The sequence below is a fragment of the Gracilinanus agilis genome, chromosome 1 (genome assembly GCF_016433145.1).
Source record: "Gracilinanus agilis isolate LMUSP501 chromosome 1, AgileGrace, whole genome shotgun sequence".
Classification (NCBI taxonomy): Eukaryota; Metazoa; Chordata; class Mammalia; order Didelphimorphia; family Didelphidae; genus Gracilinanus; species Gracilinanus agilis.
The window spans coordinates 727713078-727785166 of record NC_058130.1 but is presented as its reverse complement, the minus strand read 5'-3'; the positions used below and the strand labels follow the sequence as shown (position 1 = coordinate 727785166).

The window sequence follows — 72089 nt, the reverse complement described above, 5'->3', positions numbered from 1 at the left end:
TATGTCTAGCATCAGCAACTTTTAAATTGATCAATAAAAACTGAAAACACTCCTATTTAAAACTTTGTAAGGAAAAGAAAAAAAAAAAACCTTTGTAAGCCATCAAGTAAGAGAATTCACAAGTCACTTACTTGGAGAGCTCCACCCTTTTAATCATTCAGAAACTTGTGAATCCTATGATAAGAGTTGACACCTTCAGAGGATGAGAGGTGTGAATTCCAGATTGCTAGGCAATTTGGAAACTGTGATTGGCCCCTGTGAAAAGGGGAAGGGACAAAAAGAATTATAAAAGTCCTGATCCTCTTGGGTCTGGGGCCTGGGGCCTGGGGCCTGGGGCCTGGGGCCTGGGGCCTGTCGCCTGTCGCCTGTCTTGGTCTTCCTCTTCAACTAGTGACCTGCCTCTTAGAGGTAAACTTGAGACTTGGACTGCCTCTTGGGTGAATGAATAGCTATCCTTCCCTTCTTGGTGTCTGGTGTGAAAAGGGAATTCTTTGTTCTCTTTGTCTATTCTGAGTTTACACTTGTAAAAAAGGAATCCTTTATTCTCTTTGCCTAGTTGGAGTTAACACTTTGGTTAACAACAACTTAAGTACCCCTACTTAATACCTCACTAGATTGTGAAGACAGGATTAACTCTCCTTTGCCTACCTTTTTTATTTGATTGAATCAACACAAGCTTGAACTAGGTCAAGGAGCTCAAAAACCACTTAGTGAATTCACACCCTCAGAAACTTCAATCGGCCAGGAAACTGTGGACCCTTTTGATGAGAATTCACACCTCCAGAAGGTGAGAAGTGGATCCCATAGACACTGCCCCCCCTGAGCAGTGCTGGGCAATTTGGAAGCTGTGATTGGCCCTTATGAAGAGGGGAAGGGACATGAAGCCACTATAAAAAGGCCCTGAATTTCTGGGGCTGGGGAGGTGAGCTTCAAGAGAAGCTTGGCTTCAAGAAGGAAGTCAGCTTTAAGAAGATAGTTGGCTTCAGTGGTCACCTTCAGCTTGAGTCATCATCTTGACCTGCCTCTTGGAGGGAATTTGGGTGAGTGGATAGCTGGCTTTCCCTTCCTGTCTTCTGGAGAGAGTTTAATTCTGGTTGAAAGTCAATAAGTGCTGGCTGAGTTAAGCACCAGAGCAATATTTAGTTAGACAGGCTAATGTCTTCTCTACCCTTTTGGATTTCTCTACTTTCACTCTTTCCACCTTTTTTGTGGTGAAAATTATTAAGCTATTAAAGGTCATTTCGACTTTGAGCAATAATACTTTGAATTAGCAATCACCATTATTTTTTACAATTTTCATATATTTTAGTCAAACCATTAATTTTTCATTCCTACGCTAGAGAGAGATTAGTTTCGGAGAGGTCTTCCCTTCTTGGAGAAGGCCGTGTGGGTGGAACTCCGGGTCCTCTGTTCCAGGGTTAACAAGCCCTGCCAGGCCTGGCCAAGCACCAGAGCAATATTTAGTGTGATAGGGTAGACATCTTCTCTATCCTCTTTTTGTCTTTCTCTATTTTCACTCTTTCCACCCTTTTTGTAAATAAAAGCTATTAAAAGTCATTTTGACTTGAGCTATAATATTTTTAAATGGGTGACCACAAGGTTATCTAAGAATTCTCATATATTTAGTCAAACCCTCAATTTAATTCCTTACAAATAAATTAATACAGAGAAAAGTGAGAACTAGAAAAAATTTATATAATAACAATATTGCAAAGACAACTTTGAAAGACTTGGGAAGTCTGATCATCACAATGACCAAATACAGTTCCAGAAGGCTCATCATCAAATAGGTTGCCTATGTCCAAAGAAATGATGAACTCTGCAGATTGAGATTTGTGTGTGTGTGTGTGTGTGTGTGTGTGTGTATGTGCCCTGGCCAAGAAAAGAATTTGTTTTGCTTGATTATATATGTTTGTAGCAGGGCCTTTGTTTTTCTTACTTTCTCAATTTGGGGGCTTAAGCAATATGGAAAGGAGAAAAGGTGGTCTTCATTTGAAAGGAAATAAAATTTAATTTTAAAAAAGGAAACAAATAACTGGGGGGGGGAATTTTATAGTATTTCTAACAAAGGACTCTTTTCTCAAATATATAGAGAACTGAGACAAATGATCAAAGGATATGAACAGGAAGTTCTCAGGTGAAGAAGTAAAAAAAAAAAAAATCTATACTCACTTGAAAAAAATGATCCTAATCGCTACCGAATTGAGAAACACAAATTAAAATGACTCTGAAATTACTACCTCACACCTATCAGATTGGCTAATAAGACAAAAAAGGAAAATGAAAAATGCTGAAGAGGATATGGGGAAATTAGGATAGTAATACACTGTTGGTGGAGATATGAACTGATATAAGTATTCTGGAGAGTAATTTAGAGCTATGCCCAAAAGGTTATAATATTATAGATACCATTTGCCTCAGTAATACTACTACTAGATGTATATCCCAAAGAGAAGGAAAAAGGTGCTACATATACAAAAAGATTTATAGTAACTTTCTTTGTGGCAGCAAAAAATTGGAAACTGAAGAGATGTCCATTAATTGAGGAATGGCAGAACAAGTTGTGGTACATGGTTGTAATGGAATACTATTTCGACATAAGAAATGACAAACAGGATCATTTTTTAAAAACTTGAAAAGACTTGTATGAACTTATGCAAAGTGAAGTGAACAGAACTAGGAAACCACTGTATATAGTAATGGAAATACCAACTGTGAAGGACTAAACTTTTATCGGCAATGCAAGGACTCAAGATGATGCCAAGAGATTTATGATGAAACATGCTCTCCACAGCCATAGAAGCAACTATCAGAATATGAATGCAAATAAAACCATGCCATTTCTCGGCTTATTTCCTTCATGAGTTTCTTCTTACATGTGTGATATATATCTTCTTTCACAACACAAGGAATAGCGAAATTTGTACTGCATGGCAACACTGAAATAATCTATATCGGATTTTTTTGCTTCCTGGGGAGGGAGAGGGGAAGAGGAAAAAGAGAATTTGGATTGCATAAGGTCAGAAAGCAATTATTAAAAAATTGTTTCTACATGTAAAAGAAAAAATAATAAAATGAGTTAGTTGAAAACAAAAAGAAAAATCATGGCTAACAGTGGAGGGAGTTTGCTATGGTTATGTATCAGTGTCGTGTCCAGGAAGTCCTGCCTAACCCAAGGCCAAAGTCAGGGCCAGACCAGCATTTGGGCAGCAGAGTGCCCAGGCAGCTCTGCCTAAGACACATCAGAAAACACAAGTGGACCCCAAACCCAGAGGATCCAGCCCTGAACCCCACAGGAGCAACAGCAAAAGGGCCAGGGCAGCCTGAGAAAGTAAAGCACAGGAAACCTGCTATTAGCATCATCTTATTGCGATCTCTCAGCAAGATCACAGCATGGCATATAGCCAAGTCCAGGTATCTGACTGTGCAAAAAGGAGCCAAGAAAAGAGGCTCAAGTTGATTCAACAGTAAACTAATCCCAAACCCAAGATGTCTTGCAGAGGGAAGTACCTTGACTTGGCCACTATATCCAAAAGCAAACAAAACCTGCTCACACCATCCAAAAGAATGGGTGTGATCTAGAGAAAGAACTGTGGGAGTAGAAACACAGAAGAAAAACATATGATGGGTCATGTGGTCTGATGGGGACATGATTGGGGTTTTGGCTTTTAAAGATCACTCTATTGCAAATATGAATAATATGGAAATAGGTTTTGAACAATGATACATGTATAACCCAGTGGAATTGCTTATCGGCTCCAGGAGGGGAAGAGAAGAGGGGTATCACGTAACCACGGAAAAATATTCTTAATTTTTTTTTAAAAGACTGGGTATGAGTAGAGAGACCCAAGTAAAAAACACCAATCTAGAAACTATGGTTGGAAAGATAAAGAATTAAGAAAATGCCAAACACAATGAAGAAATATCGCGGACTGGGAGAGGTCTAAGGAGGAAGTAACTCTATATGTCTAAGCAAAGTCTCACAGAAAAGGGGGCACGACGACTACTCCATGACTTCCTGGCTGGTTAAACAGATTTCTTTTTTTAAGGTGTGTTGAGACAAGTAGGTGACGCAGTGGATAGAAAGCCAAGCCTGGAGATGGGAGGTTCTGGAGTTATATCTGGCCTCAGACACTTCCTAGTTGTGTGAATCCGGGCAAGGCACAATCCCAATCTAGATTTGTAAAAATGGATATAGTTTTATCCATAAAAAAGTCACAAGACACAGGACCATCTGCTTTGCTCCAAAGGATTATTGGTCCTCATTTCTCCTGCAACTAAACCCTCTTATCTGTTTGTTTCTCCTTATTAGAAAGTGAGCAGGGAATGTCTTGATTTTCTATCAATATCCCCAGCACTTAGCAGTGTTTGGTACATAGTAAATGCTTAACAAATTTATTCATTTCCTGCAAAGAGTTGCAGAATGACATGAGCAGAATTAGGAAGGAGAACATTGGATAAAGAAACAGTAATGTTGTAATCACGTAGGAAAGACTCAGCTACCCTGATCAAGGCAAAGATCCAAGACAATTCCAAAGGAGCCATGATGAAAAATGCTATCTGCCTCCAGAGAGAGAACTGATGAACTCTGGATGCAGATGGAAACATGCTTTTTTTTTTCCACTTCCTTTCTTTCTTGTTTGTATGTTTTCTTTTGCAATATGGTTAATATGAAAATGTTTTGCATCACATATATATAGTCAATATCATATTGCTTGTCTTCTCAAGGGGTGAAGGAGGGGTAGGAGAGAGGAACAGAATTTGGAACACAAAATTAAAAAAACAAAAACAAAAACAAATAAAGGGCAGTTAGGTGGCGCAGCCAATTGAGAGCCAGGCCTGGAGGTCCTGGGTTCAAATTTGACCACAGATACATTATAGCTGTGTGACCCTGGGGAAGTCTCTTAATTCCATTTGCCTAGCCCTTACTGCTATTTATGCCTTAGAACCAATACTTAGTATCCATCCAAGACAGAAGGTGTTTTTTTTTAAAATGAATATTAAAAAAATTTTAACTTAATTCAGAAATAATGAAATAAATTTAAAAACAAAAATAAATTTATTCATTCACTTAAATCCCTAGTTTCTTTCAAAGCTCAGCTCAATTGTTACCTCTCATGCGAGGCCCTTTGTGATCCCCTCTCCAGTTTCTGTAGTTTCTTCCCCTCGACTCTCCTTACATTTGTCTTTTTTTTTTTTTAATAGTCATTCGAATAAATTTATTTATTTATTGTTGGGGTATGGGATTCGGCTATATTTATATCCTTTGTATTTATTTACATTTTTTCCTTACATTTATCTTGTATACATTTATTATATATTCATGTGTACATAAACTGTCTAACCCAATAAAGTGTAAACTCTTTGAGAGCCAAGTAGCTTCATTTATGCCTTTATATCCTCAGAACCCAGCAGATTTCTGGCACATAGAAGATATTTAATAAATGCTTTCTGATAGATTGTGATAGCTCTTCGCAGATCTGCAGCAATGCTGATTGCTAAGCTAAAGGAATACGGAAACAGTACTCCATCTGGTGGCCCATCGCAAGAATTTCTTTTGGGTCTTCAAAGGAGCATCTAACCAAATCAGAGAATCACTGGTGCATTACAGTAGAAGCTGGGTAGGAATGAACCTAAGGGACCAGATGGCCCAACCTAATGCTCAATGCCACAATCTCTTCTATGCATTTCTAAAAACTGTCACTAATAGCATAGTGGAGTGAAAATGGAATTGGAGATACCTGGAGACCTGGGTTCAAATCCCAGAGTTGACATCTTGTGTCAAGGTAAATCTCTTCCTCTGAGGCTCCTTGTAAATTAGGAGACAATATTTGTATTACCAATCCCCAATGTAGGGGAGACACTTTGTAAATCTTAGAGGGTTAGAAGTAGGGTAATTATTATTATTCTGGTCAGCCCATCCCATGTTTTAATAGCTCTTTAATCGTAACTAGCTAGGGGGTGCAATGGATAGAACACTGGACTTGAAATCTGGAAGACTCATCTTTTGGAGCTCAAATCTGGACACTTACTGGCTGTATGACCTCGGGCAAGTCACATTACCCTGTCTGCCTCTCAGTTTTCTCATCTATTAAAAAATGATTTGGAGAAGGAAATGGTAAGCCACTCCAGTATCTTTGCAAAGAAAACCCCAAGTTGGGTCACAAAGAGTTGGACGTGACTGAAGTGACTAAACACAGTTATTTGGAAGTTCTTCCTTACATTGAAAGTCCTGGTTCTACCATTTGTGGGCAAGAATGTAAAGAAAAGATCCTTCTTCGACCAGGAGTCCTTTAAATCGTCTATCACAGGTGTGGTATGAGGAGTGAAGCATCCTGGATTGGAGTTTCAGCTTCCCCACTTACCAGTTGGGTACCTTTGGACAAGCCAGCTTCCCCATCCATAAGAGATTCATAAACTCACATTACCTCAGGGAACAGTTCCAAATCTTGCTGGCCTTTAGAATATTTGTCTGTAAGACAAGAAAAAAATTGCATGCAGTTTTTCTCCCTATATTTGTAGAGATTACTTTCTTGTTTTAGAATATTTTGAGTTGAAAGGAAAAAAAAATCATCCTATCACAGAGGAGGGGGAAAGGGATCTTGTGCTGATGGTAGGCTGGGCTGACCTACCACTGCTTGGCATTCTGGTGGGAGAGGTCAGGTCCTACTAAGGAAACTGGTACTCCACTTTCACAGCCAACATAGCTTCAGAAAAGTCCCTTTAAGGCTAGATTTTCTGCCTACTTTTTCTAAGTCACGACTTATGCTAAATCCATGTCTAATTGCCAGCTTGTCACTCAGTACACCTTTGGCAGAAATGTTCAGAAATAGGCTATTTGTAACACAGGTGGGACAGAAGTGCTAATTATGTATTACGCACTTCCCTTCAAACAAAGAAATCAAATTGACTTTGGAGCAGGCGCTCGGCTTTCTTTTAAGAAACTTTGACAGCTATTCAGTTCTCCTGACTCCTCTTCTTCTATTGATGACTTCAGTGCCTCTAGTTTCATATTCAGACTGCTGGGAGAAGATAAGAGTCAAGAAACAAAGGATGTTAAAGCAGCTAGGTATTCATTCAGTGGGAAGAGAGTCAGGCCTAGAGATGAGATCCTGGGTTCAAATCTGAAATCAGATACTTCCTAGCTGTATGATCCTGGGTAAGTCACTTAACCCTCATTGCCTAGCCCTTATTGCTCTACTGCCTTGGAACCAAAACACAGTATTGATTCTAAGACAGAATATAAGGGTTAAAAAAAAAAACAACAAAAGGATGTGAGCGTTCTGGGCTCCATGACTCTGAGTCCAAATTTGCCTTCCATTATAGGCAAACCTTGTAAATCTTCTGTGAATTTACAGCTAAAGGTTTAACATAGCCTTTAAATAGTAAGATAACAAATATACAAATCAGATTATGCAAAACTCCTCTCCCTCTACCCCCAATACTCACACTCGAAAATCTCAGAATCATAGGTTTAGGAAGGAATTTTGGATTCCAATTTTAGATACAAATTTAAGATTTGGAAGGAATCTTAAAGGTCCTCAAGTTGCCAATTCCTTCATTTTACAAATGAGGGTTAGGGTCAGTATTGCCTCCAGGGTGAAATACAAAATCATCAGCCAGGCACTCAAACCCTCTATAATCTAGTCCCAAACTTTTTAGTCTTAATTTTATCAGTTTTCTTTACAGACTCTAGATCCCAATCAAATTGACCTAATAGCTGTGCAACTTGGGAGTTTTTGTGAATTTTGTACAAGCAGTTTAGTTCCTCACATTTGGAGGTCTCTCATTTCCATCTCTGGTTTCCTTCAAATCCCAGGTCCTATCTAAGGCCTGAACCTGTTCTACATCTTTAACATGCGAATGGTAATGTCACCTCCTGGAGTTATTGTGAGGATTTAATGGGAAATAGATAGATAGATAGATAGATAGATAGATAGATAGATAGATAGATAGATACATACATACATACATACATATAGACAGACAGACAGACAGACAGATTGATAGATGGACAGATGGAGGGATAGAGACAGACAGACAGACAGGTAGATAGATATGTTATAAGGAATTTCATAATTCACTCTGTCTCATTAGGAGAAGTTTTAGGTCAGAGGAAGGTTTTAATTTGTATGCTGTCTCTTTAAGAGGCAGTAGCAGAGACAGAATTGAATTCCATCTCTTTAAGTGAAAACCATAAACTTCTCTACTAGCAACAATGCAATGATCCAGAACAACTATGAGGGGCCTATGAGAAAGAATGTTATCCAAAACCAGAGGAAGAACTGTGGAAGTAGAAACACAGAAGAAAAGCAACTGCCTGAACACATGGGTGGATAGGGATATAATTAGGGATACTAGCACAAAATGAGCACTCTAAAACGTATGTTGGAAATTTTATTATTATATGTAACTAGGAAAATAAAATCTCTTTGAATGAAAAAAGAAAAAAAAAGAAAGATCAGAGCAGGCTCAGAGATGTTACAGGTATGGAGGGGTGGCACGAGGCATTATTTTCAAGCACAAGTGTGTCTTCTCTTTAGTCAGAATACTTTATCCCAGAGAGGACCAGACTAAAATTCCCACCCCACCCATTCAGGGAATTCACAGCTTTCCCTGGTCTGCTTACCATTGTCAATACAGTGAAAAAATACCCTTTGTTTTCAATCACAGAAATGCCACAAGGACATAAAATAGACAGATCTAGTAGGTATTTGAGTTTTCTGGAAGATAAACCGAAGGTATTAAAATTTGTGAAAAATTAAATAATCAGCCTAGTCCCAATGAACCACTGTTCAGGTTTCTATAAAAAAGACTGACTCCCACATATGCCCCCATAGAGACAAATAATTATTAGTGGTTCTTAAATTAGAAAGCAATATACCTTTATTTTGATCTTTCGCATGTTCTAACTTGCTTCAGCAGTCCTGCCTAGTTTTCTACCTAAAATTAAGTTCAACTTTGGAAAATAACCCAAGCCCTAAGCTTGTTTCTTCTTCCCAGCATCCCCTGGCTCCCTTAGTTTCTCTCATTCTGAGGAGGGGTAGCCATCAGGACCTTTAAAATTATACCAGTTCTTGCACATGTAAAATCTCTATCTGATTGCTTACTGTCTCAGTGTAGGGAAAGGAGGGAGGGAGAGAATTTGTGGCTCAAAATTAATTTTTTAAATGTTGTTAACTGTGGGGTGTGATAATTAGATTATCTCTTTAGATATTAGTCTACACTGCCCATCTTTAGATTTAATCACCAAAGGTGAGAACATCTCTAATTCTGGGAGGTCCATAACCCAAGTGTGCTAGAGTGAGAGACGAATCAGAATCAACTGACCCACCCTAGGCAGTCTATGAGAATTAGGAGGAACAGGAAGTGACGCATAAGTGACCCCTTAAAAGGAGAAGGTCCTCAGTCAGCTGAGGTCTTCCGTGGAAGACAGCATCTGGTGAGGACCTCTTCTGGTTCATGGAGGAGTGTCGGAATGCTGAGACTCTGGTGGGACCTCAGACTGCTTCCCTTTGAACTGTCACGTGGATAAGTTAGGCTGACTCTCTCTCTTCCCTTGGCGTTTCTGGAGGCTCTACCCTCAGGGAGGCCTTTCTTGTCTCTCTAATTGTAAAAGGTCTTGTGGCTAGAAGCCTTGTTTAATTACTTCTGTGCCCCTCTGCTGGGCCTCTAAATTCTTACCTGGTCTGGGCCAGTTTCTCTCTCTCAATTTCCCTAACCTTCAACCTTTCTAATTGAAAATAAACTTCCATAAAAGTCCATTTTGACTTGAGATTATTCTTAATTAAGGATTGAGAATAGTTCAATCCTCTGGCGACCACCTTTTAATATATTGAACCCATAAAACCCCTTTTTCCCCCTTACAGGGGCAGCTCAATGGATTGAGAGCCAGGCCCAGAGACAGGAGATCCTGGGTTCAAATATGACCTCAGACACTTGTGTGACCCTGGGTATATCAGTTAATCTCCATGGCCTAGCCCTTACCACTCTTCTGCCTTGGAACCAATACACAGTATTGAATCTAAGATGGAAGGTAAGGGGTTTTTTTTTGTTTGTTTTGTTTTTTAATAAATGATAAAATGTTGTAAACTTTTTTTTTTTACATGTAATAGAAAAAAAATAAATCATACCTTCTTAGGCTGTCCAATTGTCGACTGATGTTGACAGCTTTCTCTAAGGCCTTTATTCTTGTCATAGCATTATAAGAAACAACATGACCTGGTAGATACAGAAGCAGGCCTCAGAGACAAGCCCGAGTTTGGGGCACCTGGATCACTAGGTAGTGATAACTTCTTCTTGTGCTCTCAGACTACAAGTTGCAGAGCAATTCATCTCTTACTACGAGATAATGAAACCACAGGTCTGGTCCAAAAAATAAACATAAATTTACAGGGAAAAGTATGCTCCAGTGGCCTTTTGACAATAACTCTGCTTTTGCCAGCTTCTGTTTTGAATGAAAGAAGTATGAATCAAATGTCATATCATTTAGGGTCAAGATCCTACCTCTGCTACTAACTTGAGCTTTGCTGTTGTATGCAGCAGCAAAAGATGGTGGGAGAGATTGTTCACCACTCAATTGTCCCAGGATCCTGTTGCCATGGAAGCCCTCTAGCCATAAAAGCACTGGCCACCCTTTTGTCCCAAGTGAGGGGATCTACTCCTCTCTGGGTCTCATCCTCCTGTCAAGTGAGGATAACAACAAACATGGGCTAACTCAACCTTGATGGAAGTTTTAAGGAAAAGAATCACATTTACATAGTGCCATTCTTATAAAAATTACAATTACCATCCCTGTTGATGTTTCTCAAATCTAACTTTCCTGTCCCAATCACGCCAATCTCACATCTCCCAGGGCTTTTCAGATATCAGGAACTGGATTTCCAATAGATACCTTAATGTCTAAAACAGAACTCACCTTTTCCCCTAAACCCTCCCTACTTCCTGCCTTCCCCATTCCTATAGGGTACATAACATCACAGTCCCTTAGGCTGCTCACAAACTATGGAGTTACCCTGGAGTCCCCACTATCTTTCACCTTCCATATCCAAGTTGTTGCAACCTCTGCAGTATCTCTCAAATATACCCTCCTTTTCCCCTCTGATGCTGCCACCACTCTGGTGCAGGCTCTTATCATCTCAGGCTTAAAAATAGCAATAGGTGGGTCTATCTGCCTCAAGTACTTTGTTATTCCAATCTTCCTCTATTCAGCTAAATCAGCTAAAGTGATTTTCCTATAACACAGATCCAATCACGGAAACTCTACTGGTTCCCTATTGTCTTGAGTAGGAAATACAAAATGCTGTCTGGTGTTCAAAGCCCTTCATAACTTAAGCTCTCTTGTACCTCTCCATTCTTCTTATATCTTATTTCCTGACATATACTGTTCCATTTAGTGCCACTGGCCTCCTGGCTATTCCCTGATCAAGATACTCCAATTCTGAGTTCCAGATATTTTCTCTAGTTTGCCTTCATGTCTGGAACATGCTCCTTCCTCAACTGTCTGACTTCTCTGGCTTCCTTTAAACCCCAACTAAAAGTCCCATCTTTTCCAGTGTCTTCCCCTTATTTCCTATTTATCTTGTAGATAGCTTGCTTTGTATGTATTTCTTTGCATGTTGTCTCCCCCTTTAGATAAGAAATTCCTTGAGAGCAGGGACTGTGTTTTGTATTCCCAGTGTTTAGCCAAGTGCATTGCACAAGGTGGATATTTAACCAATATCTGATTGATGTCACAATTTGGTAGGTGAAGAATGCCAGTGCTGTCACTCCTCTCAGTTTACATAATGGAAAACTACACTTGTTTCTTTAAATGACTTGACCACAATCAGTAAGTGCTGGCACTAAGAGATGAGCCAAGAACTTGACACTAAATAGTGATATTTCCACTATACCATTTTCCTAGTAAAAGTTAAAATGCCCTGGGAAGTTAGAACAAATTTAGGGCAAGATGTCCTCTAAAAAAAAGGTCTACTTTCAGAATATTTGAGCTAAAAGTTCCCTTGGAGACCATCTATAACAATCCAACCATTTTTAGATGAAGCAGCTAAACCCCAAAGAAGAGATCTGCTCCAGGGTCCAGTGAGAGGTGGGAGAAGAAACCATGATGTATGACTCATAGTTGCAGGGCTCCTTCCACTCTACAATATCACCCTTTACTAGTCACCTGGGGCTGTGTGCAAAGAAGTCGCACTGTTTGTTTTGTAGAAGTAAAATGGCCCCACTTCAGCAAAATGCTTTGGGGAAAGGCAGCATACCATACATAGTGGGCCAATGCTGTATTTCTGAGACAATCTGCGTACAAATCCTACCTCTACTATCTGTAATGCTAGGAAGGCCACTTTGCCTTTGGGCTTCTATTTCTTCATTTATAAATGAGAGTGTTGGACCAAATGAGTACTAAGTTTCTAAATTTTATGAGCCAATAAAAGGTATTCCAAACCACTTCAGGCTTTGACCATGCTGAAGCCTAAGGCTGACTCTGGCTGTAAGAACAAAGTGTGAGGTCATGTTTTGTCCTCATTAGAATCTACCTTTGAAAAGTGCTGTGTGGAAAGGTGAACCTTCCGAATTATATGGTCTCTCCCCATTTAAAAAACAAAAACCACTCTAGAGTTACTATGCATAACATTAACCCATCTTCCAGCCCTGTGCTGAGGCAGACTTGTGGTCAGTTGAGATACGATGGGTAAAGATCCCAGCTTGGACACTAATTATGTGTGTGACCCAGACTTCCTGAATAACCTCTTAGCTCATCGGATTGTTGTGTGGAGGGTACTCTGCCAACCTCAGAATGTTTTAAGAAATGTGAATGATGACTCATTTTGTGAGTGCTCGAGGATGCCTCTTCCTTTAACCCATTAATGGTACTATGGCTCCTTTGTTTGACTGTTCTATGTGTGCAATGACCCTATGGAGGGAAAAGAAAATAGCTACCAAGGCTTACATTTTTCTGGGCCACCAGCACAACTCCTGAAGCTGGCTGGCTCTGCACAGAGAAACTAAATCAAATCAAACCAAACAGAAGCCTGAGCCCTGGGCCCAGCCTTCTGGATCGATGGCGCTTGAGAGTGATGACAGAAGGACTGAAGTAAAGACAAATAAAAAGGTCACAATGTATATTTATTCCCCACACGTTACATTCTTCACCACAGTTAAAACTGAAGAGTTAAAAACATTGTGGGTGATGATGGATTACAGGTGATCACCATTTTGTTTCCTGCTAGTCATCTAGAACACTCAAAAGCTCATCTATCTCCCCAAAAGGATTTCTGAAAGCAACAGGGGGTCATCTGCCCTTTCTAACTATGGAGCCTTTCTTTCAGTTATCTGACACAAGACTCAGACATTGTCGTCAACTTGCCCAGATCCCAAGTTTCATGACTCATATATAGCTTTCCTTCGTCTTCTCTTCTCTCCCCTCACGACTTACCAAAAACTATGTGATCATGGTGAGTGGAGGCCTCCAGGATTTCAATGAGGTATCCAAACTACTGCTGAGCATGGAAGAGCATTCCACTGCTACACGGACAACCGCAGCCTCCCCTCCCTGGCAAGGTCCCAAGAAATGCTGCTGTTTGCCACCTTCACAAGGCCAGTAGCTGATCCATGCAGGTTTCTGGCTCTGTTGTCCCTTTATCTGTCCCCTTCTTGCACAGTAGGGGAGTGCAAGATGCACTTGTGCATCTTGTACAAATGCTCCTCTCCAGTAGAAACCCAAGTGCCCACTATCACTTGTGTGCACAGGGACAGTGAGAAGGGCAATGGATGGGTGATAAGACTGATGCATGAAGCTCAAGTCTCTCCACCTGGTAAATGGGGAACAAGTGGGCACCAGGTCTAAATCATGATTATGTGACTAGATGTTTGTGAGATCACTGGCAAAAAAGGATCTGAGGAAAAAAACATGTTCCTATCAAAATGTTCAATTTGAAGAAAGTCACAGAAACTGGTCTTACGCACCCCAATAAGACTGCCCCCTCCCCCTCAAAGGTTCAGATTAACAAAAGCTTCTTCTATACATATCCACAACTGAACTTTTTCCCATGCACACAAGATAATCCAAACTGCACTGATGCTATCTTTACGCCCCAGATTGTAAATGGCAGTGAGCATTATTAGAGCAGGACACTCAGCTGGAGGAGCACTGGGAACACCAGGGAACCTGAGAGGATGTTTGTGTTTAGAAACTGACTTCTAATCATGAAAGAAAATACTTTTTTCCTCTTTAAAAAAATAAAGAGGAGATGAACACAACCCTCAAAGACCCAAGTAGCCAGTGTATATGGCCCACAAACACAAGATGGTGGAGGCTTCTTAACAGAAAACTTGAAACATCTTGTAAATGGGGCTGCGAACCACCCAGAGGCCCCACTGTAAAAAATACTTCAGTAACTGACTTTCTGAGAGCTAGAAAGAGGGTGGATGCTGGTTTGTGTTTACAGCTTGCTGGCTCTTTTTCAGGAAAAAAAAAAAAAAAGAGTCTGGGGAACGGAGGGAAGGAGGAGAGGGAAAGAAAAGGAAAATAAGAATCCATCTTAACATGCAGGTCCAATAATTTTTTTTCTTTTTCTCTCATGGAAATTCCAACTGGAGAAATGGCAGAACACATGGCTTCCAGTCTGTACATTGAAGGACTCAATTCTCAATGGTGCTGCTGTTAAGAGAACAAAAAGCCAATGAGAATCACAGCAATTTAATCCCATCCAATTAGATTTCATTAAATTAGACATCATGCCAAGCCCTGAGAGAGGTCTAGGAATGAGAAATATCCTCTGACCCTCAAAGCAAAAACATATTCTGAATTACAGAACCACAGAGTAGGAAAGATCCTCTGAGATCACCTAGTAGAACCTTTATCTGAAAATGGAACTCAGTCTTCCACCATAACAGCCTAACAATTAAGACTGAACACTTTAAGCTTGAAGAAATTTCATATTCATTATCTAATCTGAATCTAACAACTACCTTGTGAGATAGGTTTGTATATTCCAGTTTTACAGAGGAGTATATTGAGACTGGGAAGTAATTTGTCCAAGGCATACAACTGACAGGTGGTAGACCCATAATATTAAGTATTGGTTCTAAAGCAGAAAGAGTAATGGCGGTTAAGTGACTTGCCTAGGGTCACACAGCTAGAAGTGTCTGGATCCAGGACCTCCAGTCTCTGGGCCTGGCTCTCAATGAGCCACCTAGCTGCCTCTAGATATGGTTTTTGTAAAGCAAAAGCATAGAGGGCTTTATCACGCCTCCCTCATTTCATTTCAAACTCAGGCCTGAACTGATTCAGCCTCCATTTGAACTTTTTTGGGCTGCCATAGTTCTGAATTGTACTGGATCTTATATTATAGCTGGTCCACTAAGAACCCCAAGTCTATCTCTTGAATCCTTTAACTTGCACAGATTTTTTAAATTTAAGCAGAGGCAATGATGAGAAACTGGCACTATCCAATAGTGTATAAAGTCCATTACAAACAATATCCATAAAATTCCCTAGATACCTTTAAGAAAAGATGTCATCAATGACTATGCTAGGAAGACTCCACTTGGGAATCTAGGCAGGCACTCATCTAAATCCAAATAGCAATACCTTGAATATTTTTGTTGCTTTAATTCTAAAGAATTCAAGCTGTATTCATGCACATGATGCCACTTTCCCTTATGTTATCCCTTATTAAGAGATAAGGAGAGGGGGCAGCTGGGTAGCTCAGTGGATTGAGAGTCAGGCCTAGAGACGGGAGGTCCTAAGTTCAAATCCGGCCTCAGACACTTCCCAGCTGTGTGACCCTGGGCAAGTCACTTGACCCCCATTGCCCACCCTTACCACTCTTCCACCTAGGAGCCAATACACAGAAGTTAAGGGTTTAAAAAATTAAAAAAAAAAAAAAAAAAAGATAAGGAGACCTTTGTCAAGCCCCATTCCCAAGTCTCTTTATGATAAAGATGTAACTCTTAAGTTCTTGAAGGCTCTGCCACTGGAGGTTCTCTTCTGCTGCTGAGGACACATTTAGCTACTTATACAGATGTGCCTGACCAGAAGATGAGCCAACAAGTAAGGAATTTTTTTTTATCCAAAAAAGTAATTCATGGAGTAGTTGCATATTTGGTTGATGGAGTATGAGAAAGTCTTTACAAATATTAAAGCTTTCTAAGTTAGCTAATATTATTAGATAGGCAACTGTGGACCAGTCATCTCACCTTTCCTTCTCAATAAATGGGAAAAATATAACACAATACTTACCCCTATGATTATTGAGAACAGCCCATTTCAAATCGCAAAAAACCACTACTGATGGTAATTGTAAGCCACTACTATTAGAGGGAGAACAATTAGAACTATTCAAAAATGTTACTGGCTTCCTCCTCATAAGGCGAAGAATGGAAACTACTTATCATAGATATTAAAAGGGGGTTTTCTGCACTGGATGGAAGACTGAATTAGACAACAAGTTCACAGATGCCCCTCTCCAAACTATGAGGTTCTGTGAACTGCCTTTGATGGTCATATAGAGCTGAAATGGGGACCAGAATCAAACTCTTCTGATTCAACTAAGTCGTCCTTTCCCCACTATGCCATGTCACTTCCTCAGGCTCCAAATTTACCTTTGCTTTTCATTCCTGCTGATCATCATTGCTGGCACTGGGGGTCCGACTCCGAATCTGGCTTCTGAGCTGTTCTATCAACTCTGGATTTTGTTGTTGCATCTGCTGAGCAAACTGCTGGCCTCTGAAGAAAAAAACCAAACATGTGCAATTAGAAATCTACAAAAAAAACAATGCAACCAGAAAGGAGATGAAAAAAGGAAAGTTCACTGTCCCAAAGGAAAAAAAATAGCAGGAAACTGGATTTCTAAGTTTTGAGAATCAAACTTGTGAATTAGTATTCACTCTATTATTTCTGTCATTGGTAGTATCATCTTTCTAGTCAACAATGCTCATAACTCTCCTGTTATCTTTGATTGCCTTCTTTAAAATGTCCAGATACAATATAAAATCACTGAATTCCAGAATTGGAAGGGAACTCTCTGACCACCTAATATAACCCCATCTGAAAGAAAATACTTTCCATAATATACCTGACATGTGATCATCCAGGCTTTGTCTGGTGAGCTCAGTTGAAAAAGAAACCAATACCTCTGCTCATTCCACTTCTGAATTCTTGGAAAGGTTTTCAAGTCTAAAATTTGTTCCTTAGTAACTTTCACGCAATTCTGCCTTCTGAGATCAAACCAAGTAAGTCCAATCCTTCTTCCAGGACTGACTTTTGTAATATTTGCAGACAACTACTATGCTCCAAATCCTTTCTCCTCCCCTCCCTTCACTAGGCTGAACAACCCAGTTCCTTCAATGGATCGTCAAAGGATCTGAACACGAGGCCCTTTACCACTTGTTGCCTTCCTCTAGACAAACACAATTTTATCAACCTCCTTCCTAAAATAAGATGTCTAGAACTGGACACAAAATTTCAGATGTGGTTGGACCAGTGCAGAAAACAGCATGACTCACTTTCTTATTCCTTCCTGGTTAGTATGCAGCCTAAGATGGCATTAAGCTTTCTTTCTTGGACACAGTTATCATTATGGCCTTCTACTGAGTTTGAAGTCCACTAAAACACTCAGATTCTTTTCAGGCTGCTGGCTAATCATGACCCACTCATCTTATACTTGTGAAGCTGATATTCTGAACCAAAATGAATAACTACTGTATGTGGATTAAATTATTTCATTAGATTTGTTTGGGCTTGTCAAGATCTTTTTGAATTCTCACAGACACTCAATTTCTTAAGTTTTCCTTTGAAACTTTGTGAAACTTCTAAATCTGTCATCTATGCTTTTATCTAAATTGCTGATGAAAGTGTTAAACAGCACAGGTCTCTGGGAAACTCCTCTGAAGGCTTCCATTCAAATTAGCATTGAACCATTAATGGGTCTCCTTAGGTCTGACCAGCCAACAGGTTTGAATCCAGGGAGCATACTATTGTCTGTATCTCATATCTCCACCTTTTCCAGGAGCACAGCAGGAGAGAAGATGTCTAATGTTTTGCTAAAATCTAGATAAACTCTACTTATTTCCCTGACCTCTTCCTATTAAAGCCAAGATGGCTCTCACCACCATTTCCTTTCCTAGATGTTCATTAACCATCTCTTTATTACTAATGTGTTTGCTAGGAAGTGAAGTCAAATCCACTGGCCTGCAATTTCCCATTTTTGAAAATCAGGACAGTATTTTCATTTATCCAGGCCTACAGTAGCTTTTTCAAAGGTCATAAGAGTGTAATCACCAGGTCTTTTAATTCCCCAGAATGAAGTCAACTTGGATCACGTGACTTGAACTCATCATTCATCGAATGCGGTATCAACTCCCTATTTTCCATTTTGTTCTGTTCCTTTCCATACAAAGATCATCCTCCTTGGCAAAAAAACACAAAAAAACAAAACAAAACAAAAAAAAGAAGCAAAATAGTTGAGCAGCCCTGCCTTCTCTATGTTTTTGTCCACTACCATTTCATCTCCTCTGAGTGCCATGTGCTCCTTTTCTTCCTCTGATCCTCTTCTCTCCCCCAAAATAACTTTAGAAAATCACCCTTATAGTTGCCTTGTGTTCCTTGTCAGCTTCACCTTGTTCAGAATGTTAGCACTGCTGTCACTACACCAAGACCATGCCACACTTGTGTAGTCATCCTCCTTGACCCATCCCCTTTGCTTTCTTTGATTGTACATGGAACAGCTTTTAAAACTAAGTTGGTTGGTGAGTTCCCTGTGCATCCACAGTGGTCTCTTAAACAGTCTCCCCTTGTTCTCTTCATTTAAAATAGTTTCTCTTTGTGTCTTCAGAATCACATGGTTGAGCTCTTCCCATTCGTTCTGGATTGACTTCTCCTGTTTAGTCCATAGGATTCTATTTACCCTTTCTCTAATTTATTTAAAATCTGCTGTCCTCTTTTTCTCTAACAAATATTCTAAAACTCAGTGGTAACTAACTATTGGGTTTCCAACATTTTCAGATAAGGATCAGAGTTACTAAATCCTATCTTTCTCACAACCACAACATTAGTATGCTAGAATACTAATACTGCAAAGTCTTAACCACAATACTAACTTTCTTTCTTGTACATTTCCCTGCAGCCCTTTGATTTATCTCCCCAATATTTATCAAATAAATCTTCGGTATTCAAAACCCTCCACAATAATACCACTAATGTTTTTATATCTGTTCTATACTATCACATAATCATGTACTCTAAACTCATGCCAAAGACGACTCCTGCCATCTTCCACTTGCCCCATGTATTTGCCTTTCCTCACACAAAACTAGTCACCTAGAATGTCTTTCACACTATCACTGCTATTAAAATCCTACCTAACAAAGATACACATCAAATGTCTGTCACCTCTCCCAATCATTGAGCCTCCTCCTCCAACTACTCTAATCTTAACTTCCTTTCTTGAACATCATCATGTAGCATTCTGTACCTATTTTATGGACTTGTGTTATCTAACAAAGGTATGTGTGGGTGACGTCTTGTGTCCTCTCATTATGTTATCTGTCCTTTTAATGTTGTGTCCTGGGTCATATAATACTATTCCCTATAATGAAGGCAATTACTTGAAAAAGAAGTGTGAAGATATGGCTGAGGTACCAAATAGCTACTACAGAAGAAGCTTTCTAATTTCCTGAGGATGAGTCTGAGATGACAACCAGACAGATAAATTTTGCTTAAAGTACCTGAACAAGCCAATTCCAAATTGGCAAAAGTCTTTGGGGGAGACAGATGGCTGCTATTCTCAATTATGACCAAGTGGGAATAAGACTCCCAGGGGCATAAGGGAAAACTGGAAAAGAGTTGGGGAGGATGGAGAAAACTAATCAGAATAGTTTTAGGAAGCTCATGAGCCAATTAGAATGCTTGAAGCCCCTTTGGTGAGCTAAATGTAACTCTAGTTATTCCTTTCCTCTTAGGACTATGAAATTTTCCCATTTCCTGGGGAAAATACACTTGCAGTATAAAGGCTGTGAGGCACCTAAATGATTGAGTGGATAGAGCACTGGGCCTAGAGCCAAGAAGGCCTGAGTTCAAATCCAGACTCAAACACTAACTGTGACCCTGGATAAGTCACTAAAGTTATTTGCCTCGGTTTCCTAATCTATAAAATGAGCTGAAGAAGGAAATGGCAAACCACTCTAGTATCTTTGCCAAGAAAACATCCTATAGGGTCACAAAGAGTTAGATATGACTGAAAGACTGAAAGAAAGGGTCTAAGGAAAAGCAGGGAAAGAAGGTAAGTATATTTACATATGGTAGTAGTGTTTACCTTGTTATGGCTTAAGACCACAATCACAGCAGGGCAGATTGCCAAACTGTGTTGAGCCAGAAATACAGAGGTAGAGAAGAACCAAGGCAAAGAGAGCCAAAAGCAAAAACAGAGAAAGAGAAAATCAGAAAGACAGAGAGAAAATACTTTACTTATAGAGTATAATAAATGAGTCAAGGGCAAAATTTTTCCCAAATCAACTTCAAAGAAAATCTTTTACAGCTTCTAACTCATATTATAGTTATTTCAGTATATTTCCCTATCCCTAAAATTCAAATAAGAGATTTCCTTGCTGTTACAAAATTTAGGATGTTATGCCACAGATAGTTATATACAACATAACATATGTGTTTAAAAAAAAAAAAAGGTACTAGCAGCACACTATGAAAGGTCCCAGGGTGAAAGGTCATCACTAATTGGTGGAGATGGGGAGGGAAGGAATCAAGCTGGCTTGCTATAGGTAGTATCTGAGGAGTGCTTCAAAAGATAGAGACCCAAAGGCAGAAGCAAGAATACATTCTTGGCATAGATAAGTCAAAGAAGGTGTGGAATGAGCATATGTGTACAAAAGACTGAATAATTTAGGTTGGCCGCAGCTTGGTGGTCCATGGAAAAAAGGGTGGATTATGAGGGAAGCTGGAAAACCAGACTAAATAAAGTCTGAACTTTAGTTAGTATGCACTAAGAAGCTACTGGAGGGCTCTGAGATGATGAGAGCCACAGACAGATCTCATCAAATCTAATTAAGGAAGCATGTTACTATCAGAGCTGGCAGAAGGATGATGTAGGGGACTCACTGTAAAGGCCCAGATGAATGGTCATAGGTCTTGGGGGTGGCAGTGGAACTAAAGGAGGGGACTACAAGCGTAATGTCTCACAACATGCTTAGCAAAAGGCTGCTCAATAATGTTCCTTCCTATTGTCTCTCTAGGCCAGCCACCCAACAAGTTCAGGAGAAAGAAGAACGGTGCTCTGGTGCTTGTTCATGTCTTTTGAGTGTCCAAACTAACCCCTTCTTTGGCTATGGATAAACCGATAGGACTGCTTGGAAACCATCATCTTCAACAGCATGACAAGTGAAGTGACGGAGCTAGCCCAGAACCCTTCTCCGAACAGGACCCATGGTCATCATTAGTTAGTGGCTTCAGTGAACCTGGAATGCCATGGCTGAAGTCCAAGGCTGCCTACTGGTGGGAGATTAAGGACATTTGGTCTCATTATGTGGGGTTGGTTGGCGCTTGCTTTTCCGTCTGCTTCTCCTGCTCTACGGATGGACTTGATCCAAGGTGGCTTTTTTCCACTTTTAAGGCTCTGCTTCATCCTCCTCCCCTAACAAAGGCAAATCAACTTACGCCTGGATGAGGCTGGCGAGGTCATTTGGAGAAGGGCTGGCTCCGGCAGCTCCCAAAGGATTGTGGCCACCTGATATCATCCCAGACATGCTGCAAGGAGAGGATTTATTACTCACAAATAGGCCAACTCTGGTCCCTCTGATTCCAGGACTTTGGCAGGACAGACTCTTACAACAGACTTGGTAAAGAATTAAAGCTAATCCTTTTCGGATCCTTTTCTTTCCCTAGTTTGAGTGGCTCCCTTGCTGGAGTCCTGGCAGGCTCCCTGGAGATTCAGCAAGTTTTTCAGTATGCCCATTTCTCCCACCTTCTCCTATAACAAAACTGCCTATGAACTGTCACATTTCCCAAGATCACATCCAGCTTTAAGATCTTAAAAAGGCTTTCAAAAGAACAGGCGAGAGAGTATTACTTACAGTTGCTGTACTTGAGGATTATTCATGAGATTTGATGCCTATTAAAGAAAATAGTTCAATTGTTAGAAGGCTTGCCCTAATCATCTTGACCACCCACTATAAATTTACGGGTTAAACAGTAGCATTTTGTTATTTTAATCAATAATGAGAGAAAAAGGAAGTTCAGTACACACATACACCCACAAGAAATGCCAACCAATAGTTAAATCCTCTATAATTGGATAAAATATCTAGCTTATCAATACAGTTTTTTACAATCACAACTTATAAAATAACAAAATGTATAAACTCCCCCGTCTATAGAGTAAGTAAAGAGTAAGTAAATCTATATCTGTCAGCCTAGTGAGATCATTACCATACTCATGAAGCCTGGGTTATTCAGCAAGCCAGCAAGGTCAAAGCCGCCAGTGCCTCCTGTCTGCAAAGATCAGAAACAGACTTTTTTATTAGATGGCAACTATAGACACAAATAGCTTTCTATTTCTAGAAGGCAGGGGGGTAGCTCAGTAGATTGAGAGCCAGGCCTAGAGACAGGCGGTCCTAGGTTCAAATCTGGCCTCAGACACTTCCCAGTCATGTGACCCTGGGCAGCAAGTCACTTGACCCCCATTGCCTACCCTTTACCACTCTTCTGCCTTGGAGCCAATACACAGTATTGACTCCAAGACAGAAGGTAAGGGTTTAAGAAAAGGGGGAAAAAAAAATTCTATTCTACATCAGCCTGACAGAGCAACCCCAAATTCCAATGTCTTGAGAGGTACAAAAGACAGAATGAGAGAAGTCATAAGGGATTCTCAAGAGAGGCCCTCTGTTGCACTTCATTCAAATCTAGTATTATCCCATCCATTTTAAGAGGGACCTTGGAGCACATTCAAGGGGAAGACAGTCAGGAGAACCTAAAATTTCATCATATAGGGAGCTGGTTAAGAAACAAAGGTTATTTAGCCTAGAGTAGAGAAATGAAAGGGAGAGATGGTTGCCATGGTCAAATATTATAAAAGACTAAGGGATTCTATTTGTTCTTCATGGTCCTAAAGTGCAATGAGTGGATTTCCAACACAACATAGAGGAAAACCTAATAATGGGAACGATCTCAAAATGGAATGTGATCCATAGTTAATGCAGTTATCCAAACAGAGACTGGAGAGAACCTTGCTGGGTACTATATAGGCTTGATTTCGTTTATTAAATTTATTAAATTTAATTGATTTAATTTAATGATAGGTTCTTTACCTATGAAATTTTTAGGATTCTGTGAAAAGCTAAATAAATAGTCAGGGCAAGTGGACCAACAAGATGCCTTTAAAGGCAACCAGATAAAGTGTTTTAATCTATGATATCACCTCACATCTGGAAAAGTCCATTGTTATTTATCTTTCCAAATGGATAAATATAAAAAGTCTTCCTCTCTCATACTGAAGTAGTCTCCATGAAATCTTCACAAAGATCACACAGAAGCAGATAAAAAGTCCAGGAACTTACAGGGCTGGGTGTTTCTTTCATTTTCTGTTCTGCGATCTTAAGGTTCGATTTGTATGTGTCGTTATCTGGGTCCAACTCCAGGGCCTTCTTATAGTACACAACAGCCTCTGTGTGCTTGTTTAAACTTGAAAGTGCTAAGCTGAACAGGGGAAGAAAGAAAGTCAATAGTTTTGATCAGGTCTAAGAAAAAGAGCTCCTATGCTACACCTCCTCCCACCAATCTCCACCTTGCTGCTGCCAGAGGCTAGCCTTAAGCATCTCACAATTCACCCAGTATCAACACTTATTAAGTGCCCCCTCTGGGGAAGTTACAAAGTTGAGTTCCACATTGTCTGTCCTTTACTTTAAAGTATTTACGATCTAACCTGAAGGAAATATCCACAGGTAAGCATAATACTTTGAGAGCAAACTGAAGTGCAATTTTTTTCACTTTTTTTCCCCAACATAGCTAATATAGAAATGAGTTTTATATGATTTCATTGGGGCATCTGATATATTGCTTGACTTCTCAATGGGTTGGGGAAGGACTGGAGGGGAAGAAATTTGGAATAAGAAAAAAAGAATTAAAAAATAGTAAATATTTAAAAGATAAGGGGTTCTGATAAAACCTATGAGGGAAGGTGAGAGAGCATCGGTGCTTCCAGATTTGTTCTTGTAGGCAGGAGGTGCTTTTGGGAAGGGATAATCTGGGAAGAGGCTTTTTTAAGGAGAAAAGATAGCTTATCATCAGAGGCTAGAAGGACTCATGTAATAGAGGTGCTTCTTAAAAATGAAAGGTTAAAATTCCACCTGTCAGTCTCTACATACATAAAGATTCATACCAAGAATGGTTTTTTCGGGCCCAACTTAGCTGGTAAAACAGCCTCCTTAACGTTTATGAGAACCCACCTACATTAACTCAGCCAAACTCTACATTTCAGGAAATGCATTAACTAATTAGAAAAGAGTAGTGCAGCTAGGTGGCATCATGGTAGAGTGCCAGGCTTGGAGTCAAGAAGACTCATCATCTTCATGAGTTCAAATCTGGCCTCAAACATTTCCTAACTGTGTGACTTTGGGCAAGTCCAAACCCTATTTATAATTTTAAAAAGGGAAAGAGAGAGAGAGAGAGAGAGAGAGAGAGAGAGAGAGAGAGAGAGAGAGAGAGAGAGATGGTATTTTGCAGGCCGACAAGTGGCTCAGTGGATTAAGAGCCAAGCCTAGAAACAGGAGGTCCTGGGTTCAAATTTGGCCTCAGATACTTTCTAGCTATGTGACCTGGGCAAGTCACTTAACTCCCAGTGCCCAGCCCTTACCACTCTTTTGTCTTAGAACCAATATAATGCTGAATCTAAGAGAGAAGGTAAGGTTTTAAAAAAAAAAAAAGGAAAGAATGCTTATAAAAACTGTGGAGATATATTCATCAATTGGGGAATGGCTGAATAAGCTGTGGTACATGACTGATGAAATACTTGCACACTATAAGAAATAACAATGGGAATGGTTTCAGAAAAACTGGATTTACATAAACTGAGGCAAAGTTAAGTGAATGAACTAGGAAAACACTGTATACAGTAACATTATGTTATTAACAGTAATATTATAATGACCAATTGTGAAAGAACTAGCTACCTCTGATCAAAACAATGATTCAAGACAATTCCAAAGGAATCAGGTGAAAAATGCTAGCCAATTCCAGAAAGCGAACTGATAAATTCTGAGTGCAAACTGAAGTGCAATTTTTTTCATTTTTTAAAACATAGGTGTGGATTTTAATTTTGTGTCAATTAGTTTCACTCTTCTACTGCCAGAGGTAATCATTCACATTATGAGCAACACTAATTGCAGCAAGGGAGCCTCGCCTTACAATTAGGACACAGTGTAAATCCAGCCCTATCAATGAATGTTCTGTTCTATTAATGACAAGTTCTCACATCTCCCTGTGTGAAGAACAGTACATTAGAAAATAGTTTTATCTTTGAGCAAATTAAATAATAAATAATCAGTAATAAGGGAACTGGAGAGCATGGAGATGGTGGGCAATCTATGATTTTTGCATCAATATTTAGTGACTTTTACAAAGGCAGATTTGCTAATGCCACACTCTGGTTTTTGATGGCAGAGTTAAGCAAGCAGTGTGGTCACTCCTTCCAGTCCCTACTAAATACACAACAGAGAAAATCAGAAATCATCGCTGCCATCCATGTACTAAGCCCCAAAAGGGACATCTGACACAACACTTTTCAAAGGATGCTGACTCCTATCCTAGCATCTAGTTCAGGGGTCGGCAACATGTGGCTCTTTCTGCAGAAGCCATAAAGTCCATTTTTTTTCAGGCGCTGTTACAGGAGCGCTCACTGTGAGCACTATACGGCTCTCACGAAATTACATTTTAAAAAATGTGGCACAGGAGAGGAAACATATAAGAAAAACAACTGCTTGAACACATGGGTTGGGGTGGACATGATTGGGGATGTAGACTCGAAACTACCACACCAATGCAACTACCAACAATTTGGAAATAGGTTTTGATCAATGACACATGATAAAACCAGTGGAAATGTGCACCGGCCATGGGTGGGTGGGTGGGGGGGGAGTGCAGGGGGTGAAGGGGAAAGTAGGAGCATGAATCACGTAACCATGTTAAAAACAAATATTAATAAATGTTTTAAAAAAAATGTGGCATTTATGGCTCTCACAGCCAAAAAGGTTGCCGACCCCTGATCTAGTTACTTGAGAGGCAGCATAGTCTAAAGCAGTGAGAAATTACCAGGAGGCCTGGATATAAACTTGGCTCCATTACTCTGTGATCTTGAGTGGGTCATTAGACAATGGACTTCAGTTTCCCCACCGGTAGAATGAATGGCTCGGACTAGATAATCTCAGGGATCCTTCTCAATTTGAATCTTCTATATTTGTGTGGCTATACTTCTAAGCTGTGTAGGGAGATGGAAAGTGGAATACTGGGTGTTCCATGGAGTCCTTATCTATTTCTAACTATAGCAAAATTTAAAACTATCTACTCTTGTGGATTAAATAATCTTTGCAAGAGGAGTTATCTCCAAGGTTCTGAGATTTAAAAAAAGGAATGAGGTAATGGTATGAAGGTTTTTAACTTGATTAAGTCTGTAAAAGCCATTCTATTAATCAATGCTCCCACAACCAAGGCTAAAACCTTCATTCTTATCCTCAGCAAGTAAATAGACCTTCCTTCTGATGGAAGAATGTTTCCAATACTCACCCCATTCTGCCATATGCTTTGCTGTAATAAGGATCTATACCAATGGCTCTTTCACAGTCTCTCACGGCACCTGCATAATTTCCAAGTTTGCTGTAAGCAGCAGCTCTGAGGAAGATACAAGCAAAGTGAGAAAGGTAATGCTTCGGCAAAGGAAGTTAACAAACCAAGGGGGAAAAAACTCAATCACCTCTGAAACCAACCGGCAATATATCTACTCACTTCTTGAGATGACCAGGGTTCACCCTACAGCAGAATTGGACAAGGTCACTTACATAACACATTACATAATATACAATTTACTATATAAGCCATTATACCCAAGTTTGTTTCTTCATCAAACCAATTTAATTCAATAAGCATTTATAAAACATCTACTATGTGCCAGACATTGTTAGATGCTAGGGCAATAAAGGCAAAAAAGGGAAAGAGTTCCTAGCCTTGAGGTACTTGCATTCTTGAAAGAAATAAAAAGAACTAGGCCAGCATCCAGAACCAAAGATCTGACTTTATTTTGTGGGCACAAAATATAGAAGTCAGAGGCCTATATAAGTCATTTCCCATCTATGTGGCATGAGACATCTGCTATCCAGATGACAATAGGTTTCACATGTTTTGGACAATTATTCAAGAGAAATTCTTAACAAGACCAAGTATTCAGAACCATTTTCATAACATGTGGTCTTGAACATTGATGAAATAGTTAAATTCCAGGAACAGGGGTTATGACCAGAGCACCTGCCTTCTCAGCTCACTTTGTTAGGACCCTGCAAGACTAAGCTAGGAAACCCAGTTTCTTCATGTCACATTGTGTGTGGCAAGGAAAGGGAAAGTGGTCAGGCACTTTCATCATTGCAGAAGCCCTTAATACTATTTCTCATTATTATTACATCTTATTTAAATCACCGTTAAACAGTTTATCAAACTATTATAGAGGAATCTTTGTAAGTGATTTAAAGCTACTGAATTAAACAATTTCTTATATTCAGCACGGGTTCTTTGTAAAAACAGAGAATACTGCCTATGGAATTTCCCTACCTCACAAAGTTATTATAAGGCTTGGGTGAGACCTTGGACATAAAGTGTTTGCAAACCTTAAAGCCCTATAGTAATGTCAGTTAGTATTATTACAATGATTTCCCTAACATCACTAATCTCAACATCTCTGACTCACAAATACTCTCTCGATAAACACTTAACTCAGCACCCATATCTGGGAATGAACAGATCCATGTAAACACCTTTGCTCTCAGAAAGCTTACACTCTGGTGTGGTACAGTGAAAAACAAACAAAAAGTCTAGACTAGAGTCTGGAAGACTAGAGTCTGAGACCCAGTTTACCAACAAGGTGATAATGTCCCACGCTTCTCTGAAGCTGTTTCCTCATCCATGAAATGGGCATAATAACACTAGAACTATCTATCTTCTCAAGGTTGTTGTAGGAAATATGCTTTGAAACTGCAGAGAGCTATTTTAGTAAATCTGAATGAGTGTTATTTAAAGCTATACCCCAAAAGAGAAACATGAGATGTGAATAATCAGAGATATTTAAGTCTGAAATGAGTAGGAGGGCTGAGCTATAATATTTGTTAACAAGAAACATGGAATGGGAAGTCTCTGGATAAAGTATTCTGCCCCGCCCCTAACTCCATCCCCATCTCGCTTTACAGTTTTTGAAAGCATTTAATAAATTATCTGATTTAATTAATCTTCATAACAACCCAATGAAGTGAAATAAATGATCACCATTTTAGAGATGAAGAAATTGATAGTGAATGAGGTTAAGGGCCTTGTCCAGGGTTCACACAGTTCATAGTAAGTATCTGGGACAGGATGTGAAGTGAAGTTTCCCCAACCCTAAAATTAGTGCTCTATCTACTATGCCACCTAATTGACTATATTATGGCCCAAGTTCAAGATTTGGAAGCTAATATCCTATGGTTGCTATTGGGCCTCTAGCCCAGATCCAAAAACTTTGACTTGGAGCTTCTGAATTTGTTGGATGGACTGTACTTAATCCTTTGTACCCTAGGTTCTCAGTCTGGATTCCAGACCTTTTTTGTCAAGTGGCCAACCTCATGAGAACATAGGCACCGAACCCACATCTGCTCCCATTTATCAAACCTGTCTTAGTGGAATCAAAGTCCCAAAGTGAAAAGTAAAAGATAGTTATTGTTAGCTGCATTTGGTAACAGAACTAATTACCAGGCTACTACTACAAGATGTTCCTTCCTCTACAATAGGAGTTCTTAATGTGGGGTTCATGGATTGGTTGTAGTTGGTTTTTTTTTTTATATTTTGATAACTGTATTTTAATATAACTGGCTTCCTTTGTAATTCAATGTGTTTTATTTTATGTATTCAAAAATATGATTCTGAGAAGAGACACACAGAAGTCGACAGGCTGTCTAGTATAGGGACTGGGACCCACAAAAGTTAAGAATTCTTACACTAGAAACTTTACAAAACACCAAAACTCAGAATTTAAGATTATTACTATGCCCCCATGATTAATTATGACAGAATTACTAACATCTTTAGAATACTCAGTTTGGTCAATATTACTGTTATTCTAAAAGACAACTAAACATTGTATATGTGACTCAGGTTAAATCCTAGTTCTGATTTTAATCAGCTGTAAGATCTTGACCAAATTACTTAATCCAATCCTATGTGCAAAGCTATGTGTTAGGTGATGGAGATATAAAAGCAAAACAAACTGAGCCACTATTTCTCAGGAGAAGAGCTTTCCTTTTTTCTCCATCTGTAATTTAACATAATTTACCTCAACATTAAGTTAGGAAGCTCAAATGAGATAAGTGAAAGTATATGTGATAATTATTTTTGGTCTTTGGTGATTACAATAAAGTTCATTCACTGTTTTAACCAGAATGCAAAACATATGCTTCTTTCTGCCCCAATTCTAGTTGACAATGTAGTCAGTACCTGTTGCAAAAATACACTGCATTGGCTGGATTTAATTCAATTGCTTTTCCATAGAAAGACACTGCTGCTTCAAAATTTTCTATTTTCATTTGTTCATTTCCTAAAGGCAAAGAAAATATATAAACATTATATGTAGGATATAATGAACCGAGTGTTTTCGATGGCATTTTTATTCTTCATTTTTTATTATTTAGATTTATTATTTTAGATGACATTTTCATTCTTCATTAGCTGAGTCATATTTTAGTGAAAAGTTTTCAATTGTTACTTTGCATCTCTAAATTAAATTCACTTATTTAACACTAATGGCACATAGAGCCCTGGGGAAGATGCAGTTAGACAAGATATGGTCTGTATTCTCATGGAACTTACATTATGATAGGGGAAATGAGAGACAAAACATGGAAAAATACATACTATTACATAAAGTGTTTTAGAATGGCCAAAAAAAAAAAGTTGCATTGGGTCAAAGGTGAAAGTTATGTATGGGATAATTGCTAATATACAAATCTTGCTTTTCTTCAGAAATGCCTCTCGTAAAGTCAACAACTGAAATTATACATGAATTTCTATGTCCCAGGCACTATGCAAAGTGCTTTACAATTATTACCTCATTTTACTCTCACAACAACCCTCAGAGGTAGGTTCTATTATTATTCCCATTTTATAAATGAAGGAACTGAAGCAAATAGAGTTCAAGTGAAATAGGGTCACAGCTAGAAAGTATCTGAGGCCTTATTTGCCCACTGCCCTATACATTGTACCCCCAGTTGTTCCAGGTATGGACCAGCATTCTAATACCATATAACAAGTATATGTCTTAGACAAAAAAGATGATATCACAAAGAAATTAGAGAGAGGAGGCAAAGAAGAAATTACTTTTGTGGTCTATGGAGGAGGGAAGAGTTCATAATCAAACAAGGAATTAAAATGGTTCACACAGAAGATAAAATGTATAATTTCTAATGTATAAAATTTAAAAGTTTTTGCACAAACAATATGTATGCAATTAAAAATAGAAGGGAACAGGAAACAAAATCTTTGCAGCAATTTTTTTTCTAATAAAAGCCTCATATACCCAAAGTAGAGAAGGAAATGTCTCAAATTTTGAAACTAAATGCCATTCTCTAATAGATAAATGATCAATGGATAAGAACAGGGAGTTTCCAAAAGAAGAAATCTAATCTATCAATAATCAAATGAAAAATATTTTCAGATTACTAGAGAAATGTAAATTGTTACTTAGGTTCCATTTCATATCCAACAGATTAATAAATACGGCAAAGAAGGAACGGGAAGTGGGGGAGGGGGCACCAGGAAAACAGGCACACTAATGCATTTCTGATGTAGCTATGAATTGTCCTGGCCATTCTGGAAAGCAATTCAGAACTGGGCATGTTCTATCTCCAAAGAAATCAAGGAGGGGAAAAGAACCTACATCTTCGAAAATATTGAGAGCAGCTCATTTTGTGGCAGCAAAAAACTAGAAACTAAGGGACTAAGGGGATACCCACTTACTGAGGAAGAACTAAATAAATTATGGTCTAAAATAGCTAGTATTGGGGGTAGCCTAGGTGGCTCAGTGGATTGAGAGCCAAGCCTTGAGACAGGAGGTCCTAGGTTCAAATCTGACCTCAGATACTTTCTAGCTATGTGACCCTGGGCAAGTCGCTTAACCTCCATTGCCTAGCCCTTATTGTTCTTCTGCCTTAGAACCTATACACAGTATTGATTCTAAGATAGAAGGTAAGGGGTTAAAAATTTTAAAATAAAATAGCTTGCACTTATAATACTTTAAGGTTTGCAAAGTGCTATATATTTCTCCTATCTGATGTAATGAAAAATCATTGTACCAAAAGAAATGACAAAACGAACAGGGAAAAGGGAAGAGAAAGAGAATAAGCATCATTTATAAGGGTGTACTGTGCTCCATGCACTGTGCTAAGTGCTTTACAAATACTATCTTATTTGATAGTTACAGAGAACTGGGAAGAACTGTAAAACTAATATAGAGTGAAGTAAAAAGGACCAGAACAATTTATAAGAGGACAATATTAGAAATAACTTTGAAAACCTTCAGAACCCCAATCAATGAGATGAAAAACCATGATTCTAAAAGACTAGAGATGAACTATATATTATCTACCTTCTGACACAGAAGTGAAGGACTCAAAATTTAGAACTAGATGTATTTTTTTAGATAAAATCAATTAAGGAATGTCTTGCTTGATTATGTATATACATGTATATATAAATATTTTTTTTATTTCTTAGGAGGGCTTTAGTTTTTTCTTTCTGTTTTTCAATTGGGGGAAGATGGAATAGGAGAGAAAATGTCTAATTGTGAAAAAAATAATTAAATTGAACCAAAAAAAAAAAAAAAGTCCATGAACCAAGTAAGAGAAGGTCATTTAGGGTTGGGGATCAGATAAGGCCTACAGAGAAGAGGTGGAATCTGAGTTAAATCTTATCTACTAGAAATTTTAAAAAGACAAAGTTAGGGGAATGGCACATTCCACAAAAGAAAGCAAGGATAGGATGTAAATGATGTTAGTCCTATTAGGCAAAAAGTTTAAAGAAGAGGAATAGTAAGTGACAAACTTGTAAAGACATGGTGACACTAGATTGGGGCCCCAGAGTATGAGGATCCATATTTTTTCTTGGCATTGTTCAGCCTTCATTTTCAAATGCCAATGACATCCCAATGTTGGAGTCGGGGTATTGGCATGTTTGATTGTGGCTGATCAGAACAATACAAGTTCAGAAGGCACTTCCACCAATTGGGCACAAGTGGTGTGTTAGAACATTTGGGTGGAAGTGGCTCTGGATTTGCCTAGTTTGTATTTCCTTTGTGCTTCTATGATTCTGCTTTGCTCATGGAGAACACCTTTGAAGAGGGCACAACAATACTGAGCACTCTTGAGCCAGTCATGTCTCACAGGCAATACTAAATCTTCAGAGATACCTTGAGAGTGCCCTTATACTGCTTTTTCTGATCACCATCTGGGTGCTTACCATGTGCAAATTCTCTGGAAAATAGCATTTTAGATAAATGAACATTTGGCAATCAAACCACATTGGCTAGCCCATCAGAATTGTGCTATTTCTGCAATAGACTGAATGCTTGGCAGTTCAACTCTATAGAGGATCTCGGTGTTCAGTTCCTTGTCTTGCCAGGTAATCTTTAGGACCTTCCTAGACAATTCAAGTGGAAGTATTTTCAACTGTCTGGTTTCATAGGCATACAAATCAGCACAATGGCTCTGTAGTTCTTCCGTTTGTTATGCAAATGGAGACTTCTCTCTCACTCTTTCAGAGCCTCCCAAACTGAAGTCTTCAGTAGACATAAAATGACCCCTTAACATGGGTGTCCCAAGGACCTATCTTCATTTCTCTCTTCCATGGCAATTTCCATACAGAAGACTCCCAAACACATAACTGCTCTACAAAACTTCATACCCATAAATCTTCAACTATGTATAGAAGACTTCTATTTGAATGTTTTACCAGCACCTCAAAGTTAACATACTTCCAAAACCAAGCCTCTTTTCTTTCCTCCAAAGCTTCCTTTTGATTTTGTTATTTCCATCTGTGTATATACCATCATTCGTCTAGGCTCCCATGATCGTGACTTTAGGACTATCTTTGATTTTGTTCTTTTCTCTTACCTCTCAAAATCAGTTCCATGATCTTAACATCTCAAACCCATCCCCCTTCCTAATATAAAAGGTGCCTTATAGGTTTTGCCAACTCTAATACATCCTCTACTTTCTGCTGATAGAATAATTTAGTTTATAAAATGTCACGTCACTCTGGTTAAGTAACTATTTTTTATCTATCGGGTCAGCTACTGGCACAGGGGACAGAGTGCTGGAGTCCAGAAGGCTCATTTCCCTCAGTTCAAATCTAGTCTTGGATACTTACTAGGCTGGGTAACCCTGGGAAAGTCGCTTCACTCTGTTTACCTCAGTTTCCTCATCTCTATAAAATTAGCTGGAAAAGGCAATGACAAACTACTCTAATATCTTGGCCAAGAAAACCCCAAATGGAATCATAAAGAGTCAGACATAACTGAAAAACAACTGAACAACAAAAGCCATTTCATTAAATAAAGTTCAAACTTCTTATTCTGGTATTCAAGGTTCTACAGTCTTACACTATCCTAATTTTCAGTTTTGTCAGAACTGCCCATTCACACACTCTACACCATATAGGCTGTTCTCTACTTCAACATACCATACTTTCCAACTTACAAGGCTTTCCTTGTTCTGTGTCCTGAAATGCCACCCACCCCTCCAAATTTTCATTAAATGAATTTCAATACACCCTTTTAAAGCCCAACTTAGTAGCTAGATGGCTCAGTGTAAAGAGAGCTAAATGTGAAGACAAGGCTGGGGGGGGGGGGTAGATTTAAATGTGGCCTCAAACATTTCCTAGCTATGTGACTCTGGGCAAGTCATTTAATCCCAACTACCAAGCCCTTACTGCTCTTCTAGCTTGGAACTGATACTTAGGTATCAATTCTAAGTTAGAATATAAGGGTGTTAAAAAAAAATTTTTTGTTGTTAAAGCCCAACCCAAATATTTTTTCTATGAAATTTTCCATGATTCCCATATAACTTCATATAGCAGACTTAGAATTCCCACACTGTAAGGCACTTTAACTACAGTAATACACAATAACATATGTCTCTAGGTTCTCTTAATCCCACTCTACCCCATACCATCCCCACCCCTGAAGCCAAATTATACCTTCAGTGAGGGCAATGACCTCTGGACCCTATATAAACTTTCTATTTCTCCCAGTACTTAGAACAGGCCTCTCTGTACATAATAAAGTGCATGCCAAATGATAATCAGATATTTATATAAATAATATGGTATGGGGGTCAAGAACACTCCCTGCCTCCTTCTTATGCCCACTATACAAACACTTCCATGGTCCTTGGCTATCACAAATAAATCTGTCACTCACTGGAGCTGCTCTTTACTTTATGAAGAAAACAAAATGTGGCTATAAAATGGGAACTGGTGAAGTAGATGTGAGTCTTTTTTCTTTACCTTCAGTTTTGAGTCTCTCAGCTTCAGCTGTATCTTCATCAGAGGGGGGAATGGGCTCAGAATTCCTTCGGATGTAGGGCATCTCTTTCTATCATGAGAAGAAAAAACAAGTCATTTTAGAGACTACATTAACAAACAAGCACCTTTTGTTTTTCCCCACCCAATTTATTTTTTCCTATTAAATCTAGCCAGACTTTAGTTATCCTTCTTTATCTTCAAATGGTCTAAGGAAGAACAAATTTCAAATTGAAAATATGTTAATTGCATGTTAAGAGCAGTTAAGTGGCTCAGTGGATAGAGTTAAAGCCTGGAATGAGGAGAACCTGAGTTCAAATCTAGTCTCAGATACTTTTTAGCTCTGTGACCCTTGCCAAGTCACTTAACTCCACATGCTGAGCCCTTGATCTTCTGTCTTAAGAGTTGTAGAAAGTAATGGTTACAGGGGGCAGCTGGGTAGCTCAGTGGATTGAGAGTCAGGCCTAGAGACTAGGAGGTCCTAGGTTTAAATCTGGTCTCAGACACTTCCCCGCTGTGTGGCCCTGGGTAAGTCACTTGACTCCCATTGCCCACCCTTATCACTCTTCTACCTATGAGCCAATACACAGAAGTTAAGGGTTTTAAAAAAAAAGTAATGGTTACAACAGAAATAAAAAAATAAATAATATGAATTTATTAAAAATTCTGAAATGATGAAACTAGGTTTCCATTTTAGAAATGTCCAGCATGCTCACTTTTCCTGTAGCAGCTTCAAATATTTGTGGCAGAGTCTGTGATACAGCTAGATCTCGATCTTCAACAGTCACACCAAAAGCTGTCTCCAGGCACTGGATCGCAACTGGAAGAAACAGGGTTACTACTTTTAAGACTCAAAATACTTGCTAAGAGCCATCCTGAAGCTTTATTTTTCTAGAGAAAGACAGTATAAGAATTAGTTGCAATACTATTTTCTTAATGTGTACATATATTCTGCATGATTATTTAAAATATTTCTTCCCTCTGCTTTCAACTTATCTCAGCAGTTCATTTCTACCAAACCCATATATGAAAACAGAATTACACGCATTCATAATAGTGGAAGATGCTAAATCTCATTTTGAGTCACCCAGGTTTTCCTGGATGAACCAGCAAAGAATTCATTTTATTGACATCCTCAGATGAGCACAGTGTGACCAGGTTATTTTGGGAATAGGACAACTTCTGATCTGACATGAGGAAATGAGTCTCTCCCCTTCTGCCAGGTTTCCAAAGAAATCTTGATGCGATATATTTAACAAGTCAATTACAAAGTCAGATTTCATCTGTCTAAAGTCCCTGCCACTTGGCTTTTATTTAGGAGCTTAAGACTTAAAAGCTGAAGGGACTTTTGACATCTTCTACTATCCCCACACCCCTAATTTTAGAGGAGAAAAATAGGACATAGGGAAGGAGAGTGACTGAAAAAAGTCACAGTCACTTAGTGGCAGCAGTGAGGCTTTGAATCAAAGTCCTCTGACTATAAGCTCAGGGTTTTTTCCCCATTATTCCAGCTCCTCTAAAACCAATTTTCTAAAGGCTGTCATTTTACAACACCAAAAAAGGGTGAATATTTAGACCTACTCTTTAGGTTAAAGGACATCAGAGGGATCCAAGTATGGCTAGAACTATTTAATATGTTTGTGAGATTTTCTATTACTAATAATTAGCAGTTTATATATAAAGGATCAGAGAGCTTGGAATATAATCTTTCAGAAGGCAAAGGAGCTAGGATTAAAACCAAGAATAATCGATCCTGCAAAACTAAGTATAAACCTTTAGGGGAAAAGATGAATATTTAATGAAGAGGACTTATAAGTATACCTGATGAAAAGACCATAGCTGAATAAAAAATCTGACTTTGAAATACAAGCCTCAAGAGAAATATAAAAAGGCAAACAAGAAAGAAAAATCACAAGGGGTTTAATATGGTTAAACTGTTTACATTGCTACTGGGAGGATACATATAACTCCTAAGAAGTTTTATTATTATTAGAGCACTTAGGAGGAGTATACATAAAGGGCACAAGTGTGAACTGACTATGATGGGATGATATCTAAAAAATTAAATTAAGGAGTAAGAAAGAGATACACTGGAAGAAGGGAAAAGGGAGAGGTTGAATGGGGCAAATTATCTTATATAAAAGAACTTATACAGCAGTGGAGGACAAGCTGTGCATGCCTAGGACCAAGAAGCAGCTCTGTGCAATTTTAAGAAGATGAAGGTGGAAGAAAACACTGGACCCTTACTTTCAATGGAACTGGTTCAAAGGAAGAATAACATTCTCACTCATTGGGGTATAGAAATATATTTTACCCTATAGGGAAGTAATAGGGGAAAGTGATAGGGACAGAAGGGAGCAGAAGGGAGGGCAGACTGGTGGTCAGGAACAAGATTTTAGAGTAGGGACAGGCTAAAAGAGAAGGATAAATGGGAAAAAATAAGATGGAGGAAAAACATAGCAATTATAAACTATGAACATTTTTACAGCAAGTCTCTGATAGTCTTATTTCTCAAATATATTAGAGAACAGAGCCAGATGTATAAGAATACAAGTCATTCCCCAATTGATAGTCAAAGAATATGAACAGGTAGTTTTCAAAAGAAGATATCAAAGCTATCTATAGTCATATGAATAAATGCTCTAAATCAATATGGATTAGAGAAATGCAAATTAAAACAACTCTGAGGTACCACCCCCCCTTCACACCTATCAGATTGACTAATATGACAGAAAAGGAAAATGATAAATGTTGGAGGGAATGTGGGAAAATTGCGACACTAATGCTCTGCTGGTGGAGTTGTAAAATGATTCAACCATGCTGTTATAAAAGAGAATTCTTTATTCTATTGTCTATACTGAGTTAACACTAATTTAAGCACCTCACTAGATTGTGAAGACAGGATTAACTTCCTCCTGGTCACCTTTTGATTGAATCAACACTAGCTTGACCTAGGTGGAGAAGCTTGAAAGCCACTTAGTGAATTCACACTCTCAGAAACTCAATCAGCCAGGATGAGTATTCACCTCTCCAGAAGATGAATTTTAGAAAATTCACACCCTTAGATGAGAACTTAACCTTCAGAAGGTGAGAACTTAAGTTTCAGAAGGTGAGAAATCATTCCACAGACACTGCCCTCTTGGGCAGTGCTAGACAATTTGGAAACTGTGATTGGCCCCTGTGAAGAGGGGAAGGGACAAGGAGCCACCAAAAAAAGCCTTTGGCTTGAGTCTGAAGAGAGTATCTTGTGGAGATAGTCTTTGAAGGAGCTTTGCTAGAGATTGTGGCTTGGATCTCAGCGCTGAGTAAGTGAAAAGGGCTGACTACCTTTCGTAGTTTCTGGAGAGACTAAGTTTCCATCTTGCAGGAAGCCTCAGTGGTTACTCACCACTGGCCCTCCTGGCTGAGAACTAGTATAGGTATTTTCTCTAACCTCTTTCACATTTCTCTACTTTATTGTTTCCCCTCTATTTTGTAAACAAATTTCTGACTAAGATATAATAAATATTGGCAATCACGTAATTTGATAAAATTATTGTCCAACCATTAATTTTTACCTTTACACTATAGAGTAATTTGGAACTATACCTCTAGGCTATAAAACTGTGCATACTCTCAGATATTGCAATACCACTAATAGGTCTGTATCCCAGAGACTAAAAATAAAGAAAAGGAAAAGGGCCTATATGTACAAAAATATTTATAGTAACTCTTTTTGTGGTAGCAAAGAATTAGAAATTAAAGGGTTATCCATCAATTAGGGAACAGCTGAAAAAATTATGGTATACGATTATAATGAAATAACTATTGTATTATAAAATGAAAAGAAGGATGATTTCAAGAAAACTTGGAAAGACCTATATGAACTGATGCGGAGTGAAGTGAGCAGAATCTTTATACACAGTAACAACAATACTGCCCAATGATAAACTGTGAATGACTTAGCTAGTCTTAGTAATACAATGATCCAAAACAATCCCCAAGGACTCATGATGAAAAATGCTATCTGACTCCGGAGAAAAAATTGATGGAATCTGAATATAGATGGAAACATATTATATTCCACTTTATTCATTTTTTTTTGTTTGAGTTCTCTTCCACAAAACAACTTAATATGGGAAAATGTCTTACATTATTGTATACGTAAAATCTATATCAGATTGTTTGCCATCTCAGAAAGGGGAAAGGGGAGAGAAAAAGGGAGAGGAAGGATTCGGCTCAAAAAATTTTTATAAAAAGGAAAAAAGCCCCCAAGGTTAAAAATTATTTTTACATGTAATTGAGGGGAAAAATAAAATATTAAAAAGGACTATATATAGCAATTTATTCCACCCCAGAATCAGTTATCAGATCCCCAAAGTTTACATCACTGCTATTATTTTTTTAAGTGTAAACAGTTCAGATTTTTGTAGCTTAATTATAGCTTAACTGTCCTTTCAAAAATTTAATTTTTAAAAAAAATTAAGTCCATAAAAGCAGGTCAAGTTTAAAAATCACAAATCTTATATATTAGTCCTGTGTTCTAATCAATCTTGTGTACTCCATACCCTAATAAGAAGGGGGGGCAGGGGGGGGGCGGGGCGGCACACATGAGAGCAAAAAGAGAGGAAATTCTTTTGTTACCTGACTACCAAGTAGCAGGACTGATCTTCAGAAAAATAAACTGCATTGCCATCTCCTTTCTTTTTCTTTTTTACTGCCATCTCTTTTTCAGCTTGTTATCTCTACTCCTTAACTCTTAGCTCATAGGAGACATTTCTTAAATATGTGTCCACAGAATAGTGGGGAGAAGAAACTATATTATAATCAACTTGGTAGGGATTTTTTGGTTGAAATTTGAAAACAAAAAGTAACAGTGTAATAGAAAGAGAGCTGGATTTGGAGTCATGAGGACCTGGAATGTGAATCCTAATTCTGTTATGGATTAATTTGTCTGACTTTAAAGAAATTAACTACCTCTATCTCTGGGCCTATTTCCTCTTCCATAAAATGAAGGCGTTTTAATAGCTACTTAAGACTGTGTCCAGCTCTGATCACATAGGATTCTTTTTGAGTGATTAGTCTTCTTGTCCTCAAAATCATTTCACTGCTCAAAGTGTCACTGAAATAGTACAATACAGTTTTAAAGCTAAATTATTTTGTGAGATACTGGCACAGTATCTCCAGCTGAGATAGTCAATCCATTTAAAATCATTCAATGCTCTAAACTCTTTTTTAAAGCACCCTGGAAACCCTGGGGGAGAGAAGGGGGGAAGAGGGAGAAAGGTACTAATACTCACCTTCCAAACTCTCCTGGGCATCAGGAGAGAGGCATCCATGATGGAGCTGGTCATGAAGAAATTGGATGATGGAATAAGCAAGGCGTTTCTTGTCCTCCATCTTTAAGGCTCTGAAGGGGGATCTTGTGATTTTCAAGATCTGTGGATTAGATTAAGTCATAAAACTACCGATGAAAAAAATGATAAGATTGCTAAAACTCTTGCATGTTCTCTTCTTTCATTTCTGGTATATTCTCTGGTATTTTTCAGAAGTGGCACATACCTTAATCTAAACTAAGACTTCTGAAAAAATTTGAGATTGTGTTAGAATTAGGTCTAGTCCATTCATAGTCAAAACTCTACCTACCCAAGATGATGTCATCCTCACCTCCCTTAGTGGGGAGGGGGGTGAGTTACCCACATGTGACAATAAGTAACAAATCAAGAACAAGGGGACTGCCCAAAGGGCAGTCCAAATCAGTATAGAGGCTGCCATTTGTCCACTTGAATTAAAGGTGGACCCACAGGAAGTGACGAAAGACACTATCTCTTCAAGTATGTTGGTTACTTCCTGCTAAGGGAGTTCCCGCTTTGAACTTGGTGCTGAAGGATCTCGGATGGGACCTCAGGCAGCTTCTACTCTGAATGGTCACATGGGTAAGTTAGGCTGACTTCCTTGGCCTACCTTGGCGTTTTTCCAAGACTCTACCTTAAGTAGGCTCTAGCCTATCTGATTGCTAGGCCTTGTGGCTTATAGTCTAATTTATTTAGCCTTTTAACCTTCTCTCTCAGTCCAGGCCTCTGCAGGCCTGGACTATCCTCTCCCTCTCTTTATTTCCTTACCTTTTACCTTTCTAATTGTAAATAAACTACCTTAAACCCAATTCTGAATCTGAATTGTTCATCCCTGGCGGCCACACTTTAAATATATATCTATAAAATATCTAAAATCTCCCTCTTACAAGATGTAGCTTCAAAATTAAAAACACCAAAATATCTTTCTTCAAAGTGTCAAGGAAAATTCTTGGCCACAGGTCTATCACTACTAACTATGGTTACTCTCACATCCCTTCTGTACTGATGACATAAACTGGTACATATAATATACATATAGAATAGATGATGGGAAACTTTTAGGGCAGGAGCTATTTTTACTTTTCCTTTTTAACTGCAGCACTTAGTACAAAGTAGGTACTTAAAAAATGCTCATCAGATTCTCTGACATCTTTTTCAAAGAACATAGGTAGTAGCTAGGTGGTATCCAGTGGATAGAGCATTGTACTAGGTGTCAGGAAGAGAGCATTGTGCTAGGTGTCAGGAAGACCAGAGTTCAAATCCTGTATCAGACACAGTAATTGTATAATCCCGGATAAGAACTATAAAAAATGGGGGGGGGGTAGCTATTTAGTATCTGATTTGCAGGGTTGTTGAAAAGATTAAATGAGAAAATATTTGAAAAGCACTTTGCCCAGACAGCCAAGTGGCTCAGTGGATACAACCAGGCCTGAAGATGGGAGGTCCCAGGTTCAAATTTGACCTCAGACACTTCTCATAGCTAGGTGACACTGAGCAAGTTACTCAACCCCCATTGCCTAGCCTTTATCACTATCTTTCTTCAATAGATAGTGGCTCCAGGGCCACTATCTATTTGTATTTTGTGCCACCATATTACCTACATCTTAGGGTGAGTATATCAAATACAGCATTATGTAAACTATAAAGTGCTATATAATAGTTATTACTCTTAGTACTTTGTTCCTCTGGATAAAAATATGCTTTCTGAAAGGCAACTTTAGTCTATACCAGTGATTCCCAAAGTGGGCACTACCACCCCCTGGTGGGTGCTGTAGCAATCTAGGAGAGGCGGTGATGGCCACAGGTGCATTTATCTTTCCTATTAATTGCTATTAAAATAAAAATAATTAATTTCCAGGGAGCTAAGTAATATTTTTTCTAGAAAGGGGGCGGTAGACCAAAAAAGTATGGGAACCACTGCTATACTGTGGAATCTACTGTGTTCAACAAGACACAATTCCTGCATTTCCCCAGGAAATGTACAAAAAAGTACAAACTACTTACTGATAACTATAAGGAGAATGTGTTATAATAATCTGATATTATTATGACTGAGATTAGGAAATGGCTAAAAAAAAGTGGTAGTACAGGAATATAATGGAATATTACTACTCTGTAAGAAATGTCAAATATGATAAACCAAGAGAAGCAAGGAAATATCTATGAATTGATGAAGAATAAAGTAAGCTGAGACAAGGAAACAATATACAGAGTGGCTGATACAATAATGCAAACAGAAAGACTACCAAAAAAATGTTGCAAAATTACAAAGGACAAGGATGGCTTGGAAGAAGAGATAAGATACTCCCACCACCTCATCCTTTGCAAAGGTAGGAGGGTCTTCAAGTGTGGTACATTACAAATATTTTCAGACTTTTTCAATGTATTGGTCAATTTTGCTGATTCCCCTCCCCCCTTTTTTGTTTTAAAAATGTATTATTTGTTATATGGAAAGAGAAGGAAGTTACTCATTGAAACGTTGGGGATATATATAAAAAAAAAGATTTCAATAAAAACTTATTTTTTAAACATTGAGGACTTGATTTTATTAAGCCATACTAATATCTTTTTTTTTTTTTTTTTTAAGAGAGGTGGAGGCAGAGTAGAAACTACAGAACTTGAAATTCACAACAGACCTGGGATCAAATCTTGGTTTTGGTTTTTGCTAGCTGTGTGACCATGGGCAAATCACTTAACTTTGATGAAGCTCAGTTTCCTAATCTGGAAAATGAGAATAATAACAGCCACAGCACCTATCTTATAGGGATGAGGTATAGAAAATACTTTTTCACCCTTCTTGCAGCACTATATAAATGCTAGCTATTATTTTGTAAAAATTTGTCTATACCAAACAGAAGGAACTTTGTACCGTACCCAGGAAAGTTTTTTTTTTTTTTTAACTCACACATCTTAGGGCAGAGGTAGTATTATGGGGAAAACCAGGGGAGTTAATGAAAATATTATTTTGTGGGCTCAGTGGGTGAGGGAGACAGGAATGACAGAAGGCAGGACCAAACAAGGTAAGGAGACTGGGTTTAACTGCTTTAGCTTGTCCCAACCACCATGGAGTCTTTCTCAGAGAGAGAGCAAGCCACTTCCTGTTTCCCCATTCCATGTGAATTCTCTAGCCCTTCCTGTTAGGTCTCCCAACTAATAACTAAATAATCTTCCTCACAACAGTAGGCAGCACAGTGGATAGAACACCAGGTTTGGAGGGGGAAGACCCGAGTTCAAATTTGGTCTCAGACATTTCCTAATCACTTAACCCCTTGATTGCCTAGCCCTTGCTGCTCTTCTTTCTTAGAATTGATACAAAGAAAGTAAAGGAATTTTTTTTCTAAAGCTGACATCAGCAGAATCTCATCTATATTGTGTCAAAGCTTCTATTCAAACTGCCATAGCAGGATCAGGCCATTTGGTACTTCATGCAGGGGAGGCGGAGGAATTATATCCTCTCTAACTAAATAGAAGAAAGATAAATAAGACCCACTGTAGTTTTGTGAGTAATGGTAACTGGGAAAAGTTTAATTCAACTCAAGAAAGATACTGTGCTAGGAATGGGGAATACAAAGACAGAAATGAAAAATTTCCTCAAGGAATTTATATCCTACTGGGCAAAGATATTAGTATACACAGTGATATAAGATAGGGAATGAAAGAGGCAAAGGAAAGATTAGGCAAAAATGTTCTGGAAATATCGGAGAGCAAAACAAACAAACAAAAAAACAACAGTTAAATTGGCAATACTCAGTGAAGAGCCCAGCCCCTACTGCCTCCAAATAAACTTCTTTTGGTAGTTTTTTAAGTACCCTCTACACAAAGCAAGGATCCTCATCTTTTCCAGTCTAAAAGCTTATTGAGACCTTACTGGAGCAAAAGAATTATTCTTTGTTGCTGTTCATTTGTGCCCAGTTCTTCCTGATCCCACAGACCATAGCAAACCAGGTCCTTCTATCCTCCATTATCTCCCATAGTCTGTCCAGGTTTATATTCATTCTTCAATAACACCATCTATCTCATCCTCTGCTGTCTCCTTCTCTTTCAATCTTTCTCAACATCAAGATCTTTTCCAATGAGTTCTGTTCTTCTCATTATGTAGCCAAAGTATATATAAGCTTCAATTTCAGTATTTGTCCCTCCAATGAGTAGTAAGAATTGAGCTCTTTAAGTATTTACTGATATCTTAATCTCCTTGCTGTCTACCAGACTCTCAAGTTTTCAAAAGCATGTATTCTGCTGTGCCCAGCTTTCCTTAAAGCCATAATTACTACTGGAAAATCACAGGTTTGACTATGTGGACCTTTGTTAATAAAGTGATGTCTCTGCTTTTTTTTTTTTTTTTAAAGTATGTTGTCCAGATTCGCCATAGCTTTCCTTCCAAGCAGCTCTTTATGGCTGAGGTTACTGTCTGCAGTGATCTTTAGGTCCAGCAATATAAAATCTGACACTACTTCCATTTCTTCTCTACTTGCCAGGAAATTGATGGGACCAATTGCCATGAGCTTGGTTGGTTGTTTTTAATATTAAACTTCAAACCTTCTTTTACAATCTTCTCTTTTCACTTTCATCAGAGGCTTCTCAATTTTTCAATTTCTGCCATCTGAGTAGACACCATTAGAGTAGTCACACTGTATGTCTGAGATTGCTGATATTTCTCCTGGCAACCATAATTCCACTTTTGCATTTGTCCAGCCCAGCATTTCATATGATGCACTTGGATGCAAGTTAAATAAATATTAGGTGACAATATATACAGTCTTGTCATACTCCTTTCCCAATCTTAAAACAATCAATTATCCCATGCTTGGTTCTAACTGCTGCTTCATGGCCCACCTATAGGAAGTACAATAATCTGCTACTCCCATCACTTTGAGGACTTGCTTCATTTTGTTGTGATCCACAGTCAAGTTTTAGTGTCATCGATGAAGAAGAAGTACAATACTTTTCTGGAATTCCCTGGCTTTCTGCATAATCCATTAAATGATGGCAATTTGGTCTCCAGTTCCTTTGCCTTTTTTAAAACCCTAATATCTTTTATATATCTTGTATATTAATTTTTTTATTTGTTACAGGGCTAGGCAATGGGGGTTAAGTGACTTGCCCAGGGTCACACAGCTAGGAAGGGTCTGAGGCCAGATTTGAACCTAGGACCTCCTGTCTCTAGGTATAGAGAGCCAGCTCTATATTTCTGGGGGTCCTGAGTGGTGTTTAGTGGCATCGAAAAGACCAGAAACAGAAAACTGAGAACGGCCAGACTAATTGTTTAGCTCATAGCTGCTCCAACTTCATGGAGTTTTGAGTTTATTATATACTGGTTTCAAACAAAGAACCCAGAGAAAGAATCACAGCTGTGAAGGGGTTACAAATCACATCAAACCCATTAAAGTCTAAAAAGTAGAGAGATAGGTACAGAGTTCAAGGGCCAAATTGCAACCACCAATTAGTAGGGGGTTAATTCTGGGAGCAGAAATATATTTCATAGAGATTTTTAATAGTTGAGTTCTGTCATCTTGAAATAGAGGACTGCACCTGGTCAGATAAAGTCTTGACTAGCCTTGTCTGTGTCCGGCCTTGACTATCTAAGTAATATATTTTTTAGAATTCAGGCCTTTTAATTATCAAGGAGAAAAATGGTTAACTCAGTAGCTGCTGGTCTGCTAAGGACTCAAAGTTTTCCAATAAGAATATTGAGAAAAGGTGGGGATCTAAAAATCAGTCAAAAGAGGAGTCTCAGATTTTTACCCTAGATGGCCCATTCTGTCTGCATCCTGACATGCAGTGCAGAAAAAATTATACACACAGTTTTACTTGCCGATGATTTTGTAGCAGGATCCAGATAAAATATCTATTACAGACTCTATTTCTCTAAATGACTCCCAATAGCCTCCTGGAGGGGTCAAATTGTTTTTGGATTAACCAACCTTGCTGGTACCAGAGCTTTTCAGAGCTCAGGTGACCTGGACCAAACACAAAGACTGCCTCAGCCTGGATTGGTCATGTAGGGAATCCAAATAACAGGCCCTATCCTGACCCTATTTCTCCAATCGGCCTTCCACATCTAGGACTGGCTCTCAATCCACTGAGCCATCTAGCTGCCCCTCCTCCTTTGCCTATTTTGAATATCAAACTGTACTCCTGGTAATTCTTGGTTCATATACTGCTGAAACCTAACTTGCAGAATTTTAACCATAACCTTGCTGGTGAGTGAATGAATGTAATTGTAATTTGAACATTCTTTGGCACTGCTCTTCTTTAGGATTGGGACATAAGCTGATCTTTTCCATCTTTTCCAATGTCTTGCCACTATTGAGTTTTCCAAATTTGCTGGCCTACTAAATGTAGCACTTTAACAACATCTAAGGATTTTAAATAGCTTAGCTGGAATTCCATTACCTCCACTAGCCCTTATTGTTAATTTCCTAAGGTCCACCACTTGATTTCTTTTTCAGGGATGTATGACTCTAGATCAGTAATGAATGACCAGTAATCAGGGTTACTGGAGATATAAGATTATTCTTGTATAGTTCTCTATATTTTTGCCATCTCTTTTTAAATCTCTTCTACTTCTGTTATGGAATCATTCTACTTCCCCCTAATCAATTCATTCTCCCATTCCCCAAAACAGTTCATTTCTCTTCAAGCATCCCACAGCCATCCATCCTCTCTATTGAGCATCTCAACTTATACTTTTACCAAAAAAACTGAAGTCATTCTTAAGAGCTCACTCTTTTCCAGCTTCATCTCACAATGGTCAGAAATATTCCCGTCTTATCTCTATATTCACTGAGGTCCCTTGCCAGGACCAACCCTTCTACATAAATATTTGATTTGAGATTTGATTTTCCAGCATATTGCCACCACCATCATCCCTACTCTCATCTTCAATCTCTCCATATGGCTCTTTCCCGGGTGCCTACCAACAAACCCTCATCCTTAAAAATGTTCATTTGAGCTTATCATTACTTCTTAAGCTAACATCTCATATCTCTCTTCCCCTTCTCACCTAAAACCTTTAAAAAAATCATATTCACTAAATACTTACTCTTCTTAACCATCTACAAATTGGCTTCTGATTTTATTCAACTGAAATTGCTCTTTCTCAAGTTACTAATGATCTTTATCTCTTTTTAAAACTCTTACCTTCCATCTTAGAATCAATACTGTATATTGGTTCCAAGGCAGAAGAGCAGTAAAGGTTAGGCAATGGGGATTAAGTGACTTGCCCCAGGGTCACACAGCTATGAAGTGTTTAAGGCCAGATCTGAACCCAGGACCACCTGGCTCTCTATCCACTGGAGTACCTAGCTGCCCCCTTTACAAAGTTACTAATTGATCTCTTAAATGACAAGTAGCCTATTCTCAATCCTCACCTTCTTTAACTTTCTGTAACATCTGACACTGTTCATCACCCTTTTTTCCTAGATACTGCTCTCTCCTACTTCTTTTCCTATCTGTCTGACCACTGCTCAGGCTCCTCTGCAAGATTTTCATCCTGGTCATTCCCATAACCAAAGGTGTCACCCAAAGATCTATCCCAGGCAACCTTTTCCTCTCACTCTAAACTATTTTCCTTGATGGTCTCTCTCATCAGTATCCATGGGTTCATTTATTATCTATGCAGATATTCCCCAAATCCATATATCTAACCCTAAACTTTCTCTTAAAGATTAAATCTCACATCAACTGCTTCTGGATATCTTAAACTGAATGTCCCAAAGATATCCTCAGATGAAATATGACTAAACTGAACTCTTAAGATCTTTTCCCCAAAATCATCTCTTCTTCCCAACTTTCCTATTACTGTAAAGAGTATACTCCTAATCACTCATGCTCACAACCTCGTTCATTCCCAATTCCTCTCTCACATTCACTCCATGTAGCCAATATATGTTCACAAGTTTTGTTTCTGGCTTGACATCTCCTGTAAGTCCCCTTCTTTCAACTCACATAGCCACTCCCTTGCACCACTTATCTCACACTTAAGATCCAAGCAATAACCTTCTGACTGATCTGCCTATCTCAAGTCCCTTCCTACTTCAATCCATCTTCCCACTAACCAAAGTAATTTTCTTAAAAAACAGCTCTTATGTTACCACCTCCCCAACTTGATAAATTCCAATGGCTCCCTATCATCTTGAAGATCAAAACTGAAAATCCTCCATCATTTAAAGCTCTTTATATCCTGTTTCTTGTCTATTTTCAATATTCTTACTTTACTTCCCCTTCCAAACACTCTATGATCCTGCTATGAAGGCCTTCTTGCTGTTCTTCACACATGATACTCCAACTTCTATCTGTCTTTTCACTAGGGCAGTCCCTCACATCTGGGATTTAATCCCCCAGCACACCTCCACCTCTAGCTTTCCTTTACTTCCTTCAAATCCTACCTACCTTGTATAAAGTGGGCCTTTTATCCTGTCCCATTAGCTCCTAAATAATTAATGCTTTCTGCTGAGATTACTTCCCATCTGCTCTATATATATCTTTATATGTACCTATTTACATGTTGTCTCCCTCATTAGAATGTAAGCTCCTTAATAACAGAGATTATTTTTAACCATTTTTGAATCTTAGCACTCAGAACAGTTCCTGACTAAATACTTTTTGATTAATATCAAACATTTTCTGCTCCAGACAAATTGGTTGCTCCCATACAGGCCCCTAAGCTCTCCCACCTACATACATTTGCTCTTATATTATGAATCTTTCTATACCTAGTTCAAATGACTTCTCTTTCCTGTTTCCTCCCATCAAAACCGAGAGGGTTCTTTCTTTTATTGGACTTTGCATAGAACATATAATTCTCATACATGCAACATGTTCTTTATTACATTATAGGCTCATGAGATCAGAGTTCTAGAGCTGGAAGGAATGTTAAAGGCTCCTCATCTTACAGATGAAGAAAAGATGACTCACACAGTGCTAGAAGCAGATTTTGGACCCAGGTCTTCAGGACTCCAGAATCAGCATTCCATACACACAATACTGATTTATGTTTGTGTATATGTCGTATCACCAATATCAATTCTATTCAGGGGAAGAACCATGTAATGTTTAATCTTGGTCTTTCCTGTAGCACCTGGCCCTCAGAATGCTGAACTAAATAAATGTTTAAACCACTCGTCTGCCTTGGAGCCAATACACAGTACTGACTCCAAGATGGAAAGGATTGAAAAAACTCCAGATAGATTTTGGTCAACTGTATGCCTTATTTACAGTATTAATTATTAAATATCAATACCCAATATAATGACTTATTAGGAATAGACAGTAATGTTCAATGAATGAATAATGAATTTTTAATATGTATTCAGAATACATAGAAAACAAACCCTAAGTATTATGAGGGCAAAAACTGTATCTTATTTATTTGCATATCAGCCCTATTCCTTCCAGATCTAACAAAGTATTTGTATACCACAGACAACCAGTGCTATATAAAAAGGGAATTAGGATGGTTTAATGGATGGCAAGAATACTGGACAAGGAACCAGAAGACCTGGGTAGGTAGGTATGGTATTGGGTCCACATGAACACCCTATGTGGTCCTCTCAGCATGCTTTGTGCAAGGCAGTTTGCACCGTGAAATAGTGTTGGATTCAGGAGTCAGGAAGACCTGGACCTGAATCCCAACTCTGATATTTACAGACTGTGTGACTTCTCTAACTCTCAGCTTCTTCATCTATAAAATGGGAATTAAAAAGGCCACCAAATCCACTTAATTGTCACAACTAATCCTGGCCCCTGAGAACAGAAGATGAAATATGACTCCCTCTCTCCAGAGTCAAATAGAAGACTGAGTGAAAAATGTAATCTATAGTTTCTGATGAGGTCAATGAGTCACTAGTCTTTGCTTAACTACTTTTCATTAGAAGAAAGGGTTCAGGGGCAGCTTAGGTGGTTCAGTGGATTGAGAGCCAGGCCTTCAATGGGATGGGAGGTCCTGGAGTCAAATCTGACCTCAGACACTTCCTAGCTGTGTGACCCTGGGCAAGTCACTTCCATTGCCTAGCCCTGTTACCACTCCTCTGCCTTAGAACCAATACATAGTATTGATTCTAAGATGGAAGGTAAGGGTTAAAAAAAATTTTTTTTTTAAAAGAAGGGTTCAATGACAAGGATAATATACTGGGAAATAGCTATGACATAAAAACAAAAAGTATGATTAAACTTCCTTTAATGGAGAGAGTAGTATCAGCAATATCTATTTTACAGGACTGTTGTGGTGGTTCAAACAAGATGTGGAAAATTCTTTTTGAAACTTTAAAAAATGATGCTTCAATTACTATTATTAAGAATTGATATTCTGTCTTGTTCTAATCTTCTAGCTATAATATTTTATCTAGTCTGAATCAGAAGTCTCCAATTATTTCCTGAGGGTGATCTGCCTTTGAGAGCTCTAGTGACTTAAGATAGGGGTGGGATGTTGGTTAGCAACATTTTGGCGGCTTAGTAATGGAAAAACCTCCTTAGGCCCTTCAAAAAGATCCTAGTTACTCTTATTTCTATATGAGAATCAATCAAACAAGTTTCCATTTCATTTTCCAGTTCTGTGTAAATAGAATTAGCTCATCCTCATTCATTGTTAGACTCTAGCCATTAGAAATAATGTCACCTCACCCAACTTAGTGGGGAAGGGAGATTAGTTACCCACTCATGACAATAAGTAACAAATCAAGAACAAGGGACTGCCCTTTGGGCAGTCCAAAACGGTGTTGAGGCTGCCATTTGTCCACTCGTAATTGAAGGAAATGACAAAAGATGCTATCTTTTAAATATGATGGTAACTTCCTGTGGAGGCAGTTGGTGCTTTGAACTTGGTGTTGAAGGATCTCTGCTGAGACCTCAAACGGCTTCCCTCTGAATTGTCACAGTGGGTAAGGCTGACTTCCTTTCTCCTCCCTTGGCGTTTCTGGAGGCTCTACCCCAGGGGTCGGGCAACCTTTTTGGCCATGAGAGCCATAAACGCCACATTTTTTTAAATGTAATTTCGTGAGAGCCATACAGTGCTCACAGTGCAGCTCCTGTAACAGCACCTGAAAAAAACTGACTTTATGGCTCCTGCATAATATGGCACTTTTGAAAATGAAATGGAAACTTGTTTGATTCTCATATAGAAATAAGAGTAACTAGGATCTTTTTGAAGGGCCTAAGGAGGTTTTTCCATTACTAAGCCGCCAAAATGTTGCTAACCAACATCCCACCTCTATCTTAAGTCACTAGAGCTCTTAAAGGCAGATCACCCTCAGGAAATAATTGGAGACTTCTGATTTGAGGGCCAGTTATGGCCTTCAAAAGTGCCATATGTTGCCGACCCCTGCTCTACCCTCAAGGAGGCCTCTCTTGCCTCTCTAATTGTAAAAGGCCTTGTGGCTAATAGCCTTGTTTGATTAATCTCTGTGCTCCTCTGCTGGGGCCTCTAAATCCTCATCTGGTCTGGACCTCTGTGGTCCAGGCCAGAGTTTCTCTCTATTTCCCTACCTTCAACCTTCCTAACTGTAAATAAACTTCCATAAAAGCCATCCTGACTTGGGTCTATTAATTTGGAATAGATTTCTGGCGACCATACCTTAAATATCTAGTTTCCCCTCTTACAGTTAAAAAAACAGTACATTTGAAGATGGCAAGAACTCTACACTGAAGACTGCCAGTGACAGCTAAAAATCAAGAAAGGAAAAAAATCTATTAAAAAGAAAATGAACTAAAAATCATAGAAACCAGGAAACATATAGTTTAGGGGCTTTTAAAAAAGTCTTATATACCTTAAAAGTGCCTGAGAACATAACAATATTTGAGTCTGTACAGCAACTGGTAATTATAAGACTGGAGGAACAAGAAAAGGTTCGATTATGTTCAACATACTTTGATTTAAGAAAGCAGGAAGAAAAAACTTTTTGCATCAAATCTCTCTAATAAAGATCAGATATCCAATACATAAAGAATTAACACAAATTTGTATTTTTCCCCAATGAAGAGGTCAATGAATATCAACAAATGGTTCTCTAGCATTTACCAAATGTTTGGCATATAATAGGCATCTAGTAAATGTTTACTGACCAATTAAAAAGATTAATTCTACACTATTAGCAACCACATGAAAGACTACTCCAAATCCCTAAAACTCACACCCAACAAACTGGCAAGAAATGAAAAAAGACTCAAACAGAAAATATTGGGAGGGTTGTGGAAAGAAGGGCACACTAAATACCCTATTTGTGGAACTGTGATTAGATTCAGGCAAATTACTCATCTATAAAAAAGAAGGCAACTTCTCTTCTTTGTATAACTGCACCTCAAGCTAAAAATGTCTTCTATCATTTCTAAGAATTTTAGACTAAGTTCTAAAAAACAATTTGGAATTATGTTAAGAAAATGACTAGGGGGCAGCTGGGTAGCTCAGTGGATTGAGAGCCAGGCCTAGAGTCGGGAGATGCTAGGTTCAAACCTGACCTCAGACACTTCCCAGCTGTGTGACCCTGGGCAAGTCACTTGACCCCCATTGCCTACCCTTACCACTCTTCTGCCTTGGAGCCAATACTGTATTGGCTCCAAGACAGAAGGTAAGGGTTTAAAAAAAAAAAAGAAAGAAAATGACTAAAATGACTATATTTTATTTGACAAAGAGGATCATACTAAGTGGACAACAAGAATAAAGGTCTCAAAAACCAAAATATTTAGAGCAACCTTTTTTATGTAGCAAAGAACTAGAAATAAGTCAATCAATGAGGGAAGAGTTAAATTGTGATACATGAATGTAATGTGGTAAAAAAACAATAAATGATGAATACAGAGAAGCCTGGGAAGATAACATGGACTGAGGCAAAGTAAAGTAAGCAGAACCAGAAAAGCTACACACAATGACTACAACCAAGACAGAAAGAAAACAAAACTGGAACTGAATGATATGAAATTATAGTAACTAAAACGGTCTCAAGGAAGAGATATGAAAATGCACCACCTACTCTTTTCCTTGTATTTAACAACTACAGGTGTGAAATACTGCATGTCAGCCTTGGCTGACACACTGGTTAGCTTTGTTTAATGTTTTCTTCTATTTAAAATTTTTTTTTTGGAACCCTTACCTTCCATCTTAGAATCAATACTGTGGACTGGTTCTAAGGCAGAAGAGGGGTAAGGGCTAGGCAATGGGGGCAAAGTAACTTGCCCAGGGTCACACAGCTAGGAAGTGTCTTGAGGGTAGATATGAACCCAGGACCTCCATCTTTGGGCCTGGCTCTCAATCCACTGAGCCACCTAGACATCCCCTAGTTTTTTTTATAAGGTATGGCCATCTGGGAGGAGGAGAGATATACTGGAAAATGTAGTTGATTTTTTTAAAAGTTAACAATAAAATACATACATACATATATATACATATATATATATATATACACATACACAACCATAGAAAAATGAGCAATAAATATTTTTACCAAAAATTATGAAAATAAAGCATTTTAGCTTTTTTTAAAAGGGTACTGCTAAAAACTTTTTGCCTAACCATGAGCTTTTGTGACCCATGGAAATGGAGCACAAGCCCAAGCAGATCTCACTAAGATGGAAATACTACCACCAGGGTTAGTATCAGACTATACATGTCATTCCAGGTCAGGGACTAGCTAAATCTGGAGAGGCACAATAGGAGAAGGGACTTTTTTGGTCAATAAAAGTCATGAAATCAACTAACACACCCATTTTACCTCACACATTCAACTATCTACAAGCTGCCTCCCCTTTAGACTGGGAGTTCCTTGAGGGCAGACTGGTTTTGCCTCTCTTTGTATCCCCAGTGCTTGGTACAGTGCCTGGCACATAACACGTGTTTGATACATGTTTGCTCACTTACAAATGAGTGGAAAGGTTACAATCTATGTTGGAAAAAAGAAAAACATATTGATAAAATCATAATCTTTTGAAGTAAGTAGAACTTATATTTCAACTACCTGGAAACTTCACTTATTAGGTATCTTTACATTTCCTTAACTCTTTGACCATGAAGGATAAATGAGACATAAGTGGATATATCTACCCAAATTTGTGCACAACTTACAATATGAGTTTGTAAAGCATCTAGGAATTAATTTGAACCTTGGCTCTATTTACTATTTGGGCACCTTTAGGCAAGTGACTTGACTCCTCTGAGTCTGTTTTTTGATCTATAAAATAAGGGGGCTAGATAAACAATCTCTGGGGCTTTTTTCAGCTTTAAATCCTGTGATCTTCAGAGGCAGGTTCTATAGAAATGTAAGAAGATACTGTTCTAACTGTAATGAACTGCCACTGAGTATAGAAGGCTAATGACATGATACAATGCCATGCTGAATCGGGTGTTTATGCAGAGGGAAGTCATGACCCATTTACATTTTTTTTTTTTAATTCTGCTTTCCTCAAGAGTTAGCTAAAAAAGAAAAAGATAAAAAGTGTGTTGCTATTGGGGTGGGTGGGGAGGGGAGTCTGGAATGAATGGGTAAAAAGAGGAAATGACCCTCCAAGTTTTGTTAAGGAAAGAGAAATCTAAAGTGAGCTTTGAGAGTTGTTTCTTGAAGAAACCAAGAAAACTAAGGGAATATTAAATATTCCAATTTTGGGGTCAGCAAGGAGTTTCCCAGTGGATTGAGAGCCAGGCCTAGAGATGGGACATCCTGGGTTTGGTCTCAAACAATTCCTACCTGTATGACCCTGATCAGGTAAGTCGCTTAAATTTAAATAACTTAAAAAAGTTATTGCCCAGGCCCTACCACTCTTCTGCTTTGGAACCAATATTCAGTACTGATTCTAAGATAGAAGGTAAGAGTTTAAAAAACAAACTAATAATGATGACCAATGCCTACAGTTTCAGCTTATTCAGGTGTGGAGTTTTCTGTTCCTTATCTCCATACAGCTGCCAAAATGGTCCTAATTTCACAAATCTGATTACAACACTATTCACACCAAAAACCTGCAGATTCCCAGTCTGTCTACAAGAGGAAACACACACCCTTATTCTGTTCAAAGGAGGTTCTACAAAGTCTGCAAACTACTTTTCTAACTATTTCAAATTAATATAATATAAATTTATATACTCTTTTCTAGCCAAATTAAACTGCAAGCCATCTTCCTTTTGTCATCTTGTCTCCAGCCACTGCATTTGCTCCTGAAATCCCCTATCTGAAATGGCCTCACTATATATTTTGCCCACCTGTCAAAGATCCTCCCCTTCCTTTAAGTTCCAACTTAAGAGGTGTGACCTCCTTGGGAAGAAGCCTTTCCTTAGCACTCCTGGCAGTTGTTTCTCCTATCAAATTCCTTAAGTTTTTCTACCTAGACCATGCTACGTATTGTTTCAATTGCTTTATTTTCTAACTTGGGTCATAATTAGTTTTATTAAATATAATTGTTAAATTTATAAGAAGTTCCTAGAGGATGGAAGCTGTATCATCTGAGAAATATCATCAGTGATTATTAAATGCTCCTTGAATCAAAAGAGTGGGTACAAATATTTGCTGCTTATAAACACAACTTGAGGAATAGCTCTAAGAGGTACAAGCCCTATGGTAGCCCTGTGATAAGAACATTGAACTTACTTAAAAATTGGATGACTGGATCCTCTATTAGCTCTGTCTCTGATACAAGCTATGTGACAGCAAGCTGAGTCTCAAGTCTCCCTACTTGGTGAAATGATGATAATACTTGCTCCTCCAAGCCGGCAAGGTGTTACAGGATATATTGAGACATAACTGTAATGGTGAGAGATTAGAAAAAGAGCCAAAAAAGAAAGAGTAATTTATTAAAATGTTTCTTCTACTTCTAATATGCTTATTTGAGGAGGTATTCCACAATATAAAAATGTAAAATAATAGCAAATTTTAGAAGAGCAAACTCTTGGTAAGTGAACAAACTCTATTCTCTGAAATGAAAGTAGGAGACGCTCATATGGGAAGGGATGCTCGGAGGGGAGGGGAAGGGTGATGGATGGGACCCAAGACTATGTAATTACATCTGTTATTCATCACATGATCCTCAGGGTACTCTCTTCCCTTAACAGACCAGATCTGCCATTCTGGTTGAGGACTTTACAAAATTATGAACCCTTCAAAACTAAAGGAAGATATTAAATATAATAAACATGGCTAGTAAATGGAGCCAGTCTGGGAAGCTACAACAAAAGGGTGAAGGGATAGTGGGGAGGGGGAGTTTATGTGACCTTTTAAAAAATATTTTTATAACCATATTTCAACATAATTGGTGGTTCTTTTGCAAAATGTTATTCTGAGAAGGGGTCCATGGTTTCACCAGCCAAAGCAGGCTATGAGATAAAACTATGTTAAGAAGAGTAAGTTAGAACAAGAAACAGAGAAAAACATTTCAAGTGCTAGCCTGGTATCCATGAAAAATTAAAAGACCAGAGGAAGTTCTCCAGCTCACTGGAAGAAGCTTGTATGAGAAACAAAACAAAACACACAGACAAGAATCATACACAACAAAAAGGCCTGGAATAGTTGCAAACTGGAAAGAGATGTGAGTGCTTATATTGGTTAAATCACAAATCTGTGAATGCCATTTATAAACAGGAATAAGAGATGACAAAGGAGTTATATAAAATTGTACTCTGAGAACTCTGGATTTTTAAATATTGAAGGTGTCAGTCATATGATGATAACAGATAAATAACTTCTCCCTTGCTCTCTCTAGAGCACTAAGCATATCTTCTCATCTCACTAACATTAACAGTTCAATCCAGAAGTAATTTTTTAAAAGAGGAATTAATGTTAGTTCCTAGAAAGGCAGTTTAGAGAGGCCATCCAGTTCAATTTCCTTTATTTTACAGATAAGAAAGCTTGAGAGAGGAACTGATTGGTCTAAGGATAATTCCATAAATGAGTGACAGGTCACATCTGAGCCATTGTTTCCTCCCTTATACTCCCAAGACCCATTTCTGTAGGCATGCCTCTCTTTGCTGAGTCCTTTAAAGTACAACTTCTCTTAGTCAAATTTTTGGCCGCTGCTAATTAAAAAAAAGGGGGGGACGGGTTTCAAGGAACGCTCCCAAGATATTAACTGTACATACATGCCCACTGTATGTTTGCCTACATGGCACTATTTCTATTTACTTTTTCACAGCTCCTCCTACCATATTCTAAACTCTGAATCTTCCTCAGTATTAAATCAATGCTCTGTAACTTTATGCCAGCAATTTTTAAATGACTTAATCAGTTGCCATAAAGTCAAACAAGGGAGCTTGGTGTAGACAATTCTGCCAGGAACACACACTAAAAACCAAAGAAATCTTTAGTGCTTGTGAATCTTTTCGTTTCTCTTAACATTTAAAAGCCTTTAACTCAAGAACATGAATTTTAAGGTTGAGCTAAAATTTTTCAGATAAATTGTCTTTGGAATCATGGAGAAGGAAGGGTTTTTAGAGAATTTCTATTTAGCCATCTCAATTTAGAAATAAAGAAACTGAAAAGGCTTGTTTAAAATCACACAGATAGAATAGAACCTGGAATATAATTCAAGACCCCTAATATCCAGGAGAAGACTTCACATTTTGGGAGTCAGCCCATGGATTATTATCCTCCATTTTCCAGATGAGGAAACTGAAGTTTACTTTCCCTTAACTGGAAGATACCAAGTTAGCACTCAAATTCCCATATGCTGGCCCCTACTCTTGGGTTCTATGCATTCATTACAAAGTTGTAGCAAAGACTACCACTACTAAGAGGCAGGAAGCAGGAGATAGCAAAGTTCTCCAGTGGGCTGGAGAACTACCAGTCACTTGCTATTAGGATGGGATCAAGAATTCAAGTCACATGTCCTGGCTCTACTCTGAGGCTCTAAGCATTACAAAATACTGTTGCACAGACTAAGAGACAGGAGGCAAGGGGATAGCAAGATAGGCTGGAGACCTACGAGGGTCACCTGCTTTCAGGATGAAGTCAAGAGCTGTATTCAGAAGACCTGGGTTCAAATCCTGATGTGCTCAGTGGCTTAATGCCCATGTGGCCTCAAATTTTATCATTTGAAAAATATGGGTTAGATTCAATCTGTAAAGGTTCTTAGATCTAAGATACTCCATCATCTCTTATAAAAGGCTTTGCAACTTTAAAGTTCTGTTATGACTTTATGAGAAGAAAACTTTTTATCCATCATTTATAAAATGGCCAAAGGTATGAATGGATCTGGGATACAACTGATGATTAAGGGTAAAACTCCTGGCTGAGTTTCAGGCCCTTCTTTCAATTACTGTCTAATAGGTTCAGGACACTGAGGAGGAATATATTACCCAGCCATATCTTGGTGATTCTCATCATCCCACATACCTCTGAATGAGTGGATCAGAGGGGAAGGCATGCGAACATTTATTTTAAATGTTATTATTGTTATTGTTATAATTTAACTTTTGTCCTTCCTGAGATTGTCAGTACCTTAAGAGTGGAAATCTTATTTTCTTTTTATTTCCACAGCATGATGTTGTGGAAAGAATACTGACTTTATAATCACTGGGTGTGTATAATCCTGGCTCTGAAACCTATTAGCAAATCTTCTCTGGACTTCCAAGTCCTCAACTGCAAAATGAGGGGAATGGACCTTTCTTTCTTAAACCCTTACCTTCTTAGAATTGATATTGTGTATTGATTTCAATGCAGAAGAGCAGTAAGGACTAGTGGGTTAGTGACTAGTTAGGGGGTTAAGTGACATGCCCAAAGTCACACAGCTAGAAAGTGTCTGAGATCAAATCTGAACTTAGGGCCTCTTATCTCTAGGCTTGGCTCTCAATCCACCGAGTTATCTAGCTGCCTTGGATTTGATGATTTCTAAGGTTCCTTTCAGGTCTAGATTCTAGGATTTGGCCACAGTATGAAGGAATTGGTGGTTCCTGTTTCTTGTGGGAAAACCAATGTCTCTTCTATGTCTGTCCCTTAGTCACAAAGTTCAATAGGAAAGCAAAGCCTGCTATCTAAAGACTTCCATCCCACCTGGTACTATTTCCCATCCCACCTGGAGCTTTCTAGTTTTCTTCCTTTCTTAACCTACATAACCAGTGCCCAGTCATTAGTCTTAACTGCCACAGCTTCCCTAAATAAACAGCAGGTTCTCTGTTTAGGCAGTGAAGTAGCTAGCTGTGTTAGAAAGAGAACTGAGCTTGGAGCTAAAACAGTTTTTTAAGCCTGGTTCTGCCCCACTTACCAGGTAGGTGACTTCTGCTAATGCACTACATCTCTGCCCAATGACTTCACGTGCCCAAGGGTAGACCCCTCATCCCTTGCCCTACCTCATAGGGGTACTGTGAGCACTCAATGAGATAACACCTGTACAGGGCTTTCAAAGCAGAGAACATGTGAGAGGATGAATAGTCTTAGTCCAACTGTTGAAGCCATGCTAAGAGGGGCTTAAAAAAAAAAACAACCAAAAAAAACCCCAACAAACATGAATCAGAACCTAAGATGTAAAGAGTCCTCAGGTCTAAGAGTAGCGGCTTAACCGCTTTCTCTTTAACAAGTCTCTTTCTCTCCCTGGGCCTGTTTCCTAATCTAACCCTACGAAGGGCAGTTCGGACCATAACACCTCATAGTAGAGGGATGAATACAATAGCAAAAATGCTGGATTAGGGAGTGCGGAGATCCCCTGCTAGAATGAAAGCTCGCCGGTTCCCTCCTCATAAGTGGAAAGACACCGGAACAATTCCCTCAGCCTCTCTGGGCCTCGGTCTCCTTCGGTGTAAAAGAGAGTTAACCTGGGAACCCTAAGGTCCTTCCGCTGTCTAGAAAGGAGGCTGTGAGCTCTGAGGAAAGGGGAGAGATGAGGCTACTCTCACTCCTCCGGCCCGCCCCGGACCCCGCCGCCCCGGGGGCACGGACCCTCTCCCTTCTCCACAGCCTCCCATCGAGCGGCAGGGGCCTTTCTTCCACAGGCCGCCCGCCCACCCGTCTCGGGGAGCGAGACAACCAGAGAGGCCGAGTGGGGAGCGCAGAGCTCCAGGACTCCCAGTTGAGGAGGAAGGGCGTCTAGGCCTCCATCCTCTCAGCCCCTCGGCGGTCGCCGGCGCCACAGCCACCACTCACCTTACCAGGCTGCCGAGCCCCCGACTGCCGCCTGCTGCGCCTGCGCTGACGCCTGCGCAGCTCTCCGGCTGTCCCGCCTCTTCCTCTCTACCATGGCGATGGCGCGGAGGCAGGGCCCGGCTCCGCCCCCTAGCTGTTCTCGCGGCCCTTGGCCGACTGACCTGCGACGCAGGCGCAGATGACCACGGCGAGGGGCCTAGCTAAGGCGGGGAGTGGTTTACTATCCGCTAGTCTTCCGGTCTTTGGGACAGACAGGAAGTGGGTAGGCTGCCACGGAGAGTAGGACCAGTGTTGACTTGTGGGATGGAGGAGGGCGCCATCCTCCCCCTGCTTACAACTTCGGTCCTCTTTCCTTCCCCCCCAAAGAATGATGTCATTCTTTCCATTATTCTGTGACATGCACTTGCCTCCCATGGGTCCTAGGCTTGGAGCGTTCTGTGGCTGCCACTTAATTCAGCTGTGACTTTGGGCCACTCTCTTACAAATCTAAATTAAATTCAACTCAAAGAACATTTTATTAAGCGCCTAAGTGAAGTGACTCAGGCACTAGGAGAAAGGGGGAAGGGCTGTGTACAAAGATAAGCAAAAGACAAAACTGCCCCTGCCCCCTAGGAGCCCTATTAGGGTCTTCAGCCTCTTGAATCTGTTTCCTCATTTGCAAAATGGATATCCTAAAAATTACTGACATTGGGGGCAGCTGGGTAGCCCAGTGGATTGAGAGCCAGGCCTAGGGACTGGAAGTCCTAGGTTCAAATCTGACCTCAGACACTTCCCAGCTGTGTGACCTTGGGCAAGTCACTTGACCCCCATTGCCCACCTTTACCACGCTTCCACCTAGGAGCCAATACACAGAAGTTAAGGGTTTAAAAAAAAATAACCGACATTTATATGATGTATAATAGATGTGCAATTTATATAATGCATAAATATGTAATTTACATTATATAGTATATAGCTACATACTTTCTATTCGTAAATTATAAATTTCCATAAATGTAATAATGCATTAATTTACAAATTATATGCATAATATTCTATAAGTATGTTTGCTAATTTATAAATTATATTTAAATTTATCTAAATATGTTTACATAAAAAAGTGCTGAAGTTTGGAAAGCACATTACATACATTATTCCTTTTGAACCTCACAACAATTATATAGTTAGGATAGGTAATATATTATTCCCATTTTAGTAATGAGGAAACTGAGGATCCAGTGGCTAAGTGGTTGGTTAAGTCACACTGACAAGACAGAACTGTCAACTTCAAATCTGGAGACCCCAATTCTGCCCAGTCCCTGAGAATTCACCCTGAGGGAAGTCTTAGACACAAGGTTCACACTAAACAATAGGCCTTAAAGTACTTGATAATCCCAGTTTAGGTGGAGCTAGAAGATCTAAGGACATGCTAAGTACCCTTTTTAATCTTGGAAGTTTCCCCAAGATCAGTTCCCAAGAAGACCAAACACCTGAGCAGGAATCCTTTTAGTATCTATTGTAAGTAGACCACTCCCTAATATCCTAGCCTTTTCTTTCACAAGCCTGTTTGCATCCTGCTAGTGTAGTTTGGACCTCTTATTTCCTTGTAGCCATGGTAATGTCAGTCAATCATACTTCCCTTTCCTTAGTTCCCCAGATGGTATATAATTTCCCCAAATTCTTTTGTTCTTCAGAGAATCATCTAGCATGGTTGCTGTGATTGGACACACAAACTAGGAGGGAGGCACAGGAAGTGACACATAAGTGACCCCTTTAAAAAGAGCTCCTCAGTCAGCTGGGCTCAGTCTTCTAGCTTTCCTGGTTTGTGGAGGAGTGCTAGCTGGGATGCTGAGACCTTGGTGAGACTGCTCCTTATATCTTCTTTGGAATTCCACATGGTGAGTTTAAAGACTGAATCTTCCTGAACTTCTCTTAAGGAACTTCCCTTCAATAGAGACTCTATGAATGAAGCTTTGCTCCATTCACCTCCCGGCCTCTGGCCCTCTGACTCTGGGCTGAGGGTTAATTAGATCTACCTGGATTAATTAGAGGATTGTAGTAATTTACCTACTGTGTTAGATTCTTATTTCCTTATTTCCTCTCTCTCTTCTCAATTGTAAATAAATTTCCATAAAGTCAATTTTAACTTGAGATTATTATTAAACAGAGGATTGATAATTGTTCAATCCTCTGGCAACCACCTTTTAATATATTCCACCAAAACCCCTTTTCCTCCCTTACAAGAGCAGTCTCACCAAGGTCTCAGCATCCCAGCTAGCACTCCTCCACAAACCAGGAAAGCTAGAAGACTGAGCCCAACTGACTGAGGAGCTCTTTTTAAAGGGGTCACTTATGCGTCACTTCCTGTGCCTCCTCCTAGTTTGCGTGTCCAATCACAACAGACTCTTCTCTCAGTCAATTCTGATTTGTCACCCACTCTAGTACATGTGGGTTACAGACCTCCTAAAATTGGAGGCGGTTTCACCTTTGGTGATTAAATCTAAAGATGGGCAGTGTAGACTTAATCTAATTGTCACGATCCCCCCCCCCCCCCGTGATCATTTGGGAGACTGGTCTCCCCAATTGATCATTTGACATAATCATCTTGTACCCCTAAAATTCTAACTACAATAGTTAGAGATAAGAGGTAAGTAGAAGAGATAGAAAGAGAGAGAGAAAAACCAATGTTTAGCTAGGCGCATTGACAAAAAGCCAATTGGGGGCAGTTCCCTTTGGCATAAGAGTTTAAAATTGAAAATAATTGTGTTCAATCCTCTTAAGTTCAATTAGTTGCACCCCAAAGTTCATTTTGGATCATCTTGATTCAGTGTAGAGTTCTGCAGGCAAATAGTCCATTTTCTGGTTTCAAAGCATTAGCAGACTTCTTTTCCTGAAAATTTTCTCGAACAAAATTTATTTAAAACTTAGATTTTTATAAAAATACACAGTGATCCTCTCAGAGATACTATTGTACTCAGAGATACAGAGTGCCAGAGCCTTTGGCTCTGTGTGGTTTTTAGGCACATGATCCTGTGTAGAAGCGGAATATTGAACACTATCTCTTTCCTGATTAAAGACTTGGTTTTTCTGACTACTTTAGTAGTTCTGTGTTTTTCCCAGTTTAACAGAACCTTTAAGTTCTTATTATATGTGCAAAACTCTGTACTAAGCACTAGGGACACAAAAGCCAGATGAACCCTACCCTCAAAGCTCTTACATTCTAATGGTGAAAGACAGTTCATAAAGAGGAAAGAGGCAGCCTACCCCACTGGGTGGTTGCCACGTATTTCATGGAATCTCTTTTTTTGACAGGCATCACCACAGAAGCCATCTAGGACAAGAGAATCTTCTCAAAAACATCCCAACCAAAAGGTCATCCACTCTTAAATGATCTTTTGGTAAGACTAATCTATCTTCTGCCTAGGTTGAGGCAACCCTCTTTCATTTTAGTATAGCTAATGTTTAGAAGTTTTCCTCATTTGGAACCTGAATCTGCTTAAGGTAAGATCTATTCAGACCCCTCACCTTCCTTTTCTTCCTCCTGAATCCCCTCTAATTTATCAAATCTTTTGTCCAAATCTAGATTGTTTTACAGTTTTGAGGAAATTCCCTTTATAGATGGAAATCCTCAAATGTTCTACAATTTAATTTAAGGGAGGCTAGAGGCACTGAAGAGTTGTAACTTTCCTAGCATGTGTCATAGGCAGGGCTTAACTCAAGATTTATTAATATCTTTCTTAAAATATGCTTTTCCTTTGTAAAGCTCCTTGAAGGCAGGAACTGTCATTTTTCATCATTGTATTCATCCCTAGTACTGAGGACACTACTAGGCATCTAATAACTTTTGTTGAATTGTGAGTTAGTAGAAAGGGTGCTGATTTTAGAAAAAGGACATAGGTTTGAATCTGTCCTATAGTCCCCTCTTTAGGCCTCAGTTTCCCCAACTGAACACTTTGGACCAGATATTATCTAAGGTCCTGCCCTGCTTTAAATCCTTGGAAAGTATCTAATGATTTCAGACAGTATTTAAATACAGTGATGTCCAGAAAAATCAACTTGTAGCATAGTCAATGGAAACTGAAACAATGTTATCCAATGTATATAGCTTTGGGGATTTACAAAATGCTTTCTTCACTATGGTCTTGTGAGGTAAAATCCTGTTCCTGCAAGTAGGACTGGATCAAGGTCATAGGTTACTAGGGCCCCTAAGGTAGATCTCTAGACTCCAAACTCAAAGGCTTTTCCCTACATCAAAAAGAAGTACCAGAAAAGTGAACTTGTCAAAAATTCCCCTTTTCCTGAGACAGAAATGAAAACAACTCAAGATTGGTAGGTAGGATGATTGTGATTTCATCTGGAGAGGTAAAAAAAAAATTGTTATTTTCCTTTTTTGCCAATTTTGGCAATCTGAAAAGTATAAAGTGAAAACTTTATTTTGTTTTAATTTTCATCTAATTATTAATGATTTAAAACATTTTTCTATTACTAGAGATAGTTTAGGTTTTTTTTAACCCTTATCTTCCGTCTTAGAACCAAGGCAGAAGAGTGATAAGGGCTAGGCAATTGGGGGTAAGTGACTTGCCCAAAGTCACACAGGTAGGAAGTGTCTGAGGCCATATTTGAATGAAGGACCTCCAGTCTCTAGACCTGGCTCTCAATTCACTGAGCCATCCAGCTGCCCCCAAGAGCTGAACTTTCAGAACTTCTGGAGATTTCTGAAATGAACTGAAGCAGGGTACTTCATAACATAAATCCAGACACCCAGAAATTCAATAATTGGAACCATTATTTATTGGTTAAAGAAGGAGAAAAGAGAAAAATTATTATTACCAGCTGGGACAGTCTTCCTTAGTGGAATCTGTACAGACTAACGTTACAATACAGCTTATATAGGTTTAAAAGATACACGGTTATTCCCTTTCACCTCCAGGTTCTTATTTGTCTAGACACAACTCATCACAAAACCTCGGTAGTGATAAGTGGGTGACATTTAGGATATTTACTCTTCACATATACCTAAACATTCAATCTTAGTTAGCTATATGTTTGCCCTACATTCTATCCTAACCTATTTGTATGTACCTAAACACTCATCCCCAGTTAACTGAGTGTTTTCCTTGTATTCCATCCTGACCCATTTGTTTGTACTGGTGTCCTTTTGATATCTGCAGAGGGAATTTATGACTCTGACCCACCATTTGCTTAGGTTGCTTGGCCTCCTGGCGGGATTAGGTCAGTTTCCTAAATAATGCAGGATTGGATTAATCTACTGTTAACTTAGAAAAAACACAGAACTATTAAATAGTCATAAAGCCACTCTTTAATGAAGGGAAAGGGGGAACAGGACTACTTAGGCCTCTTATGGAAAGCTGCGCCTTATGCAGAGTCCAGGGATTGAACACTGCTTTGTTCTGCTCCCTGACCCCCTGGGAGTGACACCTAGATGACAACTCCAAGGAACAAAGGAAATTGGGGAACTTATATACCATTTGGAAAGATCCAGGGGCTGGGAGAGATGATTGACATTATACTGGTAAGGATGGGATTTACAATCAAGCTAGGGAAAGGAATCATAGCTAGAGGCTAGGGTGTAAGGGAAGGGGCTGCTTACACAATGGATACTAAAAGATGGTCCCTGCCCTGGTATGTCTTCCTGGGACAGGGTCTTTGATACTATGGGGAAGACTACCTAAGACAAAAGGATATTTAGCATTTACCCTAGGGTCCATTATTCAGTCTGCAACTGCTAGCCTGAGATTCCCTTCAGGGTGGATTCTCACGGGAACTGGGAAGCACAAGCTTTGGGGGTCTCCAGCCTACAAGCTATTTCTAAAACTTGGGGTTCATCAGATCTCACTAAGCCACAAGTTTGGGGTCTCTAGATTCCACAGTTGACACTACTTCAATTCTACTTTATTCTCTAACCTATTTCATTTATTCAGTCTACTTCAGAACTTGTGTCCTCTTGGGGCCTACTGCTATTTTCTTGGGGTATTCAGTGTTGTATTGTTCCAGGTTCATAGAGACTGCTCATATTAGGGACTTATTAGGGACTTTCAGTATTCTCAGAGTGAGCTGTTTCAGGGCAAAGTCTGATCACTGCCCTCCTATTCTAAGTTCTGCAAGTTCCTGACCTTAGTTTGGGCTTGAGCATTCTACTTGTGGACTTTCTTCTCATTGGAGTTCCAGTAGACTCAACCATTGTCAGCCAGATGGAACGCTCTGTTGGTTTATGTAGGACTCCAGGTATATATTAATTTTGATATTATTTTAGGAGCGCTCAAAAAGCTGACTGTTAAGTTTGGTTTCTGTAACCTTGAATTAAATTGAACCTCAACCTTGTCAAATTCCTAGTCCTTCCCTATGCTTACACTCCTAAAGACTAGTCAGTTCTCTCAGTCTCCTTATTTTACCAATAACAATCAATTAACATATATATCAAACAAACTTAGATGCCTTACCATATGAATTCCTCCTACATTTATTGTTTTAGGACTGTTAACTTAGAAAAAACGGGGACTATTAAATAGTCATAAAACCACTCTTTAATCAAGGGAAAAGGGGGGATGAGGGCTACTTGGCCTCTTATGCAGAGCTGCGCCTTGTGCAGAGCCTAAAGGAACACTGCTTTGCTCTGCTCCCGGATCCCCCTAGGAGTGACACTGCGCTAGATGACCACTCCTAGGGACAAAGGAAATTGGGGAACTTATATACCTTTTGGGAAGATCCAGGGGGCTGGGAGAGAAGATTGACATTATACTGACAGGATACAATCAAGCTAGAGAAAGGGATCATAGCTAGAGGCTAGGGTGTAGGGGAAAGGGACTGCTTACACAATGGATACTAAAGGAATGGTCCCTGCCCAGGTAGTCTACCTGGGAAGGGTCTCTGATACAATGGGGAAACTACCTAAGACAAAAAGGGTATTTAGCATTTACCCTGGGGTCCATTATTCAGTCCCCAACTGCTAGCCTGAGATTCCCTTCAGGGTGGATTCCCACGGGAACAGGGAATAAGCACAACCTTTGGGGGTCTCCAAACTACAAACTACTTCTAAACTTGGGGTTCATCATACCTCACTAAGCTACAAGTTTGGGAACTCTAGATTCCATGTCAACAGGACCCAGAAGTTTGTATCTCCTGCTGATTACTTCATAATGTTAATGTATCAGACCACTTGTCTAATTATCATTTTCCCTTCCCCCTATAATGTTATAACCCCAATAAAGTACCAGTATGTGGGCTAAGCATTAAGCTCTTGACCACCAGAGCTCTGGACCATCAAAGCTCTTCACCATCAGAGTTTCATTCCAGTGAAGCTCTCAACCACCAGAGCTATCTCGCTCTCTGACCACTCCATGTCAGAACTTTCTTTGTCTTTGTGTCTTTATTCTCGCCTAATGCTTTCCTTCCCTTAGATTCTAACTTGTAATGCATTTTTCTCTCAGTCCCTGGTTCTCCTTTCTGAGTGTTTTACCCACTAGGAACTTTTGTGCAGCTGCTGGGCAGCCCCTATTGGCACCCAATGTGAATTGGCAACAGAAAGGAAGATTGCAATTCAACACCCAGGATGGTCAACAGACATTGACTGGCCATTGGGGCGAATCGTTGACCACTAGAAACTGGGTCAGAAACTTTCTTCTCACACTGGTTACATACACTTGCTAAAATCTTTAGTACACAGACAAGACTATAGGGTGACAGAAGCTAAACTTCAGGCATTAAGATAATTTTGCAATGTTGTCCTGAGTTCCCAGAAGTAGGGGTACTCAATATATGACAATGGGACCTCATTGGAAAGACTTTAAGACAAGGACAAGAAAAGGGACTTAAAGTCACACCATCTGTTTAGCTAACTTGGAATGTAGTTAGGACAGCATTAGAGGCAGAAACCATTCAGAATTCTTTGGTCCAACATACCTCAGACTTTCCTTCTAACCTGAACACTTCTTATCTTGTTCCACCCATCCCTCTGATTACTTCTTTTCCTTTGCAGGTTCAAGCTGACTCTCAGCTTGACCTTCCCCTAGAGCCATCTCCTGAGCTCCAGCCTTCAAAGGCTGATTCTGGCTTTCTGCTTCCACACTCTGGCTTACTGATCCTCCACCTAAGCTAACCACTCCACTTTCATTTATTCCTGCCATGGCTGGCTCTATCCCTTCACCATCTTACTGGGTGTCTCTTAGAGCAGGGATCTGCAACCTTTTTGGCCGCAAGAGCCACAAACGCCACATTTTTTAAAATGTAATTTTGTGAGAGCCTTACAATATGTTTAACACTGAATACAAGTAAATATGTGCATTTTATGTAAGAACATCACTTTTCAAGTACAATAAGTCTCTGAACTATTTTTAATAACGTTATTATGTGCTAACCAATGATGAATAAAGTACATTAATGTGACTTCTGGTGCTGCATGGTTTTGCTGACTATGAATCAAAATTATTTTGATTATTAATCAAAAAACAAGACTTAATGGGGCACTATATAGTACTGATATAACTGCACATATACATATAAAACTCCTTTACACTAAGAAAATTGCGGAAATAAAGAAAGAAAAATTCAGGGAAGAATACTTTTTCCTCTCCCTCTCTCAAGTCAGGCAACAGGAGAAGAAAAAGCTGCCGGCCTGCTGGTTAAGCCATTTGGCCACATAAATTAAGTAGGAGATCAGGAGATTACAGAAAATAACATGACTTGTGTGCAGGCATTAGTAAGTAGTGGGGGAGGAGGGTACCTTTTCATGGAAAACTGGCTGGGACACATCACACACATTTCCTGGTACAGGTGTTTATCAGTGCTGCCTACTCAGTCATTCTGTATCAAATGAAACAACCACTGGGGAGAAACACTTCTCACTAATGAAGCATATGTAAAGATGTAATCCTACTATAGTTCCCCTTTAAGAGCAGGTAGAAAAGTTAAAAACAATAACAACCCCACAAATAGGGAGTGCAGACCCCATGAATGCACTGAGATAAAGTCATGTAAATCAGAGGCAGAGGGGTAGAGAATGTAGGCAAAAGTGATCAATCACTATACAGAACCCCAAGATGTCAGTAACAGGTGTGGAAAGAGTAAAAGGAGGGCAGAAGGAGGAACACACAGCACACCTACCAAGCCGAACTAAAGACTAGGATTCGTCTTGCATGGCAATATCAATGAGGGAGCTTCTATCTTAGAAGATAGTGGAGGTACCGAAAGGATCACATGACACACGACGTCATGTATAAACTGTTAGTTACTGTGCCGAGGTTGATTTTGTGGCTCCTGCAGAAAGAGCTGTATCTGGCCTTCAAAAGAGCCAGATGTGGCTCCAGAGCCATACGTTGCTGACCCCGGTCTAAGAGCCTCTGGGCTTACTAACACTGCTTATTCCTCCCCCACCTTACACGGCTTCTCTTGACTCTGATGAGCTGACTAGTGCTCAAACCACACCTTTCCTCCACCTCCACTCAGTACTAACTGCAGAGTTACAATCAGCCTAGCCATTGAGGAGAAAGCAAATAAATCAACTTCTCCAACAGAAATTACAGATAATCCTGAGAATGCAGAAGCAAACTTAGAAAAGCATAAAGATGTTGAATTCCACACTCTTAACACACTCAAGAATAGTGTAACTCAGAATGGTAACTGCAGCTCATGCCACCATGGCCCTGATAGACAAAATTAGCCAGCAATCTCTACTGCCAGATTTTTGGTATAAACTAGCTGAAGCTGTGCTTAATGCCAAAGATTTTATGATATGGAAGTTATTTTTTCAGGCATTATGTGATGAACAAGCTAGAATCAATAAAAAAAAAAGCACCATGTAAATATTACCTGTGATGAATGAATTAACTGGCACAGGTAAATTTAGAAGTCTTAATAGGCAATTGTTATATTCAGAACAAACCTTTCATCAAATTGGGCTAGCTGCTAAAAGATCATGGCAAATTGTAACTAAAAGATATAATGCTACAGATTTCTTTGAGGAGACAATTCCTCACCAATAGGCCATAAAAGCATGCCAAGACATAAAAACTTTAGACTACAAGAGTCTTGTGGCAGATCAATTTAAAAAGGCAAAACATGTCTGCTTTGCCTGGCACAAACTGGACATTTCAAACAATCCTGTCCCAAAGTAAAGCTGAGGTGGTCTCCTAAATTTTTCAAAGAGTGTCCCAAAGTACAGCATTGGGCCTCACCATATCTCCCAAGAACACAGGCTAGGACAGACACATCCAATCAGCATTTAAACTGTTTGGGGGCCATCCTTGAGCTCCTTAAAAATTCAGGGCACCAGAGAAAAGTCTTTAACTTCCAAAAAATTTAAACCAGGCAGAAAGTTTACTCTGGCACAAAAGGCAAATGGCTTCCTGTTATCTTTGGAAATCATTGCATGTGAAAAGGGGATCTGGGAGAGTTACTGTAAATTCACTCCACCTAGATCCAGAGAATCATTCCCACCTATTGTTTGAAAGTAAAAGTAAATTCAGAATGGGTGAATGACTTGAATATAAAGAAGGAAACTATAAGTAAATTAAGTGGACACAGAATAGTATACTTGTCAGATCTCTGGGAAAGAAAAGATTTTAAAACCAAGCAAGAGTTAGAAAAAAATTACAAAATGTAAAATAAATAATTTTGATTATATTAAATTAAAAAGGTTTGTACAAACAAAAACAATGCAACCAAAATCAGAAGGGAAACAACAAACTGGGAAATAAATCTTTATAACAAAAAACTCTTGACAGAGGTCTAATTACTCAAATATACAAGGAGCTATATCAATTGTATAAAAAAAAAAAAGCAAGCCATTCCCCAATTGATAAATGGGCAAGGGACATGAATAGGCAGTTTTAAGATAAAGAAATAAAAACTATCAATAAGCACATGAGAAAGTGTTCTAAATCTCTAATAATTAGAGAAATGCAAATCAAAACAACTCTGAGGTACCACCTCACACCTAGATTGGCTAAAATGATAGCAGGAGAGAGTAATAAATGTTGGAGGGGATGTGGCAAAATTGGGACATTAATGCATTGCTGGTGGAGTTGTGAACTGATCCAATCATTCTGGATGGCAATTTGGAACTATGCCCAAAGAGCACTAAAAGACTGCCTGCCCTTTGATCTAGCCATACTATTGCTGGGTTTGTACCCCAAAGAGATCATAGATAAAAAGACTTGTACCTAAATATTTATAGCCATGCTTTTTGTTGTGGCAAAAACTTGGAAAATGAGAGAATGTTCTTCGACTGGGGAATGGATGAACAAATTGTGGAATCTGTTGGTGATGGAATACTGCTGTGCTCAAAGGAATAATAAACTGGAGGAATTCCACGTAACTGGAAAGACCTCCAGGAATTGATGCAGAGTGAAAGGAGCAGAGCCAGAAGAACACTGTACACAAAGACTGATACACTGTGGTACAATCAAATGTAATGGACTTCTGTACTAGCAGCAATGCAATGACCCAGGACAATTCTGAGGGATTAATGGAAAAGAATGCTACCCATATTCAGAGGAAGAACTACAGGAGTGGAAACACAGAAGAAAAACAACTGCTTGAACATATGAGTTGATTTGGACATGATTGGGGACTCAAAAGATGTAGATGACCACACCAATCCAACTATCAATAATATGTAAATAGGTCTTGATTGATGACACATGTTAAAGCAGTGGAAATGCGTGTCAGCTATGGAGGTGGGTGGGTGAAGGTGAAAGTAAGAACATGAATCATGTAACCATGGAAAACTTTTCTAAAAAATAAAATTAAAAAAATTAAAATTAAAAAAAAAGTAAAAGCCTCATTTCTCAGGGCCTCTGCCTTGAAATCATTGGTAAAAATAGTAAGGAAGAGATACCTAACACACCCAAAGCCTTTCACATTCTTTCAATTGGTAATGGCAAAAAATGTATATACTTGATTCTATTTCCAAACAAA

The 72089-nt window shown here is 39.0% G+C and overlaps 1 protein-coding gene across 3 annotated transcripts; it reads right to left on the bottom strand.

Annotated features, from left to right (window-relative positions):
* Nucleotides 1-13091: 13091 nt before the first annotated feature.
* On the bottom strand, nucleotides 13092-60225 carry SGTA (small glutamine rich tetratricopeptide repeat co-chaperone alpha). 3 transcript variants are annotated; one of them, XM_044671915.1, is made up of 12 exons: nucleotides 60177-60225; nucleotides 40081-40219; nucleotides 35518-35621; nucleotides 34787-34874; nucleotides 29726-29825; nucleotides 26783-26887; nucleotides 23563-23701; nucleotides 22436-22498; nucleotides 22081-22118; nucleotides 21665-21754; nucleotides 16603-16726; nucleotides 13092-14656 (listed from the first exon to the last, which is right to left on the bottom strand). In XM_044671915.1, exons 2-11 carry the CDS (start codon nucleotides 40178-40180, stop codon nucleotides 16612-16614), a joined length of 942 nt encoding a protein of 313 aa, XP_044527850.1. In that variant the 5' UTR covers nucleotides 40181-40219; nucleotides 60177-60225; the 3' UTR covers nucleotides 13092-14656; nucleotides 16603-16611. The 3 variants fall into 3 exon arrangements, with proteins under 3 accessions (XP_044527850.1, XP_044527865.1, XP_044527858.1); XM_044671930.1 differs by having other exon boundaries at nucleotides 13092-14653; XM_044671923.1 differs by lacking the exon at nucleotides 60177-60225 and adding an exon at nucleotides 55698-55798.
* Between the last annotated feature and the right edge of the window lie 11864 nt (nucleotides 60226-72089).

Coding starts and splice junctions, on each gene's coding strand:
- SGTA (XM_044671915.1), bottom strand. CDS start 40,180: ATGGAGGACAAGAAACGCCTTGCTTATTCCATCATCCAATTTCTTCAT. Junction 26,888..29,725: donor GCAGTGTATTTTTGCAACAG/GTACTGACTACA, acceptor TATCTTCCTCAG/AGCTGCTGCTTACAGCAAAC. Junction 23,702..26,782: donor AAAGCATATGGCAGAATGGG/GTGAGTATTGGA, acceptor TCCCCTGTTCAG/CTTAGCACTTTCAAGTTTAA.